A 71,615-nucleotide genomic window follows, 5' to 3' on the forward strand; every position below is an offset into this window, starting at 1 on the left:
CATTTTGGGCTTCGGGACATTCGTTGGCATAATGTCCATTCTTCTGGCACTTAAAACAAGTGACTTGGCTCAGGTCCCTCTTGGCTGGGGTAGATGGGTTGGTGCGGTTCTGTCCGTTGCTTCCTCCATTCCCACTACCATTCTTGGAGCCATTATGGTTGTGCGAACTACCTCCTCCATGGGTATGCTGAAACTGTCCTCCCGGCTTCGGGGTAAAACGTGGCTTCTGCTGGGCTCCAGAGTTATACTTCCCTTGTCCATACTTCCTCTTACGGTTTTCAATCTGCTGTTGCTTCCCTTCAATCATGAGAGCTCTATCTACTAGCTCCTGGTAGTTGTTGAAGGTTGCTACCATCAACTGCATACTCAGCTCGTCATTCAGTCCTTCCAGAAACTTTTCCTGCTTGGCTGCATCTGTAGCAACGTCATCTGCTGCATAACGTGCTAACTTACTGAAATCTTCCACATACTGGCCTACGGTGCGTCCTCCTTGGCGTAGGTTGCGAAACTCACGCTTCTTCATAGCCATAGCTCCTGCTGAAACATGTGCTGTACGGAAAGCTTGCTGAAACTGGTCCCATGTGACAGTGTCAATGGGGTGCGTGGCTGTATAATTCTCCCACCATGATGCTGCGGGTCCATCAAGCTGATGTGCGGCAAAACGCACTCTTTCCGCATCTGTGCATCCTGCAGTGGTCAACTCCCTTCCAACTTTGCGGAGCCAATCATCTGCTACAATCGGCTCGGTGCTACTGGAAAACACCGGCGGATTTAACCTTAGGAAACGGCCTAAGTGATCAACAGGTGGTGGTGGCGGTGGGTTGTTGTTGTTGTTGTTGCCTTGGTTCTGAACTAACACTTGCATCAAGGCATTCTGTTGCTGAATCAACTGGGTGATCTCTGGCGGGAAAACAAATCCGGTGTCGCGTCTCGGAGGCATCTGATGGGTTTAGAAAAGATGAGAATTAAGAATAGAATGAGGTCTAGAGAGAAAACACTACCCATATGCTCATGAGACAAATTCAATCAATATCACTCAATCAATCCAAACAAGGCAAAACAATCGATCTAACTAGCGTTACAAAGTGCTTGAACTATACTACTAAATGGGGGAAAACTACTACTGATAGGGTAGTCTACTAAAAATTCTGATCCGTTGAAGACTCCATGATGTCTGCTCCAGCTTCATCAATCCAATTGTCTTCACTTGGTTCCGAGTCGGTGTCGTCGATGATGATGTAGTTATCCGGACAAGTGCATTCGTCGACTTCTGCTTCTGGTACTGGATTTCCCACGAATGCTCCAATCTTCTTCTCCAAATCGTCAATCTTCCCGACAAGTGCGTTGATTTCCACCAAATAATCTTCGCGTGTAGTCTTGAGTTCTTCTTGGAGTTCCTTGATCTTCGTAAATGCCTTCTTCAGTTCTTCCTTGTTCGTGCATATCTGGTTCTCCTGGCGTCGAATATGTTGGTTCTGCTCCTGGATGAAAGCTGCAATTGATCCATCCTTCTTGGTCTTGATCATCTCCCATTGCGAGTCTCGACGTCCACAAATTTGATAAATCGTATCCTTAAGCTCCTGGTGGTAGACTTCTCCAATGCGTCCCATGGCGATGTGTCCGGCCATGCTCTTCCCTAAGCTCCAAGTTGGTGCTTCGAAAACCAATCTTATGGGTTCCGTAATTGGCGCAAACGTCCTTCCTGGAATGATAACTTGAATCTTCCAGCTCTCCTCTTCAGGTAATGTGGCGTTGTAGGTTCCGGCGACGCTTGGTATTCCTATGTTCAAGTACTTGGTGACTTCCTTCAAATGTCGTCCAAACGGCGTGTCTTCATCAGGTTGCATGAACTTGCTCCTTGCATTCACCATTCCTAAGAGAGTAGAAAGTGGAGAGGAGTCAGAAATGAGAAGAGAGAAGTTTTTCTAGGGCTTAAGCTTAGTGGTCGTGTCCTACAGTCAGCGTGGGCTCTGATACCAACTTTGTAGCGACCAGACCTCAAATGGCCTGTGCTGCTGTGCACCAGTGTCATCCCTGGATCAGTAATGCTGACACGCACAGTACAAATGGAGGATTTATAACAGAGTAGCAATCACACACTTATTACTTCGGATATCTCCATAGAGATTAAGTATGAAAAACATGGCTTAAGGCCATCTAATAACGATAACAGCGGAAGACTTGGAAGGTAAGTGAGTCCATCAACTCTAGCGGCATCACTGAGTATAAGACCACGACCTAAGGCACCTTACTCGTCGTCTGAAAAGTCTGCAACATGAAACGTTGCAGCCCGAAAACGGGTCAGCACATAGGATATGCTGGCAATGTAACACATAGAGAACAATGAACAATAATAATGCTATTCTATATGCATATATGGCTGGTGGAAAGCTCTATGGTTACAGTTTTGCGAAAAGCCAATTTTATCCTACTTCAAAGGAATAAATTTTATTTAACTATCATGGTGGTTGTGAAACATTGAGATGGTTGACAGCATCTCAATCCCAATTAAAAGTCATCAATAACCCAACAAAATTAATTAGAAGTAACATAGTGTTGAGATTCACATGATAATCCAAGTACTAGATACTCAAGTTGTCCATAACCGGGGACACGGCTAATCATGATCAGTTTGTACACTCTGCAGAGGTTTGTGCACTTTTCCCACAAGACTTGATCTCCTCCGTTGGATTACTCGCACTACATGGTGTTTGAGTAACGGATGACCAAGACACAGTCTTTCAGAAGTGTTTGCACCTTACGTATGGGTAGACCGTTACACCTACTTTCCCCTACATCTGCTAGTCTACCACTGTAAGAGTTCACACAACTTAGTCAACTATGCTAGAGCCCATAATAGCTTGCGGCTGCACACGGAAGTTTCTAGCATGAAAAATCTCATGATCCCTTTGAACCTGGGTGGCGGTCCAAAAGAAAAACAGGCAATCCTGGAATACCCAGGTACCTCAATCCACCCAGATGTGAGTTTAAGTTGCCACCTTAAGTAAACCATTATTTAAAAATCTCACATCTGTCATGAATTTCACTCAAACCCAATCCACGTCTACGGGCATAGCATGGCAATAATAAAAACAACGTAGAAGTAACTCCCAAGGGTTTGATAGAAAAACAGGTAATAGGTACTACCTCAGCTACTTCCCAATACCCACAGTTTATTAGATCCTAATCATGCAATGTGTTTGAGGAAAAGATCTAATGCAATAAAAACTGGGTATGAACGGGGTATGATCAAAGTGTTACTTGCCTTGCTGATGATCCGCAAAACCTAGCGATTCGAAGTAACAAGCGGCACACTCCGGGTACTCTATCGCAAACAAACAAGCATACAATCAGTACTCAACTAATGCACAGGTAAAACTCGAATGAAAAATCCAACCAGAAAGTTCAACTTAAGAACTCCGGTTTCAAAAAGAATCAACTCGAAAGAAGCAACGAAAGTCAAACGGCGGAAGAAAGAAACTTCGTTTGCTAATCTGGATCTAGGTCAAATTTTACTGTGGCAAAATCTTGTTTGAGTAGGTTAAACGGAAAGAGAATTTCGAGACGAAACTCTAGGCGCTTGAATCACCTGATTCCGATAAACGAGCGAGAAGTTAAACAGAAACGAAGATTCGATCAGAAATCGAATGTGAGAAAATAACGAGATAATCCGCCGAAAAAGAAAAACGGACGAACGGTTAAAGAACGGACGTTCGTTAACAGAGAAAAACCGACGAACGCGTTCGTTAAAACGAACGGTTCGGTGAACGCTCGTAAAATAAGAAAAACAAAAAAAACCGATCTAGGGTTTTTTTTTAGAAAAAAAAACCGGTCAACGCAAAACGGCAGTGAGGCAGTACCTCGACGGGGCTACTCCGGCGAGGGGCTCCGGCGGGGCGGGGTGCGGGGCTCGGGGCTCGGCGGGCGAGGGGCGGCGGCGGGGCGGCGAGTGGCGGCGCGTGCGGGCGGCGGCGGCGCGGCGCGGGTGCGGCGGCGGGGCGGCGGGTGCGGCGGGCGGGGCGGCGGGTGCGGCGGGCGGCGGCGTTCGGGGGAGGAGGAGAGGGGGGGCTATATATGGAGGGGGGCGAGGGCGGCTTGGGGGAGGGGCAACCGAGGCGGCGGCGGCGTCGTGGCGAGGCCGGACTCCGGCGGCCGTGCGGGAAGAGGACGCCGCGGGGCGGGCCGTCGGCTGGCCTTTTGGCCCAGTCGGCGCGGGCGTCTATTTTTTTTTAAAAAAAAAAGGTCCGCGAAGAAAATTGCATAGAAAAATAAATAATCAGAAAAATATGAAATAAATTTTCCCCGTCTAGTTAGAAAATCTAGAATAGGGTGAACATTTTTAAAATCAAAAATAAATATTTTGAAAACATGCATATTTTTAAATGCAACAAAAATTGCAAATAAAATCCAATAAATTCCAGATAATGATTTTAACATTTTTCCTCCAGTATTTCAATTGTTTTGGTGAAGTCATATTTTCTCCTCTCGTTTATTTAAAATGAAATATTTTTCCGGAGAGAAAAATAATTAAAATCCCAATCCTCGTTTGAAAAATCAAATATGAAAATTCGAGAAAATCCCCAACTCTCTCCGAGGGTCCTTGAGTTGCTTAGGATTTATCGAGGATTTGTCAAAATGCAATAAAACATGATATGCAATGATGATCTATGTATAACATACCAAATTGGAAATTTGGGATGTTACAGGATGAAGGAGTTCATATCCGATCTAGGTGTCATACCTAGCGCATCGGGTCCAATGAAAATCTTTTGTGACAATACTGGTGCAATTGCCTTGGCAAAGGAATCCAGATTTCACAAGAGAACCAAGCACATCAAGAGACGCTTCAATTCCATCTGGGACCAAGTCCAGGTGGGAGACATAGAGATTTGCAAGATACATACGGATCTGAATGTTGCAGACCCGTTGACTAAGCCTCTTCCACGAGCAAAACATGATCAGTACCAAAACTCCATGGGCGTTAGAATCATTACCGTGTAATCTAGATTATTGACTCTAGTGCAAGTGGGAGACTGAAGGAAATATGCCCTAGAGGCAATAATACAGTTATTATTTATTTCCTCATATCATGATAAATGTTTATTATTCATGCTAGAATTGTATTAACCGGAAACATAATACATGTGTGAATACATAGACAAACATAGTGTCACTATATGCCTCTACTTGACTAGCTCGTTAATCGAAGATGGTTGAGTTTCCTAGCCATGGACATGAGTTGTCATTTGATTAACGGGATCACATCATTAGGAGAATGATGTGATTGACTTGACCCATTCCGTTAGCTTAGCGCTTGATCGTTTAGTATGTTGCTATTGCTTTCTTCATGACTTATACATGTTCCCATGCCTATAAGATTATGCAACTCCCGTTTACCGGAGGAACACTTTGTGTGCTACCAAACGTCACAACGTAACTGGGTGATTATAAAGGTGCTCTACAGGTGTCTCCGAAGGTACTTGTTGAGTTGGCGTATTTCGAGATTAGGATTTGTCACTCCGATTGTCGGAGAGGTATCTCTGGGCCCTCTCGGTAATGCACATCACTATAAGCCTTGCAAGCAATGTGAATAATGAGTTAGTTGCGGGATGATGCATTACATAACGAGTAAAGAGACTTGCCGATAACGAGATTGAACTAGGTATTGAGATACCGACGATCGAATCTCGGGCAAGTAACATACCGATGACAAAGGGAACAACGTATGTTGTTATGCGGTCTGACCGATAAAGATCTTCGTAGAATATGTGGGAGCCAATATGAGCATCCAGGTTCCGCTATTGGTTATTGACCGGAGACGTGTCTCGGTCATGTCTACATAGTTCTCGAACCCGTAGGGTCCGCACGCTTAAAGTTTGGTGACCATCGGTATTATGAGTTTTTGTGTTTTGATGTACCGAAGGTAGTTCGGAGTCACGGATATGATCACGGACATGACAAGGAGTCTCGAAATGGTCGAGACGTAAAGATCGATATATTGGACGACTATGTTCGGGCACCGGAAAGGTTCCGGAAGGTTTCAGACATATACCAGAGTACCGGGGGGTTACCGAAACCCCCCGGGGAGTTAATTGGGCCTCATGGGCCTTATTGGGAGAAGAGGAGGGGAAACTAGGGCAGCCGCGCGCCCCCTCCCCCTCTAGTCCGAATTGGACAAGGAAGGAGGGGCGGCGCCCCCCTTTTGCCTTCTCCTCCTCTCTCCCTTCCTTCCCTTCTCCTACTCCAACAAGGAAAGGAGGAGTCCTACTCCCGGTGGGAGTAGGACTCCCCCTTGGCGCGCCCTCCTTGGCCGGCCGCCTCTCCCCCCTTGCTCCTTTATATACGGGGGCAGGGGGCACCTCTAGACACACAAGTTGATCTGTTTATCTCTCCCAGCCGTGTGCGGTGCCCCCCTCCACCATATTCCACCTCGGTCATATCGTAGCGGTGCTTAGGTGAAGCCCTGCGTCGGTAGCAACATCATCACCGTCATCACGCCGTCGTGCTGACGGAACTCTCCCGTGAAGCTCTGCTGGATCGGAGTTCGCGGGACGTCATCGAGCTGAACGTGTGCTGAACTCGGAGGTGCCGTACGTTCGGTACTTGGATCGGTCGAATCGTGAAGACGTATGACTACATCAACCGCGTTGTGCTAACGCTTCCGCTTTCGGTCTACGAGGGTACGTGGACAACACTCTCCCCTCTCGTTGCTATGCATCACCATGATCTTGCGTGTGCGTAGGAATTTTTTTAAAATTACTACGTTCCCCAACAACTAGAACCATGCTCCTTTTCTCTCTTCCCGGGAAAGAAAGAAAGGCCCCATGCATTTAGGGTTTCCCTGCCTCCCTCCGGTGCCGCCGCCGATCTGGCTCGTCCTCTGTGGCCTTAGGGCCATGGAGGTGTGGTGGATCCTGGCCCTTGTTGGAGAGAGAGCTCATGCTTTATTTTATATATTTTTTAGTTTGTTTAGGGTTTGTGTCCTACCCAGGAAGACGAGGCCGCGAATGCTCCTTGAAGATGAACAAGGTTCTCCTCGCCTAGCCCCGTCCCGGATGTGCATCTTGTATTGTTGGAGTGCGTGTGGAGGTGTGTCTCTGGCGGATCTTGCGGGATTCGGTCGGCGTTTCTCTTTGGTGGATCGACGTGGATCCGGCCTTCGTTCGTCGTGTTCATGTGTCTACGGATTAGATCCTTCCGATCTACATTTCTCTTCATCGGCGACGATTGCTGTTCTGGTGCGCTGTACCTTTGGGGCCATAGCACGACGACCCTCCGACTACTACTATAATAAGATTTAGCCAACTCGGGCGAGGGAGGGCGATGATGGCGGCGCACCTTCCATTTGCTCAAGTGATTGTAGTCGTCGCCAGGTGGTCTATGGACATGAATCTAACTTTTGTTACTTCACATGTTCTTTGTACTGCCATGATCTTTGATGAATGGATCAAAAAAAATTCAAAAAAAGAAAAACTAAAACCATGCTCACACTACATCTAAGGGAAGCGTGCCATCATCACTGATCACATGCCATCGAGAGTCCAGACCGCCCATGCATCCATTTTAGGCCAGTCATATGGGGCACCTCGAATGAAGGGCACAAGCGGAACCCACACATCAAGTCGTTTTTTTTAACGACGTCAAGTAGAAGTTGAGTCATCAAGCACATGTCAAGTAGAATTTTTTGCCCACCCACGTATAACTTTGGTCTTATATGACTTTGCAACTCCCTCCGTTCCAAATTACTCATCGTGGTTTTAGTTCAAATTCCAAATTACTCGTCGTGATTTTAGTTCAAATTTGAACTAAAACCACGACGAGTAATTTGGAACGGAGGGAGTAGTTGTCAGCGTGTTTTTTATTCATTGTCAGCGTGTTTTTGTGCGTGTTGATGTTGGCTATGTGCATTATAACTTTGCAGAGGCCGTGTGTGTTCTCATGTGTTTGTATCGTCTTAATGCTTCATTTTGAACCAATAAATCCCACAGTTTGTGTGTCAGAAAAGAAAAGGTCCGCTGTTGTAGACGTCACCTTAGGCCAGGTCGAGCACTCCAAGCCCCACCGCGGAGCACGCTGCCGGAACCCCCGTTACGGAGGCTAAAATCCATCGCCCTTGCGTGCCCGTAGAGACGGGTGGTAGCCTGGGATCACGTCACCGAGAGCAAAGTAACATGTGCGTACAATACTCCCACTCTAGCCAAAACATGACCAGACGAAATCACGAAACATGGGGAGGCAACGACATAGGAAAGCTCACATCACATGGCAAGCAATAGACCAGACAGATGAAGAAGCATTTTCGTTCATATACTAGTAGTAAACTGTAAAAATCGTCACCAGAACCACCGACGATGACAACGACGACCACTACCGTTGAAACAGCAGCAGCCACATGTAACCTCGTACTACATGTGTACGTTATTCAAACCTTTAACAGAGCGATCGAAGCAAAGGTGCGACGTTGTAGTGCGTGCCGCCGCCCGCGCCCTAAGGCGGGCAACACATGCCGCAGCACGCCCACCCATATATGGGGCAAGTGCGGCAGTTGCAGTTTCTATAGCCACACCACAGGAGCCGGCGTGCCCCGCCGCCCGCCGCCGCTATCTGCGTGGCCATCAGGAGGACCACGAGGAGCATCACGCAGGAGACGAACATCTTGTTCCTCAGAAGCGCTGCCATGCCGCCGTCGGAGGCCATCGCTTCAGCTGGCTACGATCAAGAGAGAACGAGAGATACACACCGTCACTGATTTTGTAAAGATGTGACTGACGGATTACCATAGAAACACTAGAAGGAGTAGAACATCTTACGTGGTGAGAGTGAGACGAAGTGCTCGGCGTTAGCTGCTGGTGCTGCAAGGAGGAGGGAAGGGCTGGCATTTATAGGAGAGGAAATGGCTGGAGCGGAAGCCAGTGGCTGGGATACAACAACCAAGCCGGACGCCATTGTTGAACCGAGCACCGCTCCAACGGAATGCGTACAGAGATGCAGTGTACGTTTTTGTAACCAACAAGTGAGCAAGCGGTTCAGTCGCCGACAAACTTTTCATGGATATATTCATCTTTGCGAAAGAGAACGGCAGCTCATCTTTTCTTCAATTGTCGGTACTCCACCAGAGATTGGAAACATGCTAAAGGATTGGATCGGCTTCGTGGACGTGCAACCTAATCCATGGTCCAAGGCCAGTGGTTTGGAAACAAGGGTGCTGCGCGGTCATGCGTCAGCATTCGTTCAGGGCATACCGCACATGCCTATCTCGTCTCTCGATGATTATCTCGAGGGAGATATGGAACAAAAGATATACACTGTTTTTCTGTCGTCGAGAAAGACCGAGGCCGGCTTCTGGTCCATTGCCCGGGGTTCGGTGCCGGTGACGTTGGCGCCCGTCGGCATCATTTACCTCTTGATGGCGTTGTTGAAGAGCCTCTTCTTCCTGTCCCGGGTCTTTTTGGCCCACAGTTGGCGGGTTGCGCTTGGTTGTAGAGGTTAGCTTCGTTTAAGCGGTGTTTGTGTTTGTTGTTAGGGTTTTTACATGGTTGTTCTCCAACTGACCATGTAGTTATGTGACTTTCGGCCTAATTTTCCTTACAAGTTAGACCAATATTGTTTCTTTTTAATGAAATTGTAGGAGCACACCGTCTGTGATGAGGTTCCGTAAAAGAAATTTGAGTTGTACTATAGCGCAAGAGTAATCTGTTGTATCCTTTATGGTCTGCCTTTATAAGATTTTCTGGATTGATGAGATGAGACAAAGCAGTTAAGCCCTTTTGCGTCCCTCTCTCAAAAACTAATAATCCTTTTCGCGAATACGCAAAGCGTGTGTATCTTTTCGTTGATAGAAGGAAGAGAAATGAGTACAAAGAGGATACAACACATGGCACGAACGCAAACTGGCATGGACATGATCCCTGCAGCAGAGAGATACGGGATGCTCAGCTGAACAGAAAAAGAACCACAGCTAAACCAACTAAGCCTAATAATCTGGATTCAACTATTCGAGATTTACTTTGTAGACAGAACTTGTAGAAAAAACAATTATACGTATGCATAGGATATCAAGTCAGGAGGTAGGAGCGGCTTCGTCTTGCACAAAGGTTCAGTGGAGATGTCAAGTCATGCCTAGCCGACAGGTGTTACGATTTGTCACACTGAACCTTTTGATAGCGATGAGTTGTTGCTGAAGTCTCTCGGTTTTCTTGAAACTTGGCTTTGGCTGCATTTGGTTCGAGAACCATCTAACGGGACCAAGGATAAGAGAAAGAGCAATGGAATCAGATTAGGGCGCCGTGGACTGGCCTACTGGTAGTCGGTGGGCGTGAGAATTCACTTCCGACTAAGTGTGTCATAGGAAAGGACCTCTTCCAAGATCATTGTGCAATGCTTATGTGAAATCTCAATCCAAAACTTCTTCGTTTCGTTGGAAAAACCAACGCCGACGTCAAGATCAGTCTCCTTTCCTTTCAAAAGTGAGCGAGCAGAGCTGAAAAAGATGGAGTTACCTGGAGATGAACAAATTCGATTTAATAACACAAACAGTACAAAGCGTCTCTCACGTCCATTCTTTTATTTTTGATTTTTCCCAACCTGCGTTGGATCCGCAGCTTGTGAACCGGCTTTTGGAAGGGGTGGAGGCACCTACCTCGAAAGAGAGGGACCTCCTTTTAAAAATGTATGGAATTGCGCCCGGAAATACACAGGCTTTGCTTTTTGAAATCACAAAAATGGTAGAATCATACATGCGGTAGGCAAATTTGGTTTTGCCACCTGCATACGATGTTACCTGGTTTTGTAACCAGTTTCTGGGCGTGGATTCTTTTAAGGATCTAAAGGATACTTTCGTAGATTTACATTTCAAGGGGCGCGAAAGCTTAACTTGGAACACGGGCTTTGTTAATTTTTATAACGAAATATGGAGGGCCGAAGACTCCCCGCCGGGTAGCGCTGTAAGTGCTCCGAATCAGCTTTTTTTGGAAAAACAATAATTGATCTTCATGTGGGCAACTTTTATTTTACATTTACAAATGCAGTCTTGTATATGCTGCTCACTGTCGTTTTGGTCGTTTTTCTGTTTTTTGTTGTTACGAAAAAGGGAGGTGGAAAGTCAGTGCCAAATGCATGGCAATCCTTGGTCGAGCTTATTTATGATTTCGTGCTGAACCTGGTAAACGAACAAATAGGTGGTCTTTCCGGAAATGTGAAACAAAAGTTTTTCCCTCGCATCTCGGTCACTTTTACTTTTTCGTTATTTCGTAATCCCCAGGGTATGATACCCTTTAGCTTCACAGTGACAAGTCATTTTCTCATTACTTTGGCTCTTTCATTTTCCATTTTTATAGGCATTACGATCGTTGGATTTCAAAGACATGGGCTTCATTTTTTTAGCTTCTTATTACCTGCGGGAGTCCCACTGCCGTTAGCACCTTTCTTAGTACTCCTTGAGCTAATCTCTTATTGTTTTCGTGCATTAAGCTTAGGAATACGTTTATTTGCTAATATGATGGCCGGTCATAGTTTAGTAAAGATTTTAAGTGGGTTTGCTTGGACTATGCTATTTCTGAATAATATTTTCTATTTCATAGGAGATCTTGGTCCCTTATTTATAGTTCTAGCATTAACCGGTCTGGAATTAGGTGTAGCTATATCACAAGCTCATGTTTCTACGATCTCAATTTGTATTTACTTGAATGATGCTACAAATCTCCATCAAAATGAGTCATTTCATAATTGAATAAAAACGAGGAGCCGAAGATTCTAGGGGGCTACAGCTGCGCTTTTGCAGCACTGAACATGGTTCCGGGTACTCAAGATATTGCGTTTGTGTTTGGAGAGGTGTAGATTGTAGATTCCAGCCGAGAAGACCAGGAAAAGATAAGGATAAAGAATGTCATATATCTCAGGAGCTAGATCACTTCCCGATGAACAAGTCAGAATTGCCTCAACAAAAATGGATGGAATTGGACCGAAAAAAGCCATTCAGCTTCGTTATCGATTAGGTATCAGTGGGAACATCAAGATGAATGAGTTAACTAAGTATCAGATCGACCAAATTGAACAAATGATAGCTCAAGATCATGTTGTTCATTGGGAATTGAAGAGGGGAGAACGAGCAGACATCGAACGATTAATTTCTATTTCTCGTTATCGTGGAATTCGTCATCAAGATGGATCGCCCTTACGCGGTCAACGAACTCATACTAATGCAAGGACTGCTCGCAAGCAAATTCGGAAATGAAAGAAGGCTACCGAAAGAACAAGCAACGGATTTCGCGCTCATCCCTTGCTAAAGCGCATACGTTTTCTTGCTCCTTGGTACTTGTCTGATCAATCACACTGTTCATTAGTTCACTTGATTTTTCGTTCGATGTCTTGAACCGCTTACTAATCACGTATACGTATAGTAGGCCCCCTTCGCCACTCCACGTCTGGCCCGTCTTGGTCTCGCTCACTTCGCCCGCCTATCGTATCGGCTCGGCTTCGTCCGTCAAGCGACAGCTTCTGCCTCTGACGGCTTCACTATCGCTCATGACTGGTAGTATCTCTATGTAGTAGTCGGCCTTTGTTAAGCTTCGCCAGAAGCGACTAGTCGCTTCCCGAATGCCTCTTTCTTGTACTAATTAATGTGTATGGTCTAGTCTTTCCAATGCCTCCTTCCTTGCCGCCAACGCACGCTAGATGGAGAGTAAGCAAGCTACCTTGCTTGCATTGCATTCGTTAAACGGTAGCTTCCGCGCCCTTCCTGCCTGCTTCAATTGATGTGAATGATCGTGTCTTCGACATCAATTTCAGTCTGATTAGATATGTCATTGAAACAAATCTGTTTTGTCTCTGTTTTCTTTTCGGATGATGAGGATGAGCCAGCCGATCCTAACATAATTTTGGAGGAGCCGGACGACGAAGCCTCAAAATCAGATAAAGATGTCTCCGACGCGACCGGACTTCCACTAGATTTTTATAGGGGTCAGGAGGGAAAAGATATGCTGTTTTCTATCAGTCCCAAGCGGATACTCCCCAGCTTCCACGGTCCGCTTACCGAGGAAGAGATGCGGGAGGACCCAGGGCCAGAGCAAGTTGGGTTGGGGTATAGAGCCGTAAGCGCGGTGGGGGTGACAGAGGATGTGCTCGTACGGTTCATAGTTGGGTATGATATTCTCGTGGATTGTTGGGAACGTCCTCTATATTCGAAATATGCCTTTCTAGGAGCATTACGATCTGCAGCTCAAATGGTCCCTTATGAAGTCTCTATTGGTCTTATTCTTATTGTGCGCCTTGTGAGCACGTTTGGATCCGCGAAGGCAATCGCTCGGATCTTCCCCTAACCCAACCCGGGAACGGACCGGAGGGAACCGCAGCATGAGGAATGTCCGCGTCTCGTCGCAAGGCTCATTTTGAGTTTTGGGTCATAGGGCGGGCAGTGCAGTCCGGGGCACAAGGGTCCTGGTACTACCCAGGTGCGAAGAACCCCGGAGGCGACTGCAATGAGCAAAAATGTCACTCACCGGCCTAAACGACGAGCAAACACTCGAACGTGAGAGCAAGGGATCACCCAACGAATGGACGAGCTCCAAGGAGGGAGGAGAGAGGGAGGCAAGAACCATGCTTTCAGAGAAGTGGCGGTCCGAATCCACTCTGACAAAATAAAATAACAGACTAAGCCGTGCCGTAAGGGGGGCATTCTCCACACGGGACGGGGCCAAGGCCTTCATGTATGGGTGACAGATCGGCCATAGGAGTACTCCGGGATATACACCAGGGCAACTAATGTCGAGCATACGATGATGCCGCCCGTTTTCATTTCGTGAAAGTCCCCGGCAGAGGAAAGGGCTGTAGGTGATGGCGCGTTCTGCTTCTTAGGGCGATGAAATCGTTCCTATGGGATCGTGCGTGGCAGCTGGTATAGATGATGATGAAAGGCGGGCCGCTTGAACCGGGACCTATTCTCATAATAGGCAGCAAGCAAAGCTAAATAGGAAAGGGGGCGACTGATGACTGCCTTTTTCGTCAGAAATCAAAAAGGGTGGAATGTGGAGCTAATATGGCTGGCTACAAGTATAGCCAAAGAAAGATGAGACGAGACGGACTGTCAGAGGACGCAGCGGGACTACCAGGGGAAAGCCCGCCCCCGCTAGCTAACATAGATATCTATTCTCGGTGCGCATATTCGAGATTTAGAATCTCTTTCCGACCAGGCCAGGCCGAATCGGGCCACCACTTGGGATGGGAATGGCTCAGCCCACATGCATCATTTGATGAAAGCACTCCAGTCCAGTCGCCTCCGATCAGTGGCTTGTCAACCACCGGACCGTAGCTCCTCACCAAATGCCCCTGCGTTGGGGCAACACAGCACATGACTAGTTCGCTCAAGGACCACACCCTCTCGAGAGCAGGATGCCGGCCGAGATGGAGCGCCAACCTAGACTTTCCTTGGGCTTGCCTTGCCCCAACATCTAAATAAAGGGCGGGCGCCGAAAAGGAAGCAGTGACGCCTTTTCGACGAAAGCTTAGCTTGGTAGGCGCAGCTTACTCACCCTACTCCCTTAGACAATGCAATGCTCTGAACACGAAAGTTTGCAGTTCAGCCCTCTTCTCCCATGCAGAGTCGCAGGCAGCGCCTCGGATAAAAGCACGGACGAGCCACATGCAGGGAAACTTGCACGTGTGGTTCTGGCCGGGGACCCCGGTATACTGTACTAATATGTGTAGGTCCCTGTAATTCGAGTGAGATTGTCATGGCGCAAAAGCAGATATGGTCCGGTATTCCCTTGTTCCCCGTATTGGTTATGTTCCTTATTCCTCGTCTAGCAGAAACTAATCGAGCTCCGTCTGATCTCCCAGAAGCGGAAGCTGAATTAGTTGCAGGCTATAATGTAGAATATGCGCGGGATGCGATCCTTAATAGTTCACTGTTGGCGGAAGCCAATGTCTCGGGGACTCATTCTGACTTAAACAAGGGGTGGGTCTTTACCAACTTCCAAATCCAAGATTTAGGGGAAAAAAGAGGGGCAGGGCACTCTTCATTCTTCATTCGAAACTCATGAATGTCGGGTCGGAGGTTTTTGCCTTGTTATCAAAAAGGGGAGTTGGGTAAAGCAAACTCCCTCCTTGGACGAGCACGGGGCTTAGTCAAGTAGAACCGGGTTGCGCTGCTTGATGCTCCGATCGAAAACAAATCAGTGGGGCCATGCCGGTACGACAGAATATGCGTTAGAAAGGTCAATCCCTCCCCCCCTTTTTGATTTTTTAATGAAAAACCGGGCCGAACTTCTAAAAAGCAGCCCACCCGCTTCCATAGAACAATATCGCGGCAACGTAGACCTAAGTGGATTTATTGGATCCTGGGGAACCATCACAAGTACGGCCGGCCTATAGAACGAGAATGCCGTGTCGTCCAGCGGAGCTTAGAAGAAGGTGACTCGGAGCCTAAGGAAGGTGACTCGCGCAGACAGCTGACTCCTTTTCAATAGAAAGGAATAGCCAAACCTACCCAGCTGGCTGGTCAATCTCAGTGATCTTATCGGCCGGCAAAGCGGAGACGGACGACCACGGTCCCGACCTTACCAGCACCGTAGGTTTACTAATCAATGAAGCCCCTCAACCTACTATCTTTTCTTACAAACTCAACCAAGCCTAACCAAACCCCATGCTCACGACATGTTCTTGATATTGATTGAGTTGGAGGGAGTCAGAGACTACCACGGAATCCTTCCATAGTCACCCCGGTGACCTTCGTCACCAAAGCGTCACGACAGTTTCCAAGACCCCTCATATAATCTCCAGTGGGGATCAGTCGGAGCACGTAGGAATGCCGACCACTACATAAGCCACGTCTGGCTGAGGCGAGCAGCAAGCGGGGGAGAGTATTTTGAAGTACAAGAACGTTGGGGTGGGACGCTAGTACTTAAACTAGGGTTGCTTCTTAGCGCTAATCTTGCGTTTTTCAGCAGTTAGTTGTAGCGCGCCTTCCCTCCTTCTCTCATTTCGGAAAGATTTGGCAGTATTTTCTTATGATGACCTGGTCGAGAGAGTACGAAACATCGGTGTAAAAGATTGAGTGGGATGGTTATAGTAAGGGGCGAACCAAGTGCTTGCGCGAAGAAGCGAATCAATCAGAATGGAGACAAGGAAAGGAATCGAGGCCCGGCCCGGTAGCGATGCCTCTCACGCGGATGGGAGTTACTTTTCTTTATCACCGTAAGCGTTACGAAATGGACCCGCATTCCCCTTTGCTTTTCTTTTGCAACTAAGCTTAAAAGAAACATAGTAGTCTTTCAAGCCATTAGAAAACTCATTAAGTGCTCTGTTGAGTGAATGCCTGTTGAGAAGCTTAGGTCATACATTTCCAGCTAATTAGAATACAACCATGAAGGTGGGGTTCGAATGCCATACAACTATTTATTCTGGTAAGTAGGATTGGAATGTAGTCCCTTTTTATTGGATCCGCCGCTCCGTTAAGTGAAATTCAAAGTAGGTGTGGGTCTAGGTAGAGGAAGTCATAAATCAAGTATCAAGTATTGTTATAAATATCGTATATAGTAGTTGCCAAACTCACAAGCATCACACACTTCGATCTACTTTATTGAATAACTTAGCTAGATAGAACCGACTCAAGCTTTTAAATGAAAGAAGCAATAATGGCATAATTTCTGTCTCAAGACCTCTTGCAGCTACAGCCAATGCAGCACCTCCTTGATCAACATACAACACAGCCCATTACGCCTTGCTCCAGTCGCAGTATAAAGAGAGACTAGAACCTACCGGGGAGCCCTCGGCAGAGTCCCTATCGTTGTTGCAACAATTACACACAGAGTTCCGGAATTTCACATTTGTGAGAAGAAAGGGTATGTGTGTTTGAAAGGAGTGGTGCAAGAACGTATTCTGAGCCTCAGTCAACACAACTTGTTTCGCCTTTTCCGAACAGCATTCTTATCAGGACCCTCCTTTATATAAACCACTCGTAGATATATACCTGCCTGTGGCCTCAGATGAATACATCGATAGATAAGAAGGGAAATGCATCATCTAGAAAGGCTTACTGAGGTTTAGGGACGTTTGTGTGATGGATCGTACGCTTACTCACGACGACTTGGCTATTCAATAAAGGACGGAGTCAACGTGAGCCTTAGGGTCCAAAAATATTCCATTGGTGTCAGCTATTAGCGATTATTCAAAGTCGTAATGGTATAAATTATTGGTCAATTCCACTGATTCTTCTTTCCCGTTCCTTCACTGGCTATAGCGCCTTACCTCTTCTGTGACTTGTCCTGAGATGAGAAGTATCAAAAGTGCCGGGGTTTGGGTTTATGTCATGCTAGACTCACGTTTCTCGTTCTTACGCCGGGTCCGCGACCTTACAAGGATACACAAGCTGGTGAAGGTTTCGGAGAAGCAGCAAGCTGTTCGGATTCAAGTTAGCTTTGAGCAGGCCTCGGGCGAGGAAATGCTTTGGCTGTGCCAGGAGATAGTCGGCTCAGGGGCTTTTGGGCGGAGCCAAAGTGGTCCACATACGTACCATTTCCATCATCACAAGATCCCCTTTTTCTGTGTGCATAGAGATAAAGCGTGCTCTTATATTTAGATAAGAGAGATATTTTTCTCAGCGCTTCCCCTTATCGGCTTGATCTTCTTCTGCCCCTCGGTAGAGTGAGTCTACTTAGCGAACTGGCAGGACGCGGAGATCGATTGATCAATATGCATATCGAGCATCTATAGTTATTCTCTCTTCCCAAAAGATATCTCAAGTCGCTTCCAACGTTTTGATGAGTAAGGGAGGGTATTTTCAACAAGATAACTATGGACGACCATCTTCCAATTTCCAATCTATATCTTTCATTGGGTAAGTAAGGGGAATAAGCAAGAACGGTGGAAAGCTTAAGAAAGTGCTAGTTCCTTTGCTGCGAATGGGTGGAATTGGTATCCCCAAAAGGTTGTTCTCTTAAAACCTCTGGCAAGGGGGTGTGGAAGAGTTCAAGTCTATCCCTTTGGTTAAGCTACTGTTGTTATACATCTCTACTATTATGGGCCACCACTTACTTAAAGGAAGTCGAGTACACATCTCCTTCAACCTGAAGGGCGAGGACCTGCAACGACGTAACGTTTGAAAGAAAAGTAACCAGCATAGGAGAGTGATCAGAAAGCATACGACTCGAGGGAGGGTTGGCTAATCAAATTAGAATGAAGATTCCGCTCTATATGATAAACGTTGGTTGACTTTGATATGAAGTGTTGATTGTGTTTTCTATTCGTTCAGACCCCGATAGTGCTTCTCGTTGTGACTGAAGGAAGGTTCATTCTGTGCAAGATATATGCTAGTTTACAAGCATGAGACCCTCCTTTCGGGCCGGTAGACAGAGGCCTCAGTTCCAACGAAATGGGGAGCAAAAAGAGGTCGTGTCATACCATACAGATGAAATGAATGAAAGATATTCCTGCTGTTTCTGTGCCTATTAGTACTTCGCTCTGACCACATCAAGAGGAGTAGTTTGTTTTTCTTTTGTAAAGCGAGCCCAAGGAAATATATAGGAGAACATAGCTTGTTTTGTAGTAAGTAAATTCAAAGGCTCAAATCGTCTATATCAATGCAAGTATAGCTGGATGGAGTGACTCGTGCTTTCGAACCATAAACTAATGCCGCCTCTCGGGAGCGCGTGTTACTATTCCATTCTCTGGAGCACAATCCAACGGAAAAAAAGTATGTTTCCAACCTACACCTTTAGTTGTTCCAGCTCGTGAGGAAGACGACTATGGAATTCAGATTTCCTTTCTCTCGAAGCAAGCCAGTCCTTAATTAATGATAGGGAAGGAAGGAATTGCTCTTAGGCTTGTGAGTCTTTTTATCATATGGATGGGTCGTACAACCCTTACATGGTCTCTTGGCATGAAATTGGGTACTTTTCGTCTATGGCGAGATGGAAGTTATCTGCAAAGAATGCCAACTTAGGACCGTCAAAGTGGAAATCGTATCAACCCACCGAAACCGCTCTTTGGAATGGAATGCATAGTATTGTGCATTGGAATGGAAAAGTCGAATAATCAAGACATGGATCTAGTATCAACATGACCCAACTTCCATTCTCATGACCCAACTTATTCAATCACTTCCATTATCTTTCTATTGCTACAAATCGACAACAAAAAACATCCCTCGGAATTCCTGTTCGATAGGAAAAAATAGCTCTTCAACCAGAAATAGCAAGCAACATGTTTTTCTTCTCTCTTCCGGGCACACACCCTATCGGGTGACGCCACTGACAAACACCCTAAAGGGGAACGCAACACTTCCTATAACAGAAAAAGCAATATCTGAAATCTTTAAGCAACTAAAAAAGACGTATACTAAAAGATATGTGTTGAAAAGGGATGGTCAATAACAAGATGAACCCAATGCCCAATCTTCCCAATAGTATTCCTTAACTCTTGAATTGATACACTTGTTCATGGCATCTATTCTCTATCTTCACTTTTCACCTTCTCATCCTTAACCTCAGTGATCTGTTCCTCCTAGACATCCTTCTGCGTACAAAAACAGAAGAAGAAGCACGGGCATAAATCAATAGAATAGTTTAGTTTCAGAAGTCTTTTTTGATTGGTATATCAATCATGGTTTATAGGGAAATAGTTAGAATAGGAAAGCTCTGTTAGTTACTAATGTTTGGGTTTTTGTTTACGGCAATAGTAGGTTTCTTGCTTGTCATATTTAGAATATAAGCATCAGTTACATTTGACGTCCAGCCTTTTTATAGAAGAGAAAGGAAGGGCAAGGGCGCAGCATAATATATAAGACAAACTTGCTCTTTGAGGGGAAATTTTTCCAACTAGACCGATAAATGAGAAAAAGTACCAGTCGTACCAAGAACCAAAGGCGCCAGCTTTCATTGATATATATACCGTATCTTTTAGCTGAAAAATCTATGGATAAGAACCGGCTCTGGGAGGAGGGGTGGCGCGACAGAGCAATGAAAAGCTGGGATCTTTCCTTATCTTCGGTCGTGACGCCTTTTCCTTTTGTATGAGAAAGCGCTACAAAACATCCTTCTCGCGGGTTATCTTCTACTCAAGCAAGCTCTCTCCTATTCTTCATCCACCAACTAGCAGGAACGTAGGAGCACAAGAGGGTCATCATCTTCTGAAACGATTGGCTTTCGATCTGCTTTCCAAGAGGTGGTTTCTGACATGACCAGAAAGAGTGGAATTCTTGTTAGGATTGGCATGTCAAGTTGCTTTCTCGGACCCTAACATAAACCACCTTATCCTCACTCAGATTGTTCTTTTGGACTGAGCAGAAGCACGACCTCTATCTGACGTTTTCTCTATCCCTTCTAATCTCTCAATGGCATTTCCATCTCTCGATTCAATCAATCAAGTAAGTCCGGATGACACTTGTCTTTATTTAGTGTTTCCCCGGCTATTCAGCCATTACTTGCATCTCAGGTTCTTTGTACCCTTTTTTAGTGCCATGCACACTGAGGTTTCTGGCATGACCGAATCTTTTGAGAATATCGCTTATTACGTTAATTTCTTCATCTTGATGTACTCAATCCATTCAAATTCCATAATTCCAATGCTATAATCCCTATATTAAGATGAAGTAAGAAAGCATCAGTCCTCTTATTTTCTGTCTTCTATGAAAGAATGTAGCTCGCTCTTTCAACCCGGGGCCCCCTCTGGGGAACTGTTTGAGTTTTAGCATCGACCCCATTTCCTTTTGATCGTATTACGCTTGACTCGCTGCAAAACATTTCGCTTTCTGCGCCACGCTCGTACGTGGTTTACACTCCTAGCCTTTCATCTGACTTTGCCATCGGGCAATTGTTTGTTTTCAACTGGATTGGATTCCGAACCAAGAAAGATAGGCAACTTTCACTTGAAAGAAAGGAGCTTCAGAACTCTTGTATTCCACCGAATAAGAATAAGAATAAGAATAAGAGCAAGAAGGGGCTATCTTTGTGAAGGGACCGGCACCAGAAAGTAGATCATATGGCCTTTCTTTCGCCAAAATCAAGTAAAGCCCCGGCCCAAGAAATGCAGCAAAGCAAGTCGTCTTTGGTTTGGAGCGAAATTCCCGGATGTATAGGCTTGATCGAGTGCCTTACCTGAAATCGACGATATAAAGTGGGCTCTTTAGCTTGCTCCGACAGAGGTCTCCTTCTCCCTTAGCAGCGAGACCAGTCCCTACCTCTTTTCAATCAATCTTTCATACCGTATGCCTTTTCTACGCCTAAAACAAGTTCATGTCTCTCCTCTCTGAAGTCGGACCTTATTGAAAAGTAGTACGCTTTCTTTCGTGGTGTTCAGGATCCCATGCTTTGTAGTTCACGCATGGCTTTCTCTAACGAAGCTAATGCCGAATTAAAGACCTTAAACGGAAAGACACAGGAGGTGGCGAAAAACGAAAAAAGAGAAAGAGCTTACAAACTTCTCTGAACCCGGTAGCCAGCGGAGCCCTTATTCATGGGTTAGGGACTAGCATTGAACAAAGTTGGTGACAGCCGAAGAAAAAGTGAAAGGGCAAGTAAATAATCTAAACATGCGGGTAAGCAGCAAAAAAAGAATAAAAGTAACGCGCCCTACCTGTTAGTAAAGTAAGGCCTTCCAGAGCCTATCTAACACAGACATACACGCGGATGAGGACACAGAAATAAATGGACGTCGATCCGGTACTGAAATTGCATAGCAAAAAATGCAATATGTTCATACTTGATGAAACGCACATCATCCAATTCATGATTTAAGAACAAGAGAACGAGATATTGACTTTTTTTACATCTGTAACTACATTCTCACATTTCTTTTTTGATCTCATGACTTTTTATGCGATCGGAAAACGAATGAAATCAGAAAGATAGGCGGACGACTTGACCATAAGGTCGGATGTTTCCGTGAGCAGTAAGCAGCGGATCTCCCCTTTTTGGGGGAAAGCTGGTTAAACAAAACTAGGGATAGCTAGCAGGTATTTTCTAAAGGTTCAAAAAGAAGGTATTTCAAAAGGGCTTTGGCAAAGGAGGTTCACCTTGCCTGCTTTCCTTGTCCTCCGTTCATCGATATCCTATACTGGATACCTTTGCCTTTTCCGAGTGGAGGCAGTAGGCTATTCTCGTTCTTAGCTTTATACGCCGAAACATGCCATTGCGTAGGCTCGTAGGCGTAATTCGTATTCGTATTTGTTATTGGCGTACGTAATTTCCTTACTACGTCTATCGCTTGTAGGAATATCTCTAAATAGGAATCGTAGTCCTCGTATGTACATCTTTCGTATTGTGAGAAAGCACCTATGCCGCTAGAAATAGTAGCGCCTTAAAGAAGGCGTTCCAGGTTCTTTTTCCCCTGGTTTGTATCAGAGCTGACCACTGATAATAGGAAAAATGAAACATTTGGTGTGTTTTAATTCATTCTCAATCTTGTTTCCCCTTGCGCTCCGAGGGAAATAAAGGGGAAATCACTGATTCATTTGGAGATGTTTTCTAACTGACTCATTGACATGAGAGATTGGATGCGATGCGCCAGTCACTCGTACTACAGCGGACAAAGGTCACCGGCAAACGACCGTTCCACAATGGAACCTGGCACTACTGTTTGCCCTAAGGGCCGACCCACCTTTTCAGAGAAACAGACACATGAAATCACTATATTACGCATTTTCGAGATAAGAAAGTGGAGAATGCACTCTTCCCTTTTTTTACATTTTAAACTCATGTTCATGGTCTGTTTTATTCCCAATTGTTGCCCGTGTGAAAAGAAAGAAGAGAAATTGGGCCATGTTTCCCGAGAGAGACTGCCTTCTCTCAGGCCAGCAGTCTTATACTTATAGTCGACTACTCTATGACGATCTGACCTCTTTCCTGGGCTCTGCTTGCTCGTCTACGCTCCGACCAATTCAGTCAAAATCGAAAAAACGATGTTTCCTTGAAAAAGTCTAAGAAATAGTAGTAGTAGTCAAAAAGTGCACTTTTTCCATATATTTCGATTTATAGGGATCCCTATCTTTATCTCTATCCACAGAGATACCTATCTATATAGAGAGAGATTTTTCTCAAAATTGATCTAGACTATCCTCTATCCGGATAGATATGTCCCTATGAGCGACTAGGCCGATCTTTTTTTATATGTTTTGGCCACGTCCGTTTCCGCTCCGAAGAGGAAGGTTTGGATCTTTCAATCTTATGTCGTGAGGGATGTGACCTATGTTAGGTCCATAAGATACCACAGCTTTTAGTGTTCTATGATTCACCTCGAATAATGAGTAGGTAGTTCGATCCTTTTGATTCTTATCTTCCTAGTAAACGGGGATCCGGAGCAATAGGTCGAATTACTATATAAAGAAGACTTTTCTACAAAAGGACTTATTGTTCGAGTAGGAAGATTTCGGTTTTTCTCCTTCCCTCTTTTCAATAAGAAGAAGTATTTGAAATGAAACAAATTCCTCTTCATTCTGTTGTGCTCAGCGAAGGAACTGCCTAAGCATACTTTTGCGGATCCAAACTTCTTTGTTCTTTCAAAGTCTTCTTCTTGCATATAAGAACGCAACTTTTGCAATTCCTTGGATTTGAGTAGTAAGCGGCATCCCCTCTGAGTTGTGAGTAAGCGGAACCATTCTTTTTTTGTTCTTCTCCAGATTCTGGCCGGTAGGAATTTGCCTCTTCTTTTTCCAACTGATATGGCCGATAGGAATTTGCCTATGATTTTTCCAACTGATATGTCGATATAGAAAGATCTCCTTATTTCAAAACCGCGGGTTCTCGCGTCATTTTCTTTAAAAGATATTAGATCACCGTGGGAAACTTTCAAATGAGTAATGGTTACCAGTCCATTATTCAAACAAACCCTTCGATGACTTATCGGCTGCCTTGCTTGAGGAAGAGTGTCACTAAAATGGAGACGAACCGGAATCACGTCCGATCTTGTTTCTTGATTGAGTAAAAAAGGGATATATGAAGTTCGTTCTCTTCCTCTGTGCATCTCCCTTATGGGTAAATCCCCATAATAAAGAGACAACTTTCGTGTAGTTTGTGATTTGATGTTACTGTTTAGATTTTCTCTCCGAGAAAGATTTCTTTTAATGGATCTCCTCTTGTTCCTCAATCTTCGGAGAATACGGCGTTGGATTAGAGAAAGTTCTCTGTTCCGAACATTTCCTGGAAGTAGACGACACGTTTTAAATCTTAATGCTGGCATGGCATATTTCGTTGAATCAGTCTTTTTCGCCACATCGCGTATAAAGGGAATCGAACCCAACTCTTCCACGAACCCCCCACGAATGGCCCTCCCTTAATTCAATGAACTATGAGAATTCCTTTTTTCGTTTTTTTCTTTTCAGTTCTCATAAGTCCTTGATATACTAGCAGAAACTCAATACTTGACCGACTGCGTCACAGTGCTCAGGTAAAGTGGCAGTGGTTGAAAGCGAGCGGAAACGTCAGTGTTTTCTGTGCGTTACGATAGTAGTGGTGAAAGAAAATCCAATTCAAATATCTCAACGTAAAAGGAAAATCGTTTCACTTTGAAAGGAAAGCTAGCTATATGAGATCGAAATCACTCTATCTACGATATTCATTGCACCATGATTGAAGGACAATGAGGGGCAGGTTATATTCCCTTTCTTCTGATCGATTGAGCTCAAAGGCAAAAGGCACTAAAGATGTTTAAGATGTTTCATCAGAATTGCTATTGACATCGACTCGTCCGAGAGATTAGCAAGCACCTCAGGGTTGTGAGAAATCCATCCCCAAAACCAAGAATTGGATCTATTGTTTTCATTTTCTTTCCCAAACAATGTATCTGTTGATACCAGAATTGCTTATATTGCTCGCCCTAAGATGGAAAATGCGATAGAACCCACTTTACATACCTCCATAGGAGGAGATCCCTTAGAAGAGAGTGAAACAGGCAGTACAGCAATTCACAAGCCATAGAGAACGAAACTCGGAAGAAGATCTAGTTTCAAGTCAGCTAGGAAGACCTCTTTCTTAAATTAAAGGGAAGGGGTCCACATAAGCCCCAATTATTCCCTAGCTTGTTAATCCAACATATCAGTTGGCGTGTCTGAATAAGAAAGAGTTGGGCGATGGTTTTAGAAAACCCGAAACTAGCCATGCCCTAAAGAAAGTGAATTCCAATCTACGTGAATCACGAAAGAAGCAAAGCCGGTCAAAGAATCGATTATATGCCTTCTCTTTCCATAAGACCGATGGCCTTAGTAACGTAACGCACAGAAGGAATAGAAGACAGAGCGAGGGGATATGTCACGAGCAAAAGGGATGAACAACTACCCCTGTATACGTAGCTTTGTGTAACAGGGGGAACGACTGTTGAGTCAAAAAGCTGAGTGAGAAGGAAGCAAAGGATCGGTTGTGGCGGGATACGAAGTGCTCTGCTAAGCCAATACGAATGTTTACATACGAACCCACGCCAATACATACGAGTAGTAGGGGTATTGAAATTCTCATCAATTAAAGGTTAGGGCTCGGTTTCCGGTTGACTTTTCGAATCCTATCCTCTGTTTCTGGTTAAACCAATTAAATAGGAGTATCCACCCAACTTTCATATGCTGTTGTTCCTATACGCTAACGGGTTCATCTTTATAGGCAATGATTTCATTTGTATTCCAATTCGTACGTATACCCCATCGCTTTGTTTACCATCCCTATCGTCTCGAATAAGGTTTCCTAGCCTAGCCCATCTCGGTGTCAGCTACCGAAAGAGAAAATTGGTCTAAGGGCAGCATCTACTCGTTCATCGCTTGCCTCACATCGAAAGAGGCATGGCTTCTCTCTTCACTCACTCCCCTGTTTGCCAGCTTCAATAGCATGGAAGAAGGTGTTCAAAGAACATAGTTTCACATCTACATTTTCTCCATTTGATCTTGATCAATAATTCACTTATAGAAATAGAATAGAATAGAAATATCAAGAGAAACACTCTTCTTTCCGAAGATCCATTTCTAGTGGGACATCGTTCATAGGGAGCGCACATCCAATGCGCCCTCTACTCTTCACTCTTCACTCTTCACTCTTGTGCTCGATATCCTCTTCAACAAGGATTTGCGGCTCCAATCCCTTTATTTTTCCAAAGGTAAAAGATGGACAGACCGAATCCAAAATGGAGGCGGGTGTCCCTTTCCTAATGCTTTCATAGCTTTTGCTCGTATCGTCGGAATCCGAGCTCTATGGGTATTCAACAAGAACCCAGCTGGGATAAAAAAATGGGTATACTTTATAATGATCATGCCCTTCATTCATCTCTTTTCAAACTAGGAATACATCGTGGAATAGAATTGATCATTTATTTATCATTGTATTATAGAGGCTGTTAGCGGAATTATTGCATTCGAAGTCAAATAACTTGCTATAATGATACTAGTACCTATTGCGGCATAACGCATTTTTGAAGGTTCATCATTGAGCGCGTATTCACTCTGCGGAAGTATATTACAAAAGGGGTACTTATTTCGATATATCGATATAACTCTATCAACCAAATCATCATGTGGAATGATGTAAACTAGCCTAAAAAAAGTGAAAGAAGCCCTCATACCCACTCTTCTTTCCCCACCAAACCAACAAGTAGTAGGTTGGTGGGCCTCGGTATCTCTATTTGCTAAGATGGATACCTACACCACTCAATAGTTCCAAATCTTTTTTTATCCCATAGGAAAGAAAATGCTTCTAGCAATTTTTGACTTTCTTCCGCTGTCATACGACGATCTTCACAACCTTCCACCGGAGGCTTGTTTCTGTTTTCTTCCTCTTTAGCCATTGCTTCTTTAATCATATCTTTGATATTCTTTAGGGCAATTTAAACATGTTCGCATCCGCGGGAAGCGAAAGCCAGAAATAGAATTTCCTCAGGTTTAAGAACCGAAAGGAGTTTATCCAGATTTGGTACCAAACCCGGGAAAAACCCTAAACGAGCTCTTAAAAATCGATATAAGCAGGGTCATAGGAATCCTGAGATTCCCCTCCCTCCGCTTTGGAGGAGAAGCTTCTTCTATGGCTATGGCCAAAAGGAGAAATAGTCCTGTTCATTATATTCCTCCTAGAATCCAAGGCATTTCGTCGGAATACATCCTGTCTTTTCACCTTTGTAGTCCTATGCATAGTAAGTACTATAGCCCCAATCATAGCTACTAATAAAATCAGACTAGAAACCAAAAACCAGACGGAATAGTAGGTATAAAGCAAATTGCCCAATGTTTCCAAATTAGTCCAACTTCGTACCTTTCCGGCATAAACCGTATATCTCAGAGAGGTCGTATTTCTGTGGGTTGGTAGTAATGGAATGGTTTCATTATCTAAAATGAAGAACATTTCCCACCAAAAGATCAGTCCAATAATACCACTCACTGGTAAATAGCGCAATACTTCTTCGTGAATCTCCGCTATTTGAATATTGAACATCATAACCACGAATAGGAATGAAACGGCAATAGCTCCTATATGAACTACTGGGGAGATCATAGCGGAGAAGTCGAGACCTAACAAAATAAGTAAACCAGAAGTGTCGCAAAAGACTAGGATGGGAAACAAAACGGAATGTACCGGATTTTTAGCACGTACAACCATCAAACCAGAGACCAAAGCAGGGCTCGACAAAACAGAAAGTATCATGGTACGTCGTCCTCCCTTGAAATGGAACTTGAATGCTGGAGCAAGAAGACGCATTCAAGTCGATCTATTACAACCAGCGCGGTTGTTCGTATTTCATTTTCTTCTTCCAAGCCGACGCTCTTCTTATAAAAGAAAGCACTCACTGAATTACTTACTGAATCTCGTCTTTCTCTCGGCGCCGAGAATTTTTGACGTGTCCGGGTCGATCAGAGGTTCGGCTTGCTTCTCCCCCACCCTCGCCTATGAAATGGATAACCCTTGCTGCCATAGCAGCAGGATTTTAAGGGCTTCTGTTGAAGCGGAATAGGAGGAAGCCATGCATTCTTTCAAGAATCTCCAAACCCCCCCCCCTTTACCTTCTCTTTCTATTCTATAAAAAGGCGAACATCTAATCTAGGCCCGGTCGCCTTTCTATGAAGGCGAGCAGCCCAGCCCTATAAAAAGGCGAACATCTAATCTAGGCCCGGTCGCCTTTCTATGAAGGCGAGCAGCCCAGCCCCCTTGTTGAAATTTGGATATTAAGGAAGCCGTATTTCGCAATAGCAGCTCCGAGAAGTTGGGCTTAGGGTGCGCCTCCTGCGGTCGTTTTAGTGACTCAATTGGCTGGCTTCCCTCAGCTCAGACTGGTGTTGCCACCTCTCCCAGGACCGGAATGATTATCCCCGCCCGATGGGTCTACATTCATCCCTGAATGTCGTCGGGTACTCTTCACTTCCCCGCCATTCTTGTAACCGTCACCTGTAATCCGCGCAGGTGTGTCCGCACCCCCTAGAGTGGACGAGAAAGAAAGGATTTTTTCTCGGAGCAACCCCCCCTGGTTCCATACCCAGGAGTTCACTTTCCCGTATGAGCATTCGGTACATATATAAGTCAGTGGAAGAGTCAAAGGGTCACCACTACTGAGGATCTCCCCCCTTATCTTAGAAGGGTCGTCTGAGGGTTCGCCGCGGTTCATTGCTGTGCTTACACACTAGGCTACCCTTCTCCGAAAGCTCCGCGGGACCACCTATCACTAGTCTTCGGCCGGAGGGGTTTATTGCACAAAAAGGCCGGGACGCGGGCTCCCGCAGAGGAAAGCCCAACGAATGTCAGATGCAAAGCCCTGCACCTCATTAAGATCATATTGGCATACTCTCCTAAAAAAAGAGCAGACCCCATTGAAGACGGGAGTGAGGTACAACAAGGCCATTTCCGTCCACCTTCTCACGGAGCCGTACGTGGACGTTACCGCTCATACAGCTCCCAGCCAGCAAGCAGTTAGCTTTCCTCTAGAAGTCATGGAAGTGTGGATAAATCGACAGAAGGTTTTTATTTCTTAAAAAATCGCCCTAACCGTCCTAAATATGGACGGAGAGCGGTCTCGAGTTTTTCGGGGTCCTCGAGATCGCATTTTAGGTCGAGTGGAGACGCTAGGGAGTCTGTGGGCTTCCCTTGGCATTTCAAGATGGCCTCTATCGTCTTTTCGAGAGCCTCCCGTTTGCCCGTCAAGGGGCATTTGACATCCAGAGACAAAAGCAGTCCCACATGAAACTGGGAATTTTCCCCAATGGACGTAACCAGCTCTGCTTTCGCGGTCCCAAAAGCAGAAGCCCCGAACGCTTGCAGTTGCTTTTTTCTCTTTATTCCTTCTAAGCGAGCCTCTAAAGACTCTACTCCTACTTTAAACTTAGAGTCCGATTCTTCCAATTCTTCCAAAGACAAAGTAGAACTTCGTTTTGAGGAGTTTGCCCCCCGTTCGCCGCCGTCCAGCCGGCGGCTACTCTGGGATGGATCGAGGTTTAGGCCAGGGGGCTTGCTCCCTTTCTTCTGGAGCTAAGGAAGGACCTGCGGGTGGCGTTTCCGGTAAAGGGGGAATCTCAAGGAGGGTCTCCAGACCTTCGAAGTGCCCCACCACCAGGGTTGGCGTTGTGTCGACGACCCCCTCTGGCTCCGGGCTAGAGGTAATTTCGATGATCTCCCCGGCCCTTTGTTCCTCGTCACCATCGCAATAACAATAAGGAGACGCGGTGACGTCGTCATCCAGAAGGAAAAAAGAAAACCCCAAAGGTACCGAATGGAATTCTACTTGTCGGGCTTGGATTCGTTTCGTTTATCAAAAATCAAAATAATAAATAACAACCCATAAATAAAAGAGAAATTACGATAACAAATCTAAAGTGAAGCCAATCGCTTATAAAAATAAACCAGTCTCCTTTTAAAAGGAACTGGCCAATTCACTTCGAAAAACTATGTTCTAACTTGAGCAGAAAAATTGGTGGCATTTGACATCTAAAGTTTCACCACCCCTACTACTGCCCGAAATCCTGCTTTGGTGAGCTTTCCCCAAGGTGACACCGAAGGTCTACCTCCTTTCGTGCGCCCCTCACCTCCTCCATGAGGATGATCCACTGGATTCATTGCAACATCATGAACAATGGGGCATCTGCCTAAGCACCGGCACCCCCACCACGCTTACGGCTCTATACCTACTAGACCTGTATTCGGTAAAGCTTTCTTTCTATATGCTAATTCTCATGCAGTTCATATTGTCGATATGAGTATAATTGCCTCGAGAAATAGATAAGAATTCCTTCCTTTACCGGTAAATGAATAGGAATCAGGTTAATAAAACCGGAACTGTTTCCGCCTTCCTCTCGAACTGAGCTATTTCTCTGAAATATACAGTTTCACATCATTACAGGAAATCCTATACCTGTGTATTACCACCCGGTATGGAGCCATCGTCGTCTTCGGCGTAGCGTGAAGACCTTCCCACGGTCTTCGAGTCGTTCTTGACTGGCTAGCAAGCACCAGTGGAATTTAACTGCCTTGTGGTCGGGACACCGCCTTCTTCTCTAGAATCACGCAAGTGGTACCGCTCCCCACGGTAAGGAGAAAGACCTTAAGGCATAAACGTAGAGCCTGAGTCCACAAGATAGTATTTTCTCGGTGACGATAGTGGCCATTTTCCGGTTCAGTGGTTGTATCCAGAAAGATTCTAGAGTCATTTGCCGTACCCTCCCAACCAACCATCACATATGTGAAACTCATGTGAAAATAAAAAGCACACAAACTCTTCTGTGTTGGCGAAACTCGTTTTCCACGATAACGTATTTGGTTTGCTGTTGGAACTCGGGCAGAAATGTGTGTCCCGGCTCCAACGCTATTCTAGAAATGCAAAAAATAGAATAATAGATGAATTAGAAAACTCAACTGTTCTTTGTGATTCGGTACCGCTTGAACTAACTGGCCCAATTCTTGGTAGGTACTTATTAGGGGGAGGGCCAACCACCGAATGAACAACGATCTCCCGGTCCCACTTGATTCCTGGGGAATTTAGGGAACCCTGCGGACTTGACTCTTTTAAGAGGAAGAAATTCGAAGTGAAATATCTAGAATATGCTTTACACTCCATTTTCACACAGGTATGCCCCCCTACCTTTCTGTAGATTGATGCACTAATAAGACTCCAAATCCTTGGTTTGAGCATCCCTTTCTTTTGTAACCTCTCTTAGGAACTTCAAACGGAACAAGGCTAGGATCCTAATCTCTATTCCTTCCTCCTTGGCGTCAGATAACTCCAATAAAGCATGACTGAAGTAGATATAAAACGTGTCGAAGAGCAATAGACTCTTTTTTTATAGAGCTTATCATTGTCATTGATTGACCAACATGACTTATGGATTGCATTTTATACTGTGCTATTTGAATAGCGAGATTCTTGAAAGGCGGAGGAAATAGACTTTCTTGCTCCTGCATCATTCTTGCTAAGGGCATCTAAGGAACTAATCAAAGGTTATGAAAGAGAAGGCTTGAAAAGGAGCTTACTTTTCCCGCTAATGCTACTTCCGCTATCTCGTAAGGAGGATACGACTCATAAACCTCCCTTGGTATTTGGGTAGGGAGAAAGATAATTAATTAGACTGAGTGAGGAATGTATACAACTACTGCTCAAAAGGCAATAAGAAGCACGCACTCCTACTAGACATGGAAGGAGTAAACCTAAAATATGCTTTCTTCCCTTATGTTGAATCGACTTCCTTGTCTCTTTCTAGAAAGTCAGCAGCTGGCCCAAGGTGACCTACTGGGAAATGAAAAAACAATTGGTTCAATCGAGTACTTATAAGCCGAACGGAGTTCTCTTTCATATTGTTATGTTTACCTGGAATGCCATAAGCCTGCTCTCAAGGAACAACTCGAATCACTGCTGACGCGGGACTTGCTTTCGCACGGGGAGTTGGATAAATTACCCTCTTGTGGGTATGGCGATAGATAGCAATAGCAACGGATTGATTATGATTATGATTAAGTAGACTGACTGTTGGATGAGCTCCAAAAGGTGGTGAGCCTGATGAGTCAACCAAAGGGAGTGGGCCCTTTAAACCCCTAGGGCGTAAGCATTTCTGCCTATCCAAAATAAGAGGTCAAGTCAATCTTGAATGCGGTTAGTACCTATTAGTATTAGATACAGAATCCTATTTGCTTTGAGCGCCCCTATCCTATATTCTCTCTATCTATAGATGGAGAAAGACATGCTCGATATGAATTGGGACAAAGAAGAAAGTCAAAAGCAGGAGGTAGGTCCGTGGTTTCATGTTGAGTAGTGAGTGGTTCCTTGAGGGGAGTCGGCAGAAACCTTTACTCATTTGATTTCCTCCCAAAAGAAGGAGGGGTTTTCCTGTGGTAGGCGCCAAGAAAGATACCATGAAATTAGGCACCAGGTACTATCCATCACACTTAGAGTTGGTATTTATTGTTTGATTCGAATCCCTGCTTACCAAACAGTTGTCATAACAGATTTGAATGACGATATCCAATTATGAAATGGCTAGAGGAGGCACAGAGATAAGACAGAACTGATGGTAAGGTAAATCAAAGGTTTTCATTTACCTTATCATCGTCATAACTTTCTTATCTATTTGTGTATGCTATTAGAAAGGGAAATTCGATACAACCAACGCGCAAAACCTTCCGTCTTTCCTATGAAAACAACTTCCGCCTGGATAGAATAGTTAGCCAACATGAATTCCTGCTTATTGTCCTTCCTACCCATAAGTGAGAGCAAGGCCGAAGTAGAGCATAGAGCTTAGAAGTAGGATCTGGTAATTGGTTCTGCTCAGCAGATGCAAAAAAAGAGGTGTTTTTGGAGTGAGTCCCTGCCAAGCGGCTTTTGATGACGGTGTCGTCAACGTACACTTCTGCATTACGACCCAACTGAGACCTGAGGATGAGGCTCATTAGGCGCTTAAATGTGGCGCCGGCATTTATCAAACCGAAGGGCATCCGCTTGTAGCAGAAGGAAGGGGCGATAAAACTAGTTTTTTCTTTGTCTTCCTCAGCCATATAGACTTGCTGATACCCAGAGTAGGCGTCGAGGAAGCTCAACATCTCGCACCCTGCGGTGGAGTCGACCAGTTTAGTCCTTGTACTTCGGTGGAACCAAATTCCAGTATATGGATTGCAAACCTTTTCTGCTTTGGGTCTTAAGTGAATGAAAGGGTGGGTTAAAAAACCATGGCCAGCCCCCCTCAAGAAATCTCGCCCGTAGGTTACTGATGGGATGCTAGCTGCCGGTATACAGGAAAAACGTGGTGCAGAGCACGAACAAGATGTGCTAACACATATCCCTTATATTTATTGGTTCTACAGAAGATGTATGATAAAGAGCTGGCATTAAGTCATGCAACGCGCTCAGGCTTTATAAGAGGAAAGACTCTCGCCAGTATAGATTGAACGTACGGCGCTTGCTTACAAGACTGCTACTGAAAAAGGCTACCTCTTCAAACTGCCGAATGCCCTATTCCATCTATCTTTCCCTGAAAAAGCGTATACTTTTGTTCTATAAGCAAATAAAGCATACTTCTTTTGCGGATCAAGCAGTCTTCTACCTTGGTGGGTAGGGGAGAATCAAATCAATATCGGAGTATTGCTCTAGCTGCTGCTGAATTAACCTGGATTCAATCGTGACTCTCTGAACTAGGCTGTACTTCGTCTTCCCCTCTGGACCTCGGAAATGGAAAAAAGTTACCGGTGCGTAATTGAAGATTCGGTGAAAACTAGTCGACCTTTCATCACAAATTGAAGCAGAGGCTGTTAGTTGAAAATCCATTTGCAGATCCTGTTGTTGAGGTAGAACCAGCTTCACCAATAGCATAGACTCTATCAGTCGAAGAGATCAGCAGGTACGAGGATAACAGAGACAGAGATAAAGGCTTCGTCAGCAGAGACGAGAGCGGGGCCCTTTTGAAAATCAGAAATAAAAGGGGCGATCAACGAATTGACCAGGTGTAAGCAGAGGGAACTGGAGCAGAGCAATATGTAGCATACTTTTCCGTTCGAGACCCGTATCTAGACCCTTGTGATCGATAGTCGGACCCATGCTGATGGCACCGAAATCCTGCCCCTCCCGCGGAACTAGTACCACCAATAGATAGGCCCGTCCCTTCTTGGGCAACCCTGAAAGTATCTTCTTGTATGGACTGAAACAAGACAAACTACTCGCGGGACCCACTTAAGATTCTTTCTTTAGTTTTCTGCTTTATTCCTTTCTTAGAAAAAAGTAGCTTCCCTTATTAGTAGCGCTAGTATCTTTTCATAATGATGACTTTTTTTCAGAGCTTCCTAGAATTTGAGAAGCTGAGGCATTGCCGGCTGGGGGGAAATTTGATCGAAACTAATAACAACTAGTCACGATTAGGGACAAAGCTCAGCTAGTATACGTAATGTGTTCAAGGCGCATTTCCTCCAACAACTAGACTAAAGAAAATAAGGGCGGAAGGATTTACTTAAACGTTGTTGCATGAGCGGCTTCTAAATGAGTGGTTGATGATTCACTTTCTGATTATTACCCGCTAGCTATTGAAGCGGCAGTGTGACATCGGCCCACTGCGGAATGGGTGCCACCTAACTATGATTCGGTGAAGGTTCCACCTTCCTTCCACAGATATAGTTATAGTAGTTCCACTCGATGTGGATCGCACCCATGCTTGCTCAGCTCCAGGATCAGGCTCCTAAACCTATTTTCAATAAATAAGTCATCTGGTCTATGTTGTTGGAGTTCCGCATGACGCCTTAATCCCACCTCTGTGTCTAAGGAATAGCCTTTTCTTCTTTTCTTTATTGTTCGTGGGAACATGTAAGATTAGCAATGGAAATTTAGCTACGGCCGTCCCTTCCTCAAGCAAACAACGCGAGACTTAGTTAACGAAACAGGAACTCCATCCCTTGACACTAATTTCTTATACAGAAGTGGAATCGAAAAAATGCGGGAAAAATGCACATTCAATCTTGAGAAAATGTTGCGTAACTGCCCTTGCCTCAAGGTCTTGAGAAACCAGAAACTAGTGTTCGATGGCCCAACAAATCCTATTGGTTTTCGCAGGGGATGTCATTTTTACAAGCTTTCACATGCTGAGCGTGACTATGGATTTTATATAGTTATGGAATAACCTTCTTATCCGCGAGTTCTTCGGCCAAAGACTCATGATATCGCTTGTTGGGCCCTTGATTCCGAAGTACCAGTACCGAAGGCGGACTTGAATGCATTAGGTTGGGAAGCGGCCTAGAAGGTGCTTAAAGATAGGTGACAGTTGTGAAAGTTTAGTCGACTTGTCGGCAGCAACTGACCTTTCTTTCATCAAAAGTAGGAATGAAAGCTGGCATGCAGATAAGGAAATCTCTTTTCTTCTCTTCTACTCGGCTACGGACCTTCTAAAAGGAGAAGCAATAAATACAAAAGTGCTAGGTTTGGATTTGAGTGAGATCCCGGATCGGTAGCTTCAGATATCCCCTCAGACTGGAATGAGAATTTTGATAGATTTCTTTGCTTTAAAGCATAGTTGCAGGTAGGTTATGCTCCTTTGCTTCATCCCTATAGTCTAAGGATTGCCAATCAAACAGTAGCAGTAGACTAGCCATATTCATCTTCTACAGTCTCCTGTTTCCCCCTATTTAAAATGGTCAGCCTGCGCAGCAGAAAAAAAGGCGCTCTAATCGTACTCGAGCCCTTAATCCCCCAATAGGGCTTACTTACCCGAGTCAATTCTTTCCTTCCTGTGCGAAAGCAAGGCCTCTTTCTCGACTTTACTTGAATGCCATTTACTGAGCTATCTTCTTTTTTCTTCTTCTGGCGAAAGCACATTTTATTATTTTACGGAAGCAAGACGAAAGGTCATTTCGCCAATCTGGGGAATAACAGTGAAAGCAATCGATCGGAGAAGCCCCCCCTAGTATTGAGAATGAAAAAGTGGATTCATTCCCCAAGCGTGTGTGTGCTTTCCACGGGCCTGATCTCGATTTCTTCTTAAGCTGTTATGTCCTCCAAAGTGAAGTGGATTGGTCGGAAGCTAGACTCCAACAGCATCGATACTCAAATAACCGGCTCTGATACATGGCTTAGAACCTTCAATCTTTAGCCATTATTCCCAGTTCAGGTGGTTGGGTACCAAAAGTTATAAATATGCCCAATTTCTCCTTTTATACTAGATTTCCTTAACAAGGGCATCCAATTCTTGAAACAAATCACGCTCCCTTCTCTTTCCACTTTCACTTTCATGCCTAGTTCTTTTTCGACTTGGCAATCGTAGCAATTTATGTAAAGCCTCCTGATCCGGATAAACATGCTCGATACATTCTAGTGAACTACGAAGAGAAGCTAGAACGGTGGAAGCCTGAATCCAGTGAGTGCCCATTCTTAATAAACTTGGGAATAGTAGCTCCTATGGTTTCTAGAGCGAGTGAATGAAACACTATCTTCTTATGAGCGGAGATAGAGAGCTATGTCACAATCAATAAGTGAGATGCTGTGGGCGAGGAATCTTCTGTCACAATAGAGGTCTTCTTTTCGAATTTAAGTGGGACTAGCTTCTTCCTCAATTGATATTACTGACAATCTAGCAATTCCATCCTTTAGAAGAAGATAAGTAAACCATTTCTTTGAATTGCATGATTGAGTGATGGATGCGGACAATCACAAGCCTACTTTGTTTATAGAAAAGAGCGTATAACCCCCGATCCCTACCTGTTGTAGAGAATCTATCGTCTAAACTCTTCTGTGCCATTTGCCGCCTAATACACTATTTCAGTATAATGTTGTTTGCTGGTGCATATCTCTTGATTGACTATTTATTGGTTATTAAGCATTAGTGAGCTGACCTATGTACAAGTTCTGAGTCAACCCCCAGATCTGTATCTCCTTGCCTTGTAATCTCTCATTCATCTATTTATGTGCATGCTTTAGCGAAGTCTCCAGCCCCATAAATATTAGTTAATGCGTGATGCGTAAATCAATAACTAAAACTAAAGTGCCGATCATCCCATGCTACCACAGGATTTTTCAACAACATGACATATTGAGAAAAATCTATGTTAGAGCCGCCATTTCTTTACGGTTACATTAGTGTGGATTGTTCTTCTGATTCTTATAGGCCTGGCACCCTAGCTTCGATAGATTTATTTGATTTTGCAAGCTATGGCACAGGAATGTGATATGGGTCGTATCCCGCACCTCCCTTGATTCCGTGTGAAATCCATCCTAAAAAGCACGAGTTGGATCGGCGTAAAGAACAAGACGAACGTGGTATTATCTCTATTAGGACGGTTATGAGGCTCTGCTCTTTTTTTCTTTATTCAATATCTATTCTTTGTTTCTTATATTCCGCTAATTGTTATCTTGAATGTATCTTTATGCTTAATAGATAACTGGTGATGCTAGAGCTGTCAAGAAGGCATTGTTTGCAGTATCAACCATCATCTACAAATGCCCATCAAAAGAGACCATTTCTCTTGAAACTTCTGTCCCTCCAAGCATTGTACATCCTTCAGAGCTTCCTGTCTATCCTGCTAGTAACTTCTACTCAGTGTCAGATGCAGCTATACCTTATGGAATGGACATCCAAATCTAGCTATCTTAGCAAAGAAAGTGGCATTCAAATCTACAGGTTTTTCTTCTTTAGCCTTTTCGCCCAGCGTTGTCATTATTGACACGTTTTTGCGATCCCTGCTTTTGAGATCCTCAATGACTACCACCAGAAAGGGAATGTGACCACCATTCTTATTTGAGAAAAGTGTCTCCACTATAGCACTAACGATCCTAGACAGCAGAGAAAGCTTGATTGGAGCTAAGAACTATTTCTAAAGGATCCCTTCCACTCTTGTGTGGAAAGATCTTTCTTCGTTCAGTCCAGTCTGATTTAAAACGTGTTGTCTACTATTATAGGGGCTGTCGTTAGGGTCACTCCTTCTTATGCCGGGAGATGGCAGTTATCTATATTTAGAAATAATAAAGAATATGGGTGTGATTGTCATCACAATGGAGTGATCGAGTAATCAGCCCTGTAGGTTCCTCTCTATTTAGATAGACCCCATCAACATGGCCATTCCCTTCTCCTGGTAGCAAAAACCCATTAGAGGTTTGATTCTCAAAAGAAAACAGACCAGAAACTCGAAACTATTCCTACTCGCCAGGTGGCTTTATCAATTTGAGTTTGAAAATAGGAAAAAAGGGTGTCAAAAGTAGAAGTATCATATCTTCTTAAGGAGCCCAACTCTAGCTAGAGAATAAGAGGATTAGGTTTTGGCAGGATGCGAGGTGCCAACTTATTAAGCACGAGAGTCGTAAGATCCCGGTTATAGAAGAAGAGTAGGCCAATCCCAATCTTAGGCTGCAACAAACAAGGAAATTCCCGTCATCAAATCGGCCTAATCCCCAAAAGGAAATCGCAATCCAAAATCCCTATATACGATATACGATAGATTCCGGGCACCTTGCTACATGACACTTGTCTCGCATTGCATTACTGACTGCTTCTTCTTCTGATTTCTTTGCTTTGATGATGCCCTTGTCCCAAAGAGAGTTCTTCAGCTGAAGAGTACTTTGGCACCCTAGAACACATCTCCCTCTGGATGAAGCCAACAGGTCTCAGACAAGAGTAGTATCTGTGGCTTCATCGAAAACTATCAGCCAAAATCCAAATAAAATGCATCATAGACCCAGCATCATCCTTCACTGGGAACTACAAAAGCAACATCCAACTTCAACCTGGCGGCCTCTGCACACAAAACCTCCAATATATCAGAAAAGATAACTTTTTTTACAGTATGGGAATTTGGCCCAATAGTCCCTCCAATTTGAAGTGATCAAGCCACCACTGGTACCAGTAGGGAACAGGTACTACCACCTCCTCCAGCTCTAGCTGAGCTCTCCAGTTCTTCTCCATCAGTGAGTTGCAATGGGAGCATCTCAACATCCTCTGGTAGAATCTGTGCAATCCAAGCCTTCTGGGACATCATCCACCCGCAACTGCTTTCTCTCTTGCAGCTCTTTCATAGCAATGGCCTTTATGTTTGGAGGCTAACCCAGGCATCCATCACTCTCCTCCCAAAGAAAAAATATGCCAACACCGTCGAGGATTTCAGGCCAATCAGTATCATCTCGAGATTCATGAAAATCGTTTCAAAGAAGAGGAACAAACATTGTCTTTAACAACACTCATCCACTTATTGACATTGACACGTATCAATCGGCGTTTATCAAGGGTCGCTCACTCATAGAAACTTTCTTGGTTGTGACAGAACCACTTATCTTTCGCCACAAACATAAGATCCCTATGGTCCTACTCAAGGTAGACTATCGCAAGTCATTTGACCGAGAAAGAGAAGAGTTGTGTCTTAAAGTAAAGACGAGGATGTGGAAATCCACACACACTTGTCTTTCAGGCCCAGCCCACCAGGGATTTCCAAATCGTTAGCGGCGGGTCTTTCTTCTTCTGGGCGAGCTGCGGAGCTACTTTTTCTTTCTTTCATTCCATCTGTCTCTGTATGCTTGGGTGAATGCCATAAGCGGATTTATATGCCCCGGTTCCCAGGGTTAGGGTATTCCCTATGTTGAGCCTACTCAGATCAGAACAAAACTTTTGGATTCTCTTTCTCCTATCGGCCGGCTTTAAACAACCTTCACATTTCTTGCTGAGATCCCAAGTCTCCAAGTGGGCCCTCTTGGCCACCTAAGACCTTGGCTTTTTAGAGAATCCCGCTCCTGTGTTGTAGGACTTGTAGCTCGGCAGTCCACCGGGTAGGTTTGTTTATCCTTCCTTTTTCGAGTGTCTTCTTGGATAGTTATAGCGGCCCATAGGCGCAAGATGTACCTTGTGGAGGGCAGCGGTCCCCTGGACATAGCATAGTCCTTTCAGGCAGTGGCCGTTTAGTCCATGGTCCGTTGGATGGTCGGTGCAAGGCCAGAAATTGGAACACATTGATTCCGCTCGTTCCTGTCCTTCGCTTCAGGGCCTGTCCCTCGGTGTGGTCAGTACTCCATACTGTCGGGCAGCAAAGCTTACACTTGTTCACTTATTATGACGGTTCACCAGGGCCTCTTTCCTCCTCCCTTTTCTGCTCACTCGTAGGGGTCCAGACCCCCACAAAGGGGGAGGGAGTCGACTGAACATCTCAGCCATTGGCGGGAATTTCGCCCGCATCCGATCCCCAATTCTTGTTCACCCCGGATGATCGTGTTGGGTAAATTGTGACCTCGTACAATCGTATCGGGTGAGCAACAGCCGCTTCATCACAGTACTGACTTATGGGCTAACAGGTCACACTTTGGCCAAGTATCCTACAAAGAGACTCCCGAGAGCCAAAAGTATTAAAGGAATGGCCATAGGAATGGGCGCATCATGACATCGTAATCTGTCTCGCCCGAATGAATTAGTTGGTACTAGAAATGTTAGAAATAGTAAACGAAAGGAGTAATAAGAAGTGAAAAGGACAGAGACACTTCCCAACCAGAAAGCAAAGTTCCCACTGATGGTATACTTTGTGTAAGCGAGCTCTAAGATCACATCTTTAGAATAAAATCCTGTTAGAAAAGGAAATCCAATAAGAGATAAGCTGCCCATGAGCATCATGGCATAGGTCAAAGGAAAGGAGGAGGCAAGCCCCCCCATCTTCCGCATATCTTGCTCATCCGACATGGCATGAATCACCGAACCCGCACTCAGGAAGAGTAATGCTTTGAAAAACGCGTGATTCATTAAGTGAAAGACGCTAACCGAATAGTTAGAGATGCCGCAAGCAAAGATCATATAGCCTAATTGACTGCAAGTTGAATAAGCTATGACCCTCTTTAGATTGTTCTGTAATATTCCAGTGGTTGCCGCAAGGAATGACGTCATAGCTCCTGCAAAAGTAATAACAATCAAAGCCGTAGGTGAGTATTCAAATAAAGGGGAGCACCTTGCTATCATGAAAACGCCAGCAGTGACCATAGTAGCTGCATGAATCAAAGCAGATACTGGAGTGGGACCCTCCATTGCATCGGGTAACCAAGTATGCAATCCTATCTGTGCAGATTTCCCAACAGCACCAATAAAAAGTAAAATACAAATCAGAGTTATGGCATTCAATCTCATATTGCAAAAAATCCATTCATTTCTGGGAGCACTAGCACAAGCAAAAATGGTTGAATAGTCTACTGTTTGAAAGAGAGTAAAACAACCAAAAATCCCAAGAGCTAATCCAAAATCACCTACTCGATTGACAAGCATAGCTTTTATAGCAGCTTTATCCGCCTGAAGTCGTGTAAACCAGAAATGAATTAACAAATATGAAGCAAGACCTACTCCCTCCCATCCCAGGAATAATTGAAGAAAGTTATCTCCAGTCACCAACATTAGCATAAAAAAAGTAAAAATGGATAAATAACACATAAATCGAGGGCTATGCGGATCCTCAGACATATATGAAATGGAATAAAGATGGACCAAGCTACTTATGAATGTAACCACAATTAACATCACTACGGTCAGGCTATCGAACACAGAGTCAAAAGTGAATTACGAGTCAGGCCAATCTGCGAATCGAGCGAGCTCCCCTTGCAATGATGTGGTGGTGAACCTCTCATTCGTCTTCAGTGCTCTCCGAACCGTGCGGGAAGGTTTCCCATCACACGGCTCACCAACTTGATCTTCTGCGGGAACCTTATGTAAGAACAGGCCTGGCAAAAGAAGTACGGTCTCGCTTTCCTTTGCCACTCAAGTGTACGGCATCTGCCGTGCTTAGGCCCCTTCTTCCCTTCCCTAATCCAAAAATGAGTCCACCGCCTGCCTGGCACTGTATGGGTATAGGTATGGCGTGCAGGTCAGCCTCCCTTGGATTTTAGGTGATTAACTACCGAAGCGAAGAAAAGGCTGGATCAAGAAAAGGGGGGTACTACGAGCCCTCTGCCCCACGCATCTAACCAGCTCGCGTGGTTCACCGGTTCCACCGACGTCACCCTTAGATAGAGTTATTCAGTCGATACAGAGATGCGCTTAAAGTGGGGGGTGTGCTGTCCCTATTGGGCTGGGCCCTTCCCCATAAGGCCCCACCGTCGGGGCATAAGCGCCCTCTTGCTACCCATATGCAAGGCGCCGTCTTAGCCTTGCCTTCCCAGGATCGCTCCCACACCTGTCACGTTCGTGATCGGCCTCCTCAACTGTGTATCGATCGAAAGGCAGGGCGGCAGAGCCCCCAACCGACGGGAGTAGTTACGTCCAGTATGTCCCCCCTCGATTCCCGACACGCTATGATACCCCAGGGTGGGTAGGAGCGGGTCGAGTCCGTATCACCGCGGAACAACTGCAGCGTCCGGATCTGATCTATCTACTCGGCAATTCATCCAGTGACTTCACGGTCGCCAAAGAAGCCCCAAGAAGCATCAAACATTTCCGATGAGATCCATGGAGCTATTCTGAGATAGCAAGAACTAGCTCCCAGTGCGACTTCATAAAAAGCAATCAAAGATAAGATCAAAGAAAATGAAACGCACATGGTGGTCATTATAGCGGTTCCTTCAGATCCTAGAAAACGTCCGAAAAAACCGGCTACGGAACTACCGAGCAAAGGCAAAAAGACAATAAGTAGATACATAAGATCGAGTCTCTTAAAAAAAATCAGACAATGTTCAAGCGGCCTGTCATTGAGACAAAAACGTGTTAAGCATATAAGCACTTTCGACTTGATTTCCAGTGGTCAGTTACGCAAGACGGGAAGAGAGTTTCCTTCTTCAGAGTCCTTTTATCCCAATAATAAGGATAATGTGTGGGCCTTTACTGAAAGAAGATGGTTGATCCCCTTGCCGACTCATTCCATCCTCCCCCCGGTGGGTCGTCCTCTTATTCACTCTCGCGAGCAAAGAAGAAGAGAGACAGCATTCAAGCCAGCAATGGACTGAGGTATGAGACGATAAAGGTAAAGAGAAGGGGGCGTCGTTGGTGCATAACAGATCTTTCCTATCTACGATCTTTCTCGGTGCATAAGCGAGGCTTCGCGGTCGAAGTACCACATAAGCAATAAAGCCAATAGACCTTGAATAGCCTGTATGAAATAACTTGTGAAGAGGATTTACTAGAGTCTAAAAATCTTGTACGCAAGTTGGCACAGCGCTTTCAATCAATCTCGCTCATCTGGTCTGCCCGGTCAAATCAGCGATCATGCCCCCCTTATTCTAGCGGAGGAACAGCTTCATCAGATTCATTCCCTTGCTAATCCGCCTTCAAGCCTTGTTCCTTCTTCGCTTCATCTATCGTAAAATTCTATATGCCACAAATAGAAGTAGAAAGAAATCCTAGCAGTCATTGAGATTGAATCCAGAGGAAGAAGCAGCTCCCCGAAGGAATCCTTCTAACTACCACCTACCTACCTCCCGCTTTTGTTCGGACAAGGCGAGTTTCCTAAGATTCAGCCACCGCGGATACACTAAGCGTTCTTCCCGTTGGTAAATCTGATTCTTGCAAATCAACATCAGACTTAGAAGCTTCATGGGGTCTGGTCTCGCCATTTGGCAATTTAAGCCAAACAAAATACAGTACAGAGGTTATAACCAATACACAAGCAGGCGTGAACCAGTCAGAAATTAGAATGGAGAAGTAGACACAGAAGAGGAGGTGTTGGGACAGTATCGATGGCCGCCTTTTCACTTATTGCTAGGAGTGATTGTGAGAGAATACATAACATAGGTGAAAGCCAAAAGGCATATATGACCCGCTCAGCCCAATGGAAGTGATTTGAAACTGACGTTTCTTTAGAATTCGATTAAGAATAAGAACATAGACCGGCTTCTAGAAAAAGATACGTGCCCTCTTCTCTATCTGTAGATTCAGCAGCAACATGCTGGTTCCTTTTGTCATAATACCTAACGGCTGTGGGCAGAATGAATGAAAAAGCAGATGAAAGACACTATACATACCAATAGAATGAGAAATATAGAATAAAGCTAGGTGACGTCACGGCATTTGAGAACCAATTGCTTCTTTTGCTTTTCACCAACCTTCATGTACAATCTTATTTCGTATTGGAGTACAGCCTATCGTAGGCCCAGCAAAGGCAAGACGGAAAGCAAGCATTAAGTGAAGAAGCAAGGTCCAAACAAAGTAGTGAAAGATTGACATTGAAAAGCTTCTCCATGTCTATATCTGTCCGATGGACCAAGTTCAAAGGAAACGGCTTCTCTACTGCATCAAAAAACCAATCCAAGCCTGAAAAGGAGAGTTGCGGTTAACGATTCCTATAAATTGAGAAAGAAGCATGTTATTCATGCCCAAGGATAACGTAGATGGAACCAGTTCTCTAACCTTCTTTTTGTAGCAGATACTGCATAAAGTTTACCTGCCTTGTAAGGCTTTTGTAGGATTAATCAAATTTTCTTTTTATCGTTCTATCTCAGAGTATCCATTCATTCGATCTTGCTATCCGCTCTCAATTGAATCCCTTCTCTGTTGTCGACAGGTGTGTCCGCATCAGGACCAGAATCACGGTCTAGTACCTCCGTACTCGAATACCTCCTACTTTATTAATTAGGAAGTGAAGTAGGGAAGTGTTTCCTATTCAAAGTACAGTGCCTTTGGTACATTGGTGCATTGGGGATTTCCAGGTAGCAAGTCGGTTGAGTGAGGGCTCCATCCATAACAGATATAGCTAGCGCACAGGATCTCCCTTCTGCGAACAAAAGGACAAAAGAGCCGGGTCGGGCGTTGATTCCCCGTTGCTATCAGTCGGTCTACTCGTGCCTGCTGCTTACTTTCTCGATCGTTTATTATTCTCGAATAGAAGATGATAAGATGCATACCCCCTCCTCATTAACTATGTTACTTATTTCCTCACAGCCTCTTGATGCAAAAAAACCTATTCTTTCAAGGAAAAGACCTTTATAATTCAGTGTAGTTTTTCACTGACTATTCTAGTGTAGTTTGACTCAAGTATACGTTTTTTGAAGTCTCAGATTGCATGCATTTCTTAAACAGTATTGCACACTACTAACTAAAAAACTAGTACTTTACTGACAGGAAGTTAATAAGTATATAATATGCAAACAATCCCTCGCTTGGTAGTTTCCTTTCTTTCCTACCACGCAATCAATCTCTTGCTTACTTAAAACTCTAGTTTTGTCGGACAACCTTGCTTCTTTCTTATAGCAAAGTGCTGAATCCATAAGCTTTCGTCGGAGCCTGCCACCAATCAGTCTAAATTAGTTACTTAATTCCTTAACTACCTAGCTTGCAGAGAATAAAGTAGGCTTTGGCTGAGATACGTAAAGGAGGAATAGTCAACTATACTCCGAATGTGCTTTGAGCAGACAGATATGTAGGTTGCTAGGAAGGAGGTAAGCGCTTGTCTTTCTGATGTCAAGAAGTAAGAAGAGGTAAAACTCCTAAAAAACAACTTGATCTATGTTGAAAGTTTATGTCAGCAAGCAAAGAGATTGCCTAGGGCGAAAGAAAATAAAAAAGATAATAAGAAAAGAAGTGTTTCAAGCCTAAGCAAAAGATAGAATGTTGTATTGCCATAACCTATGTACTTAAGCGAACTAGCGAAGAAAGGCGAAGAATGGCTTTGTTCAAGCCCAAGTCAAAATCTATCTCTGATAAAGCATTCAATCTTTCATCTTTATATTCATTATCTGCAAGTTTCGAGTCCTTCTTTGTGAGCAGCTCCTAACTCGCTCGACGGGGTATGATCGCTACTGTTGATAGGTCGATCGAAAAAGAATAAGTTCCAGGACTGAACAGAAAGAAAGTACTCTAACACTTTCTTCGCCATTCTTTTCTATGAGGAGCTCTATTTTGCTAATAAAAATGTAATGCTACCTCCCTACGGCGATTCATAACTAGAAGAACTCGTTGGCACAGCCGGACCTTATTAAAGGCCTCGGCCGTCTGATCGACTGAAAGATCTTATCTTGGAGTTCTAGTATGGGTCGTCGGCCCTTTCTCCTCCTCAGTAGGTGCAAACCCTAGTTCTGTAAATGATTATAACTGCCTTGGAGCTAGATAAGCAAACCTTCTTCTGTTTGAGTATGATGGATGTTACACCCACTTCCAGATACAAGCAAAAGCTTTCCAGCTAAGCTAGGAGTCAGAACGAACTCATGAAGCTATCCTTCTTCTTGGATCTCAAGATTCAAATGGAATTTTATCACCCCGGATTTTGGCTTTAATTTCCACTTTATACTTGAGTTAAGAAAGGCACCAGCATGGGAGAGAAGATAGCCCCTCGGGATCGCTTACTAGCCGGCCTGCTTGATTTATTTATGAGGTATCCAGATGGCACTGCACCGGCGAGGGAAAGGGAAGCTGATGAGAGGTAAGGGAAAAGTACATTTAATGAATAGGTTCACTACAGACTGTACTATCTCTAGACCCCCTCTCTATACTCCCTCATAATATATGGATCCCCCGGATAATATTGATCCTCCAACAGCTGACATATCTTATCTAAACTCCCGGAAACCTGGGCATGGCTTTTTCGAACTTAGTTGATTTCGCAAGAAGCAACTTGAAAAGCACAAAGACTACATCTAAACAAACCTTACGTCTTCGTTCGGCTCATTCTTGCTTATCTCACCCTATTTCCTTACTTTAGCTTAGAAGTAGGCATATGGGAAGTTACACAAAGATGACTTATCGGTTGGCCTAAGCTTACTCGATTCCATTCTTTCCAATATCATATACGCCTAGTGAAATGCATCTATCTCCTCTCCTCCCCTTCTTTCTTTTTATCCATTTTATATACCTAGTCGAAGACTACTTCAGATTATAGGGCGGGCTTTTCTACCCATTGACCGGGACCGATCACTGTGTTTGACCGCTCTTGGTATTCAGACCTTGGACTTTTTCGCTAGGAGCTGATCCATTCTTTAAGAGCTCTATACATAAAGAGAAGGCGTATTCACTTAAAGGACTGTGAAATCTACCCTATGCCCCGAAAAGTCTAGGCACCTAAATAAAGTAAAGATGGGATCCCTGACCAATAGATTAAGCTATCCAATGAGTTAGGAACCTTTTTTCTTCCCCCTTCTCTTCTCCGCTTTGCTCTGTTACTCCTTTTGCAGATGGTTGGTCACCACTCTTAGGCTTTTTGTTCTCTGCTTGTGGTGGGTCTCCAATCTTGACCCGGTGCTGACTTAATAGGGAAACCTACCCAGAAAATGCCCCCTTTTCCGGTCCGGTTAACAAAGCCTGTAAACCAAGAGCGGAACGAAGAGCTAAAACGTCACCTTTACCCTTATCCTATTTCTTTCTTACTTGTAAACCAGACCGCGTCATTCCTTTTTTCTTTCTTTGGTAAGGAAGGGACGGCTATTCCCACAGGTTGATCTTGATAAAATGTGCAGCGGTAAGCAACTAATAATCTCGATGCAGGACTGCCGTTCCCATAGGTTCCTCCTCCAAAACCTTCTTAGGCGAAAAAGACTGGAAGGGCTTATTCCCACTGCTGATTACTGAGAACCTTCCACCGGGAAAGATTTCCTTCTATGCCTAGTGGTTTTTGAATTGGAAATGGGAAAGGCAGAGAGAATTTACTCAAATTCCACTATGTTATGTATACAATGATCGGGTTGCGTCTGGTATGATCGGGGTGCTTTATCTAAACTAGGCAGGATAACTTGGCTAACTTTCCTACTCTGATAGCATCTCTGAACGGCAGGTACCCTCAACCGCCGTAACGAAGGAATGAATCTATTAAGTGGGAAAGAGCCCTCGTGGCAGCTATATCCGTGAGGATTCCAAGTGTTCTAATTCATCTCGTTACAGACCCACATCAAACATGCAACTGCTTGTCGCATACTCCTGCTACTCCGACCTACGCTTCTCACATCGCATCCTTGGTCCTTAAACGACGGTATATTCTTTTTTCCAGGTTCTATGAGCGTAAATGGAGACACTTCCCCCTTCTTCGACATATGAATATGCCTCGCCTCAAAGATAAAGAAATCCTGAGTAAGGAGAGAGATTCTCCACACGAACGAACGACCCGTCAGGTTCGAACTGCCTTAGGTTGGACCAGGACCCACCTATCTCCACCAAGAAGGAATCGCTTTGGTTACGCAGTTCAGTTGGCGATAAAAGCCTCTCTACATCTGCGGGCCGGTAGGCCAGCCAACTAACTCTTCAAATGAAGAACTGATTTCCCACACCTATCTCTATGAAACTTCCTTCATAGTTAGGAGAGGTTTTTTTTAGCTTTTTGTCTCTTTTACCGCAGGAAGTTCTCCAAAAGTATGAAAGGGCGGAGGGCTTTGTACCAACCATTCTAGTGTGGTTGGATTCTGTTCAACAGCCCAAGGACTTTCCGCACATTTTTGGTTCTTTCCACTGCTTGAAGTGATTGCGACAACTACGAAGAAACGACGAATCCCAACTACGGATATATAAGAACCGAAACTGCTCAGAGCATTCCATCCGGCGTAAGCATCTGGATAATCTGGAATGCGACGTGGCATACCCGAAAGCCCTAAGAAATGCATGGGAAAGAAGGTCAGATTAACCCCGAAAAAAGTGATCCAAAAATGGATTTGGCCTAAAGTTTCAGGATATGTCCGACCAAAGATTTTACCCACCCAATAGTAAAATCCAGCAAATAAAGCAAAAACGGCTCCCATAGAAAGTACATATTGGAAATGTGCAACCACATAATAAGTATCATGTAGAGCAATGTCTAGCCCAGAGTTTGCTAGAACTATTCCAGTGAGCCCTCCTATGGTGAACAAAAAGATGAACCCTACAGCAAATAACATGGGTGTTTTGTATTGTATCGAACCTCCCCACATGGTAGCGATCCAACTAAAGATTTTGATTGCTGTGGGCACAGCTATGATCATGGTAGCTGCGGTGAAGTAGGCACGTGTATCAACGTCTAAGCCCACAGTAAACATATGATGAGCCCAAACTACAAATCCAAGAACACCTATACTTATCATGGCATAAACCATGCCTAGATACCCGAAGACCGGTTTTCTTGAAAAGGTCGATACGATATGACTAATAATACCAAATCCAGGCAGAATGAGAATATACACCTCTGGATGACCGAAGAACCAAAAGAGATGCTGGTATAATATTGGGTCTCCCCCTCCTGCAGGATCAAAAAAGGTTGTATTAAAGTTTCGATCGGTTAATAACATTGTAATTGCCCCCGCCAGTACCGGAAGTGATAATAAAAGTAGGAATGCTGTCACTAGAACGAACCACACAAAAAGTGGTAATCTATGCATAGTCATTCCAGGTCCACGCATGTTGAAGATAGTTGTTATAAAATTGATAGAACCTAAAATTGATGAAATACCTGATAGATGAAGACTAAAATTGCTAAATCAACTGCTCCTCCAGAATGGCTGGTAATACCACTTAAGGGAGGATAGACTGTCCACCCAGTGCCGCTGCCCACTTCTACTAAGGCTGAGCTTAATAGGAGCAAGAGACTTGGTGGCAACAACCAGAATGATATATTATTTAATCATGGAAATGCCATGTCAGGTGCACCTATCAGAATCGGAACAAACCAATTACCAGATCCACCTATCATCGCCGGCATAACCATAAAAAGATCATTAAAAAAGCATGAGCCGTTATTAAAACATTATAAAGTTGATGATTCCCACCAAGAATTTGATCGCCGGGTCGGGCTAATTCCATACGAATCAGTACGGAGAAGCATGTGCCCATCACTCCTGCAATGGCACCGAAGATGAAATAGAGAGTCCCAATATCCTTGTGGTTAGTAGAGAAGAGCCATCGAACCATATTTGTCATTTTTATTTGAGAAATGCAAACTTTCCTTATCAAAGAGGGGCCGGGGGGCTGGAAGAGAAAAGAAAGAGGGGCCCGGGGGCTGGAAGAGAAAAGAATCAGAATTACTGAGCTACCCCGCTCTTTTTTTTCTAAGATCCTCCGACTTAAACAAGTCGAGAGCATGCTCGTGCTCAGCTCTTTCGAGACTTGCCTTGCTCTTGGGGATTTCTTCCCACCGGATCCTCTTTCCACTTCCAGGCACCTCCTTGCGGAGCTTTCCGCCTCAAGGAGATCCCGGTTGTGGGAAACAGCATTTCGAAAGAAAACGGATCCTCCCTCATTCTCCCGCAGATCTTGATAAGACGCTTGGAGAACAGTGAAAGAATCAGTTGCGTGAATATGGTCCAGATAGGAACGAAGCGCTTCATCGACCAAGTAGGGCTCGATCGGTAGATAAGGCCCTACTCTTTGATAAAGCGCCACAAATTCCTGAATGACATCTTGTCGCATAGAAGAGAGCTTTTCTTCCAGTAGGAAGAGCTTAAGCCGCCCAGGTATGTCTTCCAGGGGGTATTGTGATTAAGCTCGTTCTGAATGAACGTAACCCATCCCGGATCCTGCTCGTAAAGACTCAGATAGAAGTTTAGCCCTGCTAAATGAGCTAGAGCCTGGGGGTCTTGAATCTCCGGCGGGAGAGTGATCAGAAAGGAGGAGCCGACGAAGCACGAACTAAAAAGATTGCAAATTGGTATTAGGCATAATATAAAACGACAAAGGAATAAAAATATACAAATCGAAAGTAATATAAAATTATATATTAAGGGAAACTTAATACATAAGAAAAAATAGAAAGTAGTAAAGCGGGTAGTGGAGAAGAGCCATCGAACCAGATTTGTCATTTGCTTTTCGTTTTGAAAACTTGACTTATCAGAGAGGGGCCAGGGGGCTGGAAGAGAAGAACTTGAATACTAAACGCTGGAAGAGAAGAACCTTAATACTAAACCAAGTTTCGGGAACTTCTTGGTGACTTGATTGGTTCCCTTCCCCCAATTTGCAAAGGATGATTCCCGTGAAGGTGATCTCGATCACCATTCTATGATATTTCTGGATGCTTTTGAGAAGCTTTTCCTTTTACCTAATGCCGGCTACCGACAACTTACTTCATGCTATTACTAACACTTATGACTGAGCCGCACTTGCTTTCCAAAAGAAATTGAAACTATCATGCCTGAGACTAGCCAATAGAAGAAAGAGCCACAAGCAAGCCATAGCAGCATCCTTTTTCTTCGCTTTCTTCAACAATGCGAATCTACCTCACTCCTCATCATAACTCAAATACAAATTCGAGTTCCAAATTGATATTTCCTCACGTAAGCAATAAAATGTGAAACCAATATTCATCATGAAACTTCAGACGCTGATGATTGTGAGGTTCTGGAAGAGAGACGACGTAGGCTGAAAAAAAGTAAACAGAAAACCACCCCTTAAACTCATTTGCTCAACATTCTTTCCACAGCAACTAGAAAAGTGGAGAAAATCCAATAAGGGGAGGTCCCGGTGAATACAAATCAATTGGAAACCGAACCCCGCATTCATGTCTCTAACAAGGCTGTCTAAGCTAAGCGGCCATGGACCCTGGGAATCTGAACCATTAGGTAGAGTTTCAGCTGAAAGAAAACCAAAATAAGAATGAGGAAGAAAAAGATATCGTGATGAAAAATGCTCATGGGGGAGACTCATTTTAGGACCGCTATTTCCTGCACATGGCCTGTGCTTTTAGTGGTTTTCCGCTCATTAAACCACAGTGCCGGGGCGATCCAATTACCCGGAGAAGTTCTCTTTGTCTTCGAGCTTTTATTCCTCAATCCACTTATTCGTTCCCTTCTTTCATATACCTCCCCACCAATAGATAGAGACAAATGGGAATAACCGAACCACGTCTACAAAATGCCAGTACCATGCAGCTGCTTCAAAGCCAACGTGATGCTTCTTGGTCAGATGACCAAGATATTGGCGAATACCACATACGATCAAGAAAAGAGTACCTATAATCACATGAAAACCATGAAAGCCAGTTGCTAAGAAAAAGGTAGAACCATAAATACTATCCGAAATAGTGGAGGGTGCTTGGTAATATTCCATTCCTTGAAAGCCAGTGGATACTAGAGCCAGTGAAACGGTTGCTACTAAAGCGTAAACTGCTCGTTTTTCCTTCCCCGCGAGTATAGCATGATTGAGAGGGATACGGGAAACCCCGACTTTGTCACCGGACTTTTTAAGTAGTTGGCAAAGTGGCAAACCAACCAATGTCACTTTTTCAGAAGTTGGAAACAGGCCAATGTTACTTTTTCAGAAGTTGTTGTGACCCGTGAAAAGGCGTATTGTGATCACTGAACCTTTTGATAGTGATGAGTTGTTGCTGAAGTCTCTCAGTTTTCTTGAAACTTGGCTTTGGCTGCATTTGGTTCGAGAACCATCTAACGGGACCAAGGATAAGAGAAAGAGCAATGGAATCAGATTAGGGCGCCGTGGACTGGCCTACTGGTAGTCGGTGGGCGTGAGAATTCACTTCCGACTAAGTGTGTCACAGGAAAGGACCTCTTCCAAAATTCATGGACCTAAAATGGAACATGAAATGGAACAGGCGCCTGTGGCCCGGAAGACTGGTATCATAGCCTTTACGACGAACGGGGTTCCATGCGAACTTAGTTATGAGGAAGTTGAACAAGCTTGCCCCAACGCGGCGGACGAAGAAAAACCCGACCAGAACCCACTTCTGGAGGACTGTCCGAAGAGGAAGAAGCAACAAACTCACCTCATACTAGCATCAAAAGACAAGAAGGCAGTGATCTGGTAGTGTCCTATGTTTAAAGCTGAACATGAACGGGCGCTATCGGGTCTCATTAGTACGTGACCCGTGCCATACCGAAGTTGACGCCGGCTCCATACTAGGTATGGGGAGTATGATCCCAGGATCAGATCTCCCTCATGACTATGGACGGAAATACATTATGCACCTGTCCACGCCAAATGCAATATTTTGGCGTGTTCAGTTAAGTAATGTCCCTAGCGGGAAACTATATTCAAGAACTAATCCATTCGACCCGACGAGGGTCGAAGCCACTGATCGAGGGAAGGTGCCCTTCCCATAGAGGCAAAAACTTTAGAAAAACTCTAAATTTTTCTAAATTTTTGGAAACCACTCTCACGAGTGGAACTACTCTGTCCCGAACAACGGTCGGTCGGTTTGGAAACCTCGACCTCCCTTTCTTCACAGATTGTTAGCGTGGGTTTCTCAGCCTTTGCTTCTTTAGGAAAGCAAGGCTGAAACCCACTCAATCTGTGCTTGACACCCCCAGTAGGCCCCCTCAAGGGGGATGGACACCTCTACTGGGATGAAAGGAAGGCCAGTGGATTAGATCATGAATACTGTTTATTTCCTTTCATACCCAGGAGGAGCGGGGGTGACCGGAGGACAGCGATTCGCCCTGGACCAAGCGCCATCACTGTGGTTGTGCCCGTCGGTGAGGGGAAGGGGCGCAGATGGAACAATCCCTTCGCTCGTACCTCGTGGAGCGTGGGCACCGGGATGTTGCTGTTGTTCTCCTCCTGCGCCTCCTGCTCCCACGTCAGCCGCGGGGGAGGTGGTGACAGCGCCGCCTGCTCCGACCACATCCCCAGCAGCGTCCACGTCCCCGCGCGCCTCCGCATCCCCCGTAGCATTGGTGGTCGCGAGCGGCGGAGCCTTCGAGGTGGACGGGTGAGCCGAAGCACCGGATTTCTTCTTGGGCGCCATGGTCGATGGCGCTGTCGAAGACGAAGATGGCGATGAAGATGACGCGTTGCTCACGCTTTCAAGTTCGCGCAAGTGATCCCCCTACCTGGCGCGCCAAAGATGTCGTGGGAAACCACGGCCACCTATGGGACCAAGGGTCCCTTGCTGGTTCGGCAGGGGGGATGTCACATTGCACAAAGAGCAGACGAGCGCGGGGCAGCACGACAGAGATCACACAAGCAATTTTACCCATGTTCGGGCCACCGTGAGGCATAAAACCCTACTCCCTCTTTGGTGGCTTGATGGTGGGAAAATGGTGGTGGTCGTAGTGCATTCGCCCGGCAGGGTTGCTTCAGGGCGAAATGGCTACGAGCATACGAAATATTAGGGGTGGATTCACTAACACAGGGTCCAACCCTTTCTAAGGTTGCCATGGGCCTCCTTTTATAGGCTAAGGGGTCACCATAGTGGCAAATCAGTCGTTATGCACTGATAAGATAGCAAATAGTGCTATCATACCTAACTTTGTAGGCTGATAGAGTGCATTAAATGCGCCGCTCAACGTCACGTCGCTTCTTGCCCGGCAAGCCTTGCCGGGCTATCTTGCCAGCTTCGCGCCTGCTCGCTTGACACATTGCAGGACGGGTGTCGTCTGCATGTATCTCCTGTAGAAATAGGCTGCCATGTGGCAAATGGCTGCCACTTAGTCACTTTGTGGCTTGACACCGCACTGATCAACGACGTGCGTCGTGGTGAGGTGGCTTTGCCTCCGCGAGTCCCGGCAGGCCCTGCCGGGGCGTCTTGGAGGTTTTCTTCCGGGGCTAACCCCGTCCTCGCCGGGCTCGCTTGCCCGGCAAGGGAGGCTTTACTCCTGGTGGTTTCCCACTTCTTTGGCTTGGTCTTGGTCCTCTCGATCTGCATGTTGGTCCTTTTACGATCTTTGTCTCTTATACCTTGGCCTAATCTTATGTTGTAATCTTGCTCCCGTGCATGTGCATAGTCTAGGCAATAGACCCAGGGTTTGTTGCACCGACAAGTAGCACTGTCAATTTCGGCGCAGAAATGACATTGGTTCTTGTTGGACCTTCGTGATCAACTACAAGTAATATCTCAAGTGAAGGTGTGTCCTCAATGACCATACCGTGGTACACATCTTGTGATGTCTTCTTGCCGCACCAGCAACACACATAAATAGTTCGGAGAGTCATGGAGGTGATGTGGAAGCTACTCAACCCATTGATCACCTCAAGACAAAGGTACTCGAGTGCAATACAGCCACGGAGCAGGCGCTCCATGTCACCATTTGGGAGGCAGATGGCGATGAGCTTGAGGTGCTCCAGTCATGGTAGAATAAGAGCGGGCGCGTCATTAAGGGGGGATGGCAGTTCCTAAACTTGGCGACGCGCAGCGTGGGCGCGAGGCGGAGCGCAGACGTTGGCAGCGAGCGCATATGCCCATCATCAAAAGTGAGCTCCTCGAGCTAATCTAGGGCGGGGGATCAGAACCAGTCGCAAGCTTGGCTCGGTCCTTGCCGTTGGAACGGAACTTGCCCATTCTAAGGCCTCTGGTTGGGCCAGGGTGACTACCGAGGATCTTGGAGAACGCATCCAAGCTTTTGTGATAGCCATGGCAGAGCTCGTGGGTGTCGATAAGGTCAAGAGGGGTGGAGTTCCATAGGGGGGCGCCACCGCTAGGAAAGGACGGTTGTCCGCGCCCCATATTTGATTGCGAGGAGGGAGATGATGACTGTCAACATATCATCGGGGAGGCTGCTGATGAAGTCTAGGCCTGCTGGAGTCGCTTGCGGTTCTTGCTCGCCCCGCCCCCGCTTGTTGGCAGCCCCGTTCTCCACCTCCGGAGTCTCCTTGTCAGCGGCGCTTTCTGATAGAAGCGGGAGTACAGGGAATATTTAGTTAAAGCAGGGCAATAGAAAAGTGTATTGGTAACTAGAAGTTAGTAGGTAGGGATATAGTAAGAAAATGGAATAACAATTAGTTGCTTAAATAATACACAATTCATTTGATATTGCTGGGTAAGTCAACATGCAGATACTTGAAAAGAAAACTTACTTCGAACAAAGTCTGGACGGATGATATCGTCGGGGAAGTTAGCATATATCTCATGACCAGGCTCTTTTATGTGCAGTGCAATTTTAGTGCCAGCTTCAGCACATAAAACTTAGAAATTTCTTTCCAAAGGCCAGTTCCAAAATAGGAGTCACCACATTCATCAAGTCTTACAGTAGCAATGATTGTAAATCCATGGTTTGTGTTCAGTATGACATCCCTGCAGTCTTGATTTATGTAAAGGGAAAGATTGTGCACTACAGATTCTGTTGCATAGCAAGGGACACGCTGTAGAAAATGGTAGGATTGTTAAAGAAAATATGGTAACATGCAAATATGGGCCCAAATTCAAAGAACTGTACAGCAGTTGAAATCGAAGGACAATCTATAATTAAATAGATAGGGTAAACATAATGTCATGGAAATATGAGAGTAATCAAAAGAACAATACATCATTAATTTGCCTAATATAGAAAGAAGAGGGAAAAACCTTTGACGTATATGGTGCATGTGGCACCTTTTATCCACATGTAGCAATATTTATTATATGTTCAGGAAAGTAGGCCATGCCAACCGATTTAGGGTAGATTGAACATACCGCGCGCATCCTCAAGTGATCTGGTACGGTGAGATGAAACTCCATGGATGTCTGGCGGAGGCCGCAAAGTTTTGATGTGTCCGCACACTGTACACTCTATGAATGAAAGAAAACCCTCAAATCAGCTCGAATAAAAATGAATTCACGGCGATTTTGGCTGGGTGATTAAAGGAGGCAGGTGAACTGGGATAAGAGATGAGATAATATCTCATTAAATTAGTTACCTTGTTGTCCATGAGAAAAAACCCTCGGTACAGTGGATTCCCCAACCGGGCGGAGTTGGGTCGACCGCGAGGAGCGTCGAGAAAGTCGATGGTGATAGGCGGCAGCAAGCGGAAGTGGCGAAATGCGGTGGGGTTTGCCGGCAGCCTGGCGGCGGCGGTAGGCATCGAGCTAAGTGGTTGCCGCCGCAATAGACAGTGCCATGCATAAACGTGGAGGAGCTTGTGCAGGTGTGAATGGGGACCAGAGGGGGTGGCGGGTGGGGTGAGGGTTTTTGTGACGTGGGGGTGGTGAGGGTTTTCTTTTTTCTTTTTTGAATTGGGTGGTGAGGGTTTTCTGTCCCACAAAGAATTTTGGAGGCAAAGGTTTGCTAGAGCCAACCGTGTGTGATTGACATAACAGGCAAAATGAAAGTCATTGCACACGGTTCCAATTTTGGGAACCGTGTGTGATTGACGTACTACCTCCGTCCTGTTTTATTGGTCCCCTTTGTAATTTGTACCAAATTTTGACCAAATATTTAACGAACAAATGTTTATGCATGTCACCAAAAAATATATCATTGAACATTATTTTTAAATACGCATCCAACGATATAATTTTTGCTGACCTACACTAACATTTTGTCAGTTAAATCTTTGGTCAAAATTTAACACAAATTACAAAGGGGACCAATAAACCAGGACGGAGGTAGATTCCATCAACCGAACTGATTGCATCCATATCCCACATTTAGACATAAGTAAACATAAATTAAACATACTCAGACATAGATAATAAGCGTACACAAGCATAGTTCAACCGTCATTAAGACACTACGTAGCCATACATAGTTCGGTCCCACATCTCATCTCATTTGCCGGCACGATCCTGAAGCTTCTCCAGGTACTCGGCGTACGCATCATGCGCCACCTGCGAGAATACTTCTGCTTGAAGGAGCCAACGGCCCGTCCTCTTGCATGCGCCAAAACACTTTGATATGCGTCATGAAGCTTGTGGTTGAAAAATGGGCATCGATAGCCGTCGTCCCAAGTCCTAATATGCCTGTTGTGCATTCCTGCATAAAGCTCCCTCAGGATTTTCCTCTTGTACCTCCTCTGGCCATCTTCATCCTCGTTGTCCACGTCGTCAGACAGCACCTATACAAATAGTAAAAAAATATGGCATCAAATTAATGTTTACAAACTAATCTCTAGCGAACATTTGGCAGTTGCCAAAATTTGGAATCAAATCAATGTTTACATGCCGTGAAGTAGGATTAGGAATTTATGGCTATTTTTTTATACATATCCAGTGATTATGGTTCGATTTTTAAGCACAGTCGTCTATGTACAGACCAATCTTGAATAGAATAATGGCACAAACATATATGTAGGTCATTCAAAATCAATTGTCAAGTCCTGGCTAGGAATTATTAGCACGAACACTAACCTAGTCGGATTACTAGCAGAAATCATTTGCACAGATGAAACAACTAATCACTTATCACTTGTACCATTCAAACAATCAATACACTACACGGATCTAACGAAACTTACTCAGATTTCATGGATTGGGAGAACATAACCATAGGATTTCTATTACAAAAAGGGGGGAGGCAGGAGTAACCAGAGAAACCCTAGGATCGATTTGGCACATAAATGGGTATAGATGACTAACCACTTGTTCGTCGTCGGAGTCATCGCCGGAGTGGTCGTCGGAGTCGTCGCCGGGGTCGTCACCAGAGTCGGTGTGGACCTCCACCTCCGGCTGTGGAAGCTCGACGATGTCAGGGTGCAGCGATACCTCGCCAGCGGTGATGGCAACCTCTGTCTCCATCTCCACACTGTGCTCCGGTGCTTCAGTAGCCCCGGCGTCGCCACTCCCTCCGATGGGGCGCTTCGGCGGCATCCTCATACACTGACGGCTTTGAGGACTGAGAGCGGAGTCGAGGATGCAAGCAGAGAGAGAGGATTGTGTGTGTGGCGAGGAAGGGGGGTGCGGCCGCTCGGGCGCGCCATTAATATGGAGTGGTGGGAGAGAGGCGGGCGGCGGTCAAACCGCTGGCTCACCTCCCGGTGAGCCTGCGCAGCGGACTGCTGGCATGCCTACCGTCGTTTCACACAGCTACTCGCACGCCTCCCGAAGACACTGCGCAGCGAGCACGCCTCCCGTCAATTCACACACCTGCACGTACGCCTCCCAGTCTGCCTGCGAGGCGGACTGCTCGCATGCGTCTCGTCAACTCACGCCTGCTCGCACGGCACACGGGTCGCGTGGCGGCACGTATATTGTTTTTCTATTTGGATGATTAATGTTGCCGCTTTATTGCTTAACCGAAGCATGACACGTATCCATTGTTGGTCTAAAGCTCACGGTTTAAATAAATAATCCGTTTGGGATATAGGTTCCCAATTATTAACAATCTCCCGTTTGTAAGAAGATAAAGATTACATCAAAACTGGTCTCAAATTTGACAAAAAAATACAATGCCACTTTGTATTGGTGTCCATATGACAACACAATAATTTTCATGAATTTCAAATAAGTTTTGGATGTACTAGAATTTAAAAATCAAGATCAATGTTTGAAATTTCTTGCACGTGGAGTAAACATGCACCCAGTGAGACGCATGTGTTTTTGCAGTCCATTTAGGTGCACTGTCACATGTGCATGTAGCTCAAATTTGATTCTTGCACATTATACCCCTAGAAAATCAATCAATGTACTAAAACATCTTAATGATCTCTGTTTTTTTAATTAAAACATCCCTCCTTTGGTAACATATGTTCACCGCGGGATAATTTAACATGCATCGTAGATGCGGTGGATTCGCGGTGTTTGTGTGTGTGTGTGTGTGTGCATCTGGGGGGTAGCGGGTGGCTCGCAGTACACTACGAGTCGTGAGCCACCGTGTGGGTTGGCCGTTTTGTGAGGCAGGTGCCACATCAGAGTCGTGAATTCGTTATTTAAAACATTACACAACCCTTTCATACATACATGTTTTAGCCACATGCAGTCGATGGTTGTCCTACACGACACTCGATACTCGCGTGTGACGGTTTTTGTGGGCCCGCGAGGTCGTCGTCCATCACTCTAACGAATAGACGGCAGTGAGGTTAATTTGACCAGCAAGGTAAAATCATTGTTGTTTGTGTTACGGTGGGAGTATACATATAGTACGCGTCGAAGAGGTGGGAGGGGACAAGCATATATACTATACATACGCGTCCGTGAACAAGTACACCTCACTCAGTGTCGGGACTTTTCGGTTTCCGAGGCACGTGCCACATCAAAGTTGTGAAATTGGCTATTCAAACATCACACAACACGTTTGGGGCCACATGCATGCAGGTGGTGGTTATCCTAGGACACTCACGTGTGACGCTTCCATCTGTGGGCCCACGAGGCCATCGTTGATGCATGCATCACTTTGACCTACATCGGGAGAGGTTAATTAATTAATTTCACCATCAAGGAGGATTCTTTTTGGGTTGTATTACGGTAGGAGCATATAGTATGCGTCGAAGATGGGGAAGGCGACCATCATATGTAGTACACTTCATGAACCTCGCTCTGTGTGGGGACTTTACGGTTTTCGAGGCATGTGCCACATCAAAGTTGTGCATTTTGGGTATTCAACGTATGTTTGGCTCACATAAAAAGCGATGGTGGTTGTCCTCTCACACCCACTTAAGCGGTTATCAGCGATATCGATGCTTTCCATCTGTGGGCCCGCTTGGTCCATCACTACTTTGCCTGACAACAAGAGAGGTTAATTTGACTTAGGAGGGGATTATTTTTTTGTTTGTAATACGGTATATATATAGGTCATGCCCTAGGATGACATGATACAGTTTGAGCACACACATGCATGTGTACGCACGCCTCCCATCGAGTCGAAGTGGCTAGTACCACGACACATCATGAACCGACCTCGCTCTGTGTAGGGATTGTGCGATTTTTGACGCACGAGACACATCAATGTTGTGAAATGGTATTCAAACATGCATGCACGCATCACCTCCATACATATGCATGTAGTGGTTGTCTTCGAACGGTACTCTCCCTCGCGTGGTTATCGGCGACAAGCCTATATATTCCTAGGCCCGCGTGGACATCCATGATCACCTTGACTGACAACAAGATAGGTTACCATGACGGATTCTTCCTTTGGTTCGTGTTACCGTAGTATAGGTCATGGTGAGATTCAGACCTAATTAAGTTTGAGCGCATACTATGCACACATGCATGCATGAATCCCCGTCATCGGCTTGAACTGTGGTGTGACATACATATGCATCGTCGGCAATTTTTGGTTCAAAAGCACGGTGCCACTTCAAAGTTGTTCCATTGTGTATTCAAGCACACCTCTCCATACATATGTTTGGGCCACACGCAGGCAGTGGTTGTCTTCGGGGACTAGCTACTTGTGTGATTATTGGCGAGCTAGCCCATCTCCAGGGTCGCATGGGCGGCCATCACTTTGACCAACAACAAGAGAGAGGTTGTACGATCAAGGTGGGTTATTCTTGGTCCGTGAGATGACTCTCTGGCCCGCCAATTGAAGGTAGGTGTGTGGGGGGGGGACTGCTACTTTGCACTTTGCTAGGTGAACCTACATGAGGGGCATGAATTCATAGCTTAGGATTCCCTTCTTGCCGACACGAGGGGGGCAAGCAATACCGTGCGCTTTGCAAGATAGGTGCCACATCGAAGTTGCATTTGGTATTTGAACATCAAACCACCCTTTTCATACATATATTTGGTCCACATGTAAGTGTGTTCGTGTTCTGACCCTCTCCCGCGTCATTTTTCGCCAAATTTATGAACATTAGACAAGTCGGATGACGCAACAGACACAGTTCACTCACACTAACCGTGTGCCATGCCGGTGCCCCTGTCACGCACATCCGCACAGTACATTGGGCTCCACGAGGCTTCCCCTCTCAAAAACATCTACCCGCATGCAGCTTTTTTCTGTTGATAACACACGGTTATTATGTCTCGACCGTGTGTGATGTTTCTTGCTCCCGTTCCCGCCCGCATCCCTCGAAAATATCTGCCCGCCTTGAGGGTTTTTCTGTTTCATAACACATGGTTGTTATCTCCGGACCATGTGCGATGCACCATCATCCAAATTTTCAATAGCCCCGGCATTTCACTCCCGCGTAGTAAAATTTTTAGTAGTCGTGTCATTTCCTCAAATACACCCCGCCCCCTCCACACACACACACACACACACCAAAACCTCCTCGGGCGCGCACGCGCGTGCACACACACACACACACACACACCCTCCCTCACTCAAAACCCTAGCATGGTCGCCGCCGCCACAAGGCCTCCATTGTCAACATCTGCCGGTTTGCCCTTGCAGCTTACCCACCGATCTCCACACCCAGGGTGCCCTGAGTTTCTTAGATGACGCCTACCAAACGCCCCCTTTCCCACATATCCCCATCCTACACTCCAGAGCGTCGCAGCCTAAGCCCGGCTACGCTTCCCATGGAGCTCGAGGAGCGACTGGCCCAAAAGAGGTGTATCACGGTCTCTTCGCCCGACGTCGCCGAGAAAGCTGATGACCATTACTGGCCGCAGGCACTCAATCAGCAGGCAAGAGTATGCGGGTATGTCGCGGACGCCAGCTACGACATCGAGGTCATCGTCAACGACAACTTGAGGCGGGCTATGTCACAGGTTAAGTGGCCCACCCCAACCCCTCGGGTTCAACCGCCGTCGATCTCATCCATGGCCCCGCCGTTGATCTACTCTGGCTCACTGTCAAGAATTTGCCATCCTACATTGCCATTGAGCCCCTTTTGTCATTTCTGAAGGACACGTTCTGCAACGCTGGCTTGGGATCCACAACTTCCAAGTCAGACCTCATCGACGGCGACCACGAGGAGGGCACCCTCTCCGGCTCTTCCAAGGGGAAAGAGCCCATCTGCTTGAAGGAAATATGCCCTAGAGGCAATAATAAAGTATTATTTATTTCCTTATATCATGATAAATGTTTATTGTTCATGCTAGAATTGTATTAACCGGAAACATAATACATGTGTGAGTACATAGACAAACAGAGTGTCACTAGTATGCCTCTACTTGACTAGCTCGTTGATCAAAGATGGTTACGTTTCCTAGCCATAGACATGAGTTGTCATTTGATTAACGGGATCACATCATTAGGAGAATGATGTGATTGACTTGACCCATTCCGTTAGCTTAGCACTCCATCGTTTAGTATGTTGTTATTGCTTTCTTCATGACTTATACATGTTCCTATGACTATGAGATTATGCAACTCCCGTTTACCGGAGGAACACTTTGTGTGCTACCAAACGTCACAACGTAACTGGGTGATTATAAAGGTGCTCTACAGGTGTCTCCAAAGGTACTTGTTGGGTTGGCGTATTTCGAGATTAGGATTTGTCACTCCGATTGTCGGAGAGGTATCTCTGGGCCCACTCGGTAATGCACATCACTAAAAGCCTTGCAAGCATTGTAACTAATGAGTTAGTTGCGGGATGATGTATTACGGAACGAGTAAAGAGACTTGCCGGTAACGAGATTGAACTAGGTATCAAGATACCGACGATCGAATCTCGGGCACGTAACATACCGATGACAAAGGGAACAACATATGTTGTTATGCGGTCTGACCGATAAAGATCTTCGTAGAATATGTGGGAACCAATATGAGCATCCAGGTTCCGCTATTGGTTATTGACTGGAGAGGTGTCTCGGTCATGTCTACATAGTTCTCGAACCCGTAGGGTCCGCACGCTTAATGTTACGATGATAGTTATATTATGAGTTTATATGTTTTGATGTACCGAAGGTTGTTCGGAGTCCCGGATGTGATCACGGATATGACGAGGAGTCTCGAAATGGTCGAGACATAAATATTGATATATTGGAAGCCTATGTTTGGACATCGGAAGTGTTCCGGGTGAAATCGGGATTTTTCCGGAGTACCGGGAGGTTACCGGAACCCCCCCCGGTAACTTAATGGGCCTTAGTGGGCCTAGGTGGAAGAGAGGAGAGGAGGCCAGGGCAGGGCCGCACGCCCCTTCCCCCCCAGTCTGAATAGGACAAGGAGAGGGGGCGGCGCCCCCCCTTTCTTCCTCCCCTCCACCTCTTCCCCCTCTCTCCTAGTCCAACATGGAAAGGGGGGGGAGTCCTACTCCCGGTAGGAGTAGGACTCCTCCTAGGCGCGCCTCTCCTCCTTGGCAGGCGGCCTCCCCCTTGCTCCTTTATACACGGGGGCAGGGGGCACCTCTAGACACACAATTGATCAACGATCTTTTAGCCGTGTGCGGTGCCCCCCTCCACCATATTACACCTCGATAATATCGTAGCGGAGCTTAGGCGAAGCCCTGCGTCGGTAGAACATCATCATCGTGACCACGCCGTCGTGCTGACGAAACTCTCCCTCAACACTCGGCTGGATCGGAGTTCGAGGGACGTCATTGAGCTGAACGTGTGCTGAACTCGGAGGTGTCGTGCGTTCGGTACTTGATCGGTCGGATCGTGAAGACATACGACTACATCAACCGCGTTGTGTTAACGCTTCCGCTTTCGGTCTACGAGGGTACGTGGACAACACTCTCCCCTCTCGTTGCTATGCATCACCATGATCTTGCGTGTGCGTAGAATTTTTTTGAAATTACTACGTTCCCCAACAGTGGCGTCCGAGCCTGGTTTTATGCATTGATGTTATGCACGAGTAGAACACAAGTGAGTTGTGGGCGATATAAGTCATACTGCTTACCAGCATGTCATACTTTGGTTCAGCGGTATTGTGAGATGAAGCGGCCCGGACTGACATTACGCGTACGCTTACGCGAGACTGGTTTCACCGTTGCGAGCACTCGTTGCTTAAAGGTGACTGGCGGGTGTCTGTCTCTCTCACTTTAGTTGAACCGAGTGTGGCTACGCCCGGTCCTTGCGAAGGTTAAAACAGCACTAACTTGACAAACTATCATTGTGGTTTTGATGCGTAGGTAAGAACGGTTCTTGCTAAGCCCGTAGCAGCCACGTAAAACTTGCAACAACAAAGTAGTGGACGTCTAACTTGTTTTTGCAGGGCATGTTGTGATGTGATATGGTCAAGACATGATGCCATATTTTATTGTATGAGATGATCATGTTTTGTAACCGAGTTATCGGCAACTGGCAGGAGCCATATGGTTGTCACTTTATTGTATGCAATGCAATCGCCATGTAATTGTTTTACTTTATCACAAAGCGGTAGCGATAGTCGTAAAAGCAATAGTTGGCGAGACGACAACGATGCTACGATGGAGATCAAGGTGTCGAGCCGGTGACGATGGTGATCATGACGGTGCTTCGGAGATGGAGATCACAAGCACAAGATGATGATGGCCATATCATATCACTGATATTGATTGCATGTGATGTTTATCTTTTATGCATCTTATCTTGCTTTGATTGACGGTAGCATTATAAGATGATCTCTCACTAAAATTTCAAGATAAAAGTGTTCTCCCTAAGTATGCACCGTTGCAAAAGTTCTTCGTGCTGAGACACCACGTGATGATCGGGTGTGATAGGCTCTACGTTCAAATACAACGGGTGCAAAATAGTTGCACACGCGGAATACTCAGGTTAAACTTGACGAGCCTAGCATATGCAGATATGGCCTCGGAACACGGAGAGCGAAAGGTCGAGCGTGAATCATATAGTGGATATGATCAACATAGTGATGTTCACCATTGAAACTACTCCATCTCACGTGATGATCGGACATGGTTTAGTTGATTTGGATCACGTAATCACTTAGATGATTAGAGGGATGTCTATCTAAGTGGGAGTTCTTAAGTAATATGATTAATAGAACTTAAAATTATCATGAACTTAGTACCTGATAGTATCTTGCTTGTCTATGTTAATTGTAGATAAATGGCCCGTGTTGTTGTTCCGTTGAATTTTAATGCGTTCCTTGAGAAAGCAAAGTTGAAAGATGATGGTAGCAATTACACGGACTGGGTCCGTAACTTGAGGATTATCCTCATTGCTGCACAGAAGAATTACGTCCTGGAAGCACCGCTAGGTGCCAGGCCTCCTGCAAGAGCAACACCAGAAGTTATGAACGTCTGGCAGAGCAAAGCTGATGACTACTCGATAGTTCAGTGTGCCATGCTTTACGGCTTAGAACCGGGTCTTCAACGACGTTTTGAACGTCATGGAGCATATGAGATGTTCCAGGAGTTGAAGTTAATATTTCAAGCAAATGCCCGGATTGAGAGAAATGAAGTCTCCAATAAGTTCTACAGCTGCAAGATGGAAGAGAATAGTTCTGTCAGTGAGCATATACTCAAAATGTCTGGGTATAATAATCACTTGATTCAACTGGGAGTTAATCTTCCGGACGATAGCGTCATTGAAAGAATTCTTCAATCACTGCCACCAAGCTACAAGAGCTTCGTGATGAACTATAACATGCAAGGGATGAATAAGACAATTCCCGAGCTCTTCGCAATGCTAAAGGCAGCGGAGGTAGAAATCAAAAAGGAGCATCAAGTGTTGATGGTCAGTAAGACCACTAGTTCAAGAAAAAGGGCAAAGGGAAGAAGAAGGGGAACTTCAAGAAGAACAGCAAGCAAGTTGGTGTTCAGGAGAAGAAACCCAAGTCTGGACCTAAGCCTGAAACTGAGTGCTTCTACTGCAAGCAGACTGGTCACTGGAAGCGGAACTACCCCAAGTATTTGGCGGATAAGAAGGATGGCAAGGTTAACAAAGGTATATGTGATATACATGTTATTGATGTGTACCTTACTAATGCTCGCAGTAGCACCTGGTATTTGATACTGGTTCTGTTGCTAATATTTGCAACTCGAAACAGGGGCTACGGATTAAGCGAAGATTGGCTAAGGACGAGGTGACGATGCGCGTGGGAAATGGTTCCAAAGTCGATGTGATCGCGGTCGGCACGCTACCTCTACATCTACCTTCGGGATTAGTTTTAGACCTAAATAATTGTTATTTGGTGCCAGCGTTGAGCATGAACATTATATCTGGCTCTTGTTTAATGCGAGACGGTTATTCATTTAAATCAGAGAATAATGGTTGTTCTATTTATATGAATAATATCTTTTATTGTCATGCACCCTTGAGGAGTGGTCTATTTTTAATGAATCTCGATAGTAGTGACACACATATTCATAATGTCGAAGCCAAAAGATGCAGAGTTGATAATGACAGTGCAACTTATTTGTGGCACTGCCGTTTAGGTCATATAGGTGTAAAGCGCATGAAGAAACTCCATACTGATGGACTTTTGGAATCACTTGATTATGAATCACTTGGTACTTGCGAACCGTGCCTCATGGGCAAGATGACTAAACAACGTTCTCCGGAACTATGGAGAGAGCAACAGATTTATTGGAAATCATACATACAGATGTATGTGGTCCGATGAATATTGAGGCTCGTGGCGGATATCGTTATTTTCTCACCTTCACAGATGATTTGAGCAGATATGGGTATATCTACTTAATGAAACATAAGTCTGAAACATTTGAAAAGTTCAAAGAATTTCAGAGTGAAGTTGAAAATCATCGTAACAAGAAAATAAAATTTCTACGATCTGATCGTGGAGGAGAATATTTGAGTTATGAGTTTGGTCTTCATTTGAAACAATGCGGAATAGTTTCGCAACTCACGCCACCCGGAACACCACAGCGTAATGGTGTGTCCGAACGTCGTAATCATACTTTACTAGATATGGTGCGATCTATGATGTCTCTTACTGATTTACCGCTGTCGTTTGGGGGTTATGCTTTAGAGACGGCTGCATTCACTCTAAATAGGGCACCATCAAAATCCGTTGAAACGACACCTTATGAACTATGGTTTGGCAAGAAACCAAAGTTGTCGTATCTTAAAGTTTGGGGTTGCGATGCTTATGTGAAGAAACTTCAACCTGATAAGCTCGAACCTAAATCGGAGAAATGTGTCTTCATAGGATACCCAAAGGAGACTGTTGGGTACACCTTCTATCACAGATCCGAAGGCAAGACATTTGTTGCTAAGAATGGATCCTTTCTAGAGAAGGAGTTTCTCTCGAAAGAAGTGAGTGGGAGGAAAGTAGAACTTGATGAGGTAACTGTACCTGCTCCCTTATTGGAAAGTAGATCATCACAGAAACCAGTTTCTGCAACACCTACGCCAATTAGTGGGGAAGTTAATGATAATGATCATGAAACTTCAGATCAAGTTATTACTGAACCTCGGAGGTCAACCAGATTAAGATCCGCACCAGAGTGGTACGGTAATCCTGTTCTGGAGGTTATGTTACTAGACCATGACGAACCTACGAACTATGAAGAAGCGATGGTGAGCCCAGATTCCGCAAAATGGCTTGAGGCCATGAAATCCGAGATGGGATCCATGTATGAGAACAAAGTATGGACTTTGGTTGACTTGCCCGATGATCGGCAAGCCATTGAAAATAAATGGATCTTCAAGAAGAAGACTGACGCTGACGGTAATGTTACTGTCTATAAAGCTCGACTTGTTGCGAAAGGTTTTCGACAAGTTCAAGGGATTGACTACGATGAGACCTTCTCACCCATAGTGATGCTTAAGTCTGTCCGAATCATGTTAGCAATTGCCGCATTTTATGATTATGAAATTTGGCAAATGGATGTCAAAACTGCATTCCTGAATGGATTTCTAGAAGAAGAGTTGTATATGATGCAACCGGAAGGTTTTTCCGATCCAAAGGGAGCTAACAAAGTGTGCAAGCTCCAGCGATCCATTTATGGACTGGTGCAAGCCTCTCGGAGTTGGAATAAACGCTTTGATAGTGTGATCAAAGCATTTGGTTTTATACAGACTTTTGGAGAAGCCTGTATTTACAAGAAAGTGAGTGGGAGCTAAGAGTTTTTCAATGAAAGACCTCGGTGAAGCTGCTTACATATTGGGCATCAAGATCTATAGAGATAGATCAAGACGCTTAATTGGACTTTCACAAAGCACATACCTTGACAAAGTTTTGAAGAAGTTCAAAATGGATCAAGCAAAGAAAGGGTTCTTGCCTGTACTACAAGGTGTGAGATTGAGTAAGACTCAATGCCCGACCACTGCAGAAGATAGAGAGAAGATGAAAGATGTTCCCTATGCTTCAGCCATAGGCTCTATCATGTATGCAATGCTGTGTACCAGACCTGATGTGTGCCTTGCTATAAGTTTAGCAGGGAGGTACCAAAGTAATCCAGGAGTGGATCACTGGACAGCGGTCATGAACATCCTGAAATACCTGAAAAGGACTAAGGATATGTTTCTCGTTTATGGAGGTGACAAAGAGCTCATCGTAAATGGTTACGTTGATGCAAGCTTTGACACTGATCCGGACGATTCTAAATTGCAAACCGGATACGTGTTTACATTGAACGGTGGAGCTGTCAGTTGGTGCAGTTCTAAGCAAAGTGTCGTGGCGGGATCTACGTGTGAAGCGGAGTACATAGCTGCTTCGGAAGCAGCAAATGAAGGAGTCTGGATGAAGGAGTTCATATCCGATCTAGGTGTCATACCTAGTGCATCGGGACCAATGAAAATCTTTTGTGACAATACTGGTGCAATTGCCTTAGCGAAGGAATCCAGATTTCACAAGAGAACCAAGCACATCAAAAGACGCTTCAATTCGATACGGGATTTAGTCCAGGTGGGAGACATAGAAATTTGCAAGATACATACGGATCTGAATGTTGCAGATCCGTTGACTAAGCCTCTTCCACGAGCAAAACATGATCAGCACCAAGACTCCATGGGTGTAAGAATCATTACTGTGTAATCTAGATTATTGACTCTAGTGCAAGTGGGAGGCTGAAGGAAATATGACCTAGAGGCAATAATAAAGTATTATTTATTTCCTTATATCATGATAAATGTTTATTGTTCATGCTAGAATTGTATTAACCGGAAACATAATACATGTGTGAATACATAGACAAACAGAGTGTCACTAGTATGCCTCTACTTGACTAGCTCGTTGATCAAAGATGGTTACGTTTCCTAGCCATAGACATGAGTTGTCATTTGATTAACGGGATCACATCATTAGGAGAATGATGTGATTGACTTGACCCATTCCGTTAGCTTAGCACTCCATCGTTTAGTATGTTGCTATTGCTTTCTTCATGACTTATACATGTTCCTATGACTATGAGATTATGCAACTCCCGTTTACCGGAGGAACACTTTGTGTGCTACCAAACGTCACAACGTAACTGGGTGATTATAAAGGTGCTCTACAGGTGTCTCCAAAGGTACTTGTTGGGTTGGCGTATTTCGAGATTAGGATTTGTCACTCCGATTGTCGGAGAGGTATCTCTGGGCCCACTCGGTAATGCACATCACTATAAGCCTTGCAAGCATTGTAACTAATGATTTAGTTGCGGGATGATGTATTACAGAACGAGTAAAGAGACTTGCCGGTAACGAGATTGAACTAGGTATCGAGATACCGACGATCGAATCTCGGGCAAGTAACATACCGATGACAAAGGGAACAACATATGTTGTTATGCGGTTTGACCGATAAAGATCTTCGTAGAATATGTGGGAACCAATATGAGCATCCAGGTTCCGCTATTGGTTATTGACCGGAGAGGTGTCTCGGTCATGTCTACATAGTTCTCGAACCCGTAGGGTCCGCACGCTTAACGTTACGATGACAGTTATATTATGAGTTTATATGTTTTGATGTACCGAAGGTTGTTCGGAGTCCCAGATGTGATCACGGACATGACGAGGAGTCTCGAAATGGTCGAGACATAAAGATTGATATATTGGAAGCCTATGTTTGGACATCGGAAGTGTTCCGGGTGAAATCGGGATTTTTCCGGAGTACCGGGAGGTTACCGGAACCCCCCCGGTAACTTAATGGGCCTTAGTGGGCCTAGGTGGAAGAGAGGAGAGGAGGCCAGGGCAGGACCGCGCGCCCCTTCCCCCCAGTCCGAATAGGACAAGGAGAGGGGGGCGGCGCCCCCCCTTTCTTCCTCCCCTCCACCTCTTCCCCCTCTCTCCTAGTCCAACATGGAAAAGGGGGGGAGTCCTACTCCCGGTAGGAGTAGGACTCCTCCTAGGCGCGCCTCTCCTCCTTGGTCGGTGGCGTCCCCCTTGCTCCTTTATATACGGGGGCAGGGGGGCACCTCTAGACACACAATTGATCAACGATCTTTTAGCCGTGTGCGGTGCCCCCCTCCACCATATTACACCTCGATAATATCGTAGCGGAGCTTAGGTGAAGCCCTGCGTCGGTAGAACATCATCATCGTCACCACGCCGTCGTGCTGACGAAACTCTCCCTCAACACTCGGCTGGATCGGAGTTTGAGGGACGTCATCGAGCTGAACGTGTGCTGAACTCGGAGGTGTCGTGCATTCGGTACTTGATCGGTCGGATCGTGAAGACGTACGACTACATCAACCGCATTGTGTTAACGCTTGCGCTTTCGGTCTACGAGGGTACGTGGACAACACTCTCCCCTCTTGTTGCTATGCATCACCATGATCTTGCATGTGCGTAGAATTTTTTTGAAATTACCACGTTCCCCAACACTGCTCTTCTAAGGGGAAAGAGCCCGTCTGCGACATCAGGGAGGGCACCCTACAGTCGTGCTCTTCCAAGGGGAAGGAGCCCATCTGCGACAACATGGAGCGCATCCAGGGTCCGTGCTCTTCCCCCGGGAACAAGCCCATCTGTGACAAGTGAGGAAACCCATGATTTGTTTTGTCGTGCCTCTTCACAGGGGAGGGAACCCATGATTTGTTTTGCCGAGTCCCTTTTATAGTGTAGTGAGAATATGTCCAGTTTTAATTGCTATATTTGGTTGTTTGCAGTATGCCTTGTTTATTTCAGTTGTTCACAATGTGATGTTATATATGTGCAATTATTTACTGTGCAGTACATTTCATCAATACAGTTTTAAACATACCGATAGGAATGCATATATTTGCTTGTTGTTAAGCCTGTTATAGCTAGCATATGCCTCTTTTAAAGTTTTTTGATTGTTCGGTTGTCTGTAGTTAGCATATGTCCAGTTTCAAATGCTATCTTTGGTTGTTCGTAGTATGCCTTGTTTATTCCATTTATTCACAATGTGATGTTCTATATGTGCAAGTATGAGCTGTGCAGTTCAATTTCATCAATACCAGTTTCAACAATACCACTATGAATGACTACATTTGGTTGCTACATCTTGTAGTTAACACGCCTTTCCATTTTTATTTAACAATAACCAGTGTACTTAGACCGGCACAATACCAATTTGAATGACTATGTTTGCTTGTTGTTAAATGTTAGGCTTGTGCAGTTAACACACCTTTCCAC

The 71,615-nt window shown here is 45.1% G+C and overlaps 3 protein-coding genes and 3 pseudogenes across 5 annotated transcripts; 1 reads left to right on the forward strand and 5 right to left on the reverse strand.

Moving 5' to 3' along the window:
- Positions 1-8,286: 8,286 nt before the first annotated feature.
- Positions 8,287-8,977, reverse strand: LOC123167609 (uncharacterized). Of its 2 annotated transcripts, none has more exons than XM_044585450.1 (2): positions 8,811-8,977; positions 8,287-8,705 (listed from the first exon to the last, which is right to left on the reverse strand). In XM_044585450.1, exons 1-2 carry the CDS (start codon positions 8,944-8,946, stop codon positions 8,488-8,490), a joined length of 354 nt encoding a protein of 117 aa, XP_044441385.1. In that variant the 5' UTR covers positions 8,947-8,977; the 3' UTR covers positions 8,287-8,487. The 2 variants fall into 2 exon arrangements, 1 of the variants encoding a protein (XP_044441385.1); XR_006484009.1 differs by having other exon boundaries at positions 8,475-8,709; positions 8,811-8,944.
- A 1,513-nt stretch (positions 8,978-10,490) lies between these two features.
- On the forward strand, positions 10,491-11,754 carry LOC123181069 (ATP synthase subunit a-like; annotated as a pseudogene).
- An 11,036-nt stretch (positions 11,755-22,790) lies between these two features.
- Positions 22,791-24,697, reverse strand: LOC123181070 (ribosomal protein S4, mitochondrial-like; annotated as a pseudogene).
- Positions 24,698-26,903: 2,206 nt separating this feature from the next.
- Positions 26,904-27,911, reverse strand: LOC123158525 (NADH-ubiquinone oxidoreductase chain 6-like). The gene has a single exon (XM_044576478.1). The coding sequence runs from the start codon at positions 27,648-27,650 to the stop codon at positions 26,904-26,906; it is 747 nt and encodes a 248-aa protein (XP_044432413.1). The 5' UTR covers positions 27,651-27,911.
- Positions 27,912-39,594: 11,683 nt separating this feature from the next.
- LOC123181071 (NADH-ubiquinone oxidoreductase chain 5-like) lies at positions 39,595-42,494 on the reverse strand. 2 transcript variants are annotated; one of them, XM_044593284.1, is made up of 2 exons: positions 42,251-42,494; positions 40,131-41,388 (listed from the first exon to the last, which is right to left on the reverse strand). In XM_044593284.1, the coding sequence occupies exons 1-2, from the start codon at positions 42,477-42,479 to the stop codon at positions 40,166-40,168; spliced, it is 1,452 nt and encodes a 483-aa protein (XP_044449219.1). In that variant the 5' UTR covers positions 42,480-42,494; the 3' UTR covers positions 40,131-40,165. The 2 variants fall into 2 exon arrangements, with proteins under 2 accessions (XP_044449220.1, XP_044449219.1); XM_044593285.1 differs by lacking the exon at positions 42,251-42,494 and having other exon boundaries at positions 39,595-42,151.
- Positions 42,495-48,144: 5,650 nt separating this feature from the next.
- LOC123158537 (uncharacterized) lies at positions 48,145-53,122 on the reverse strand (annotated as a pseudogene).
- Positions 53,123-71,615: the final 18,493 nt, after the last annotated feature.

This window comes from Triticum aestivum, chromosome 1D (genome assembly GCF_018294505.1).
Source record: "Triticum aestivum cultivar Chinese Spring chromosome 1D, IWGSC CS RefSeq v2.1, whole genome shotgun sequence".
Taxonomy (NCBI): domain Eukaryota; kingdom Viridiplantae; phylum Streptophyta; class Magnoliopsida; order Poales; family Poaceae; genus Triticum; species Triticum aestivum.

Excerpts from the sequence above, each read along its gene's own strand:
- LOC123167609 (XM_044585450.1), bottom strand. The coding sequence starts at position 8,946 with ATGGCGTCCGGCTTGGTTGTTGTATCCCAGCCACTGGCTTCCGCTCCA. Across the intron at positions 8,706-8,810 it reads CTTCGTCTCACTCTCACCAC|CTGAAGCGATGGCCTCCGAC; the intron begins GTAAGATGTTCT and ends GATCGTAGCCAG.
- LOC123158525 (XM_044576478.1), bottom strand. The coding sequence starts at position 27,650 with ATGCGTCTTCTTGCTCCAGCATTCAAGTTCCATTTCAAGGGAGGACGA.
- LOC123181071 (XM_044593284.1), bottom strand. The coding sequence starts at position 42,479 with ATGTATCTACTTATTGTCTTTTTGCCTTTGCTCGGTAGTTCCGTAGCC. Across the intron at positions 41,389-42,250 it reads TGATGCTTCTTGGGGCTTCT|TGTTCGATAGCCTGACCGTA; the intron begins TTGGCGACCGTG and ends CTTTTGACTCTG.